Here is a 72,089-nt window from a genome sequence, read left to right as displayed (position 1 = left end):
ATTTCAAAGGTCCCTTCTTTCTCTAAATCTGTGATCTTACTAATTATTCTTCCCTGTTAGCTAATTTGAAATTTAGCAGTGACAGGTGGTTTTTGAGATAGATACATGTTTGGAATGTGCTTCTGCATATGTTCATGCTTAGATATTTTGCCTATTAAAAGAAAATTCCCAAAGATTAAAGAAGTCTAAGAGCAATATATAAGTAGTGTTATGTTAAATAAAAGTATATTTTTGTCTAGTTATGATTAAGATAGAGCAAAAAATAGCAACAGTTCCTAGAGAATCTGTGACCGTATAATTCAGACATTCAGCTATGATAAGTTATTTTATGTTGAGGGTCTTGGGCCCTTTTCAGTTCAACAAGTACCTGATAAATGCAAGGCACTGATAAGAAATAAGCGTACCTTAGTTATTTAAAATGGTTAGTGATAAGCAGGTAGAGAATATTAAAAAAATTTCCTGGCTTTTGAATAATTTGCATTTGGCTATTTAATACTTAATATAGTAGGAATAATATTTATATTCTGAGCTTTTCCAGTTTACATTTTGAACTATTACCATAATCATTCTTTAAAAAAAAAAAGACAAGAAAAGAAAGGAGGAAAAGGCATAGTAACATTATAGAAAGATATTTACTTTGTTTAAAGTCTTTGAAGATTCCTATTTTCTTGGTAACTATAAATTTTACATATCATCAAAGGCAATTTTGTAATGAATTTGATAACTAGCTTATTTAATATCTAACTTAGGGTAGTGTGAAAACAAAGCTATGCTGTACAAGAGGACAGTATGGTGGGAAATTATAACATTTGTATTTTCAACAGCTTTTACCTCTTCTTTCTATATGTGTCTACAGAGGGAAATTTCCCCAAGAATTCTTCAAATTCTCCCACTTTTCATAGTGAAGAATTGGTGGCCTAATGTCTAGGACTCATTCTCAGCATTTGCTAAGCCATTATGTATTACCTTAGCCATCTATCCCAGAACCAATGCTGGAGAGAAGTCCAAGGACCAGGTCTCTGTGAAGAACATGGTGTGACGCAGTCTCCATGTTTTTCCTCCACTGGCTTGCTTGGTGAAAGAGCCTGCCATGGGGAATGTCCACCCCATCTTGGTGAATGTCCACCTGTGATGGCCATGTAGACACAACTGTACAGTGCATGGAAACACTGGGATCACTTTGCACTCCAAGCAACTGTTTCCACAGCCAAAATAGCCGATATTGATAAAGTCAGTTGCTTTTTTTTTTTCCAATTGTATCATTTTGCTGCATGTCAGATTCGTTGAGGCAAAAGAGTCATTTTCCATTATACATAACCAACTAAGATAGTTATTCCTAAAGTAGAGGGAACAATATCATTCTTTTGAACTTTTATTCTAAGATAAACCATTTTAAAATTTAGCTTAGCAGAACAACTTCCAAGCTATGTCTTAGGAGACTATATTATAGCAGAGCCTCAAAGTATCTTAGCCAATGAGTCCTGAAATACATGAAACCATCTTTTTAAAAAAAAATTTTTGAACTTTCTTCCACTTAGATACACTGCTGCTTTTTGGAGATGTAAAACCTGCACAGCCAAGCATGCATTCATTAGTGTGCTTTGTAATTCTGTTGTTCAGATATTTAATATTTAGAGTTGCAAATGAGTCAAGCAACCATTTAAACTAATCAGTTCTTTTAATGCTATGAAAATAACCAATTCATTTCATCTTAGTTTAAGTCTCTGGTTTTGTTTTTTTTTTTCCTTTTTTACCGCTGTCATTTTTTGTGCTTGTTTTTTTTTTTTTCCCTAGTGAGGGTTGTCGGCGAGAAAATACAATGAAGAATGTTGGATGTCGCAAGTATGCATTTAATTCCCTGCAGCTGAAGGCTTTCCCAAGGCATTACAGGCCTCCAGAAGGAACTTATGGAAAAGTTGAAACATAAACATAATGTGTCCTCTAATTAGCTGTTATACAATACATGTGGGTACACTCTAGTTGAATTCATGAAGACCAGAAATTTTTTTTTTAACATTTTACCCTAGATTCTATTGAGCATGTTATCTTACTGCAATTGGAATCTGTAGGAAAGAACGTTTTGGCGCATTAGTTTATGTAGTGATGACTGTCCCTTTAAATAGCCTTTGGTCCTGTGTGAGCTACACAAATACCATGAAATCGTTCCCTGTGTTCAACAACTAGGTATATCCAGGATGCTAAAGGACTTTTTATAAATGGCCACTTAGGTAGCTGTTTCACATAGCAACCTTTTCTATTGAGTTGATTTAAGGTTGAGTTTTTCATAATACTGCACTTAAAAAAATTGGAAACTCAATAAAGTAATTGGACCTGAGGCAACCCTGTACACATTGATGGAATCAGGCAAAATCAATTTGTAACTTCAGGAAAATAAATTAGCCCTAACACCAATCCATGGAGCAAAAGGAAGCGGCCAGGATGATTTGGCCTTTGTGTGATGCATGAAGTCAATACGTCATTATGAGAGCTTTGCTAGGTCTCAAAAACACTGAAGATTTAGGTATTTCTTATGTGATTGTACTTTATTAGAAGGTGACTGCCAACCAACCATACCACATAACTGAAATTCCATACTTTATTTCAATAGCTGTGTGTTTTGGCGAGTCATTCTTGTAATTAGCCTTGCAGGTCAAAAACCACCCCCAACAACAAAATATATCAAATGTTTCTTCTCTCTTCTCCTCTCATCCTTGTACTCATTGCTTTTAAGCATCTTGTCAACAAGTTAGGATTCCACCTTCTAAAGCATACACAAAGCTCCCCTTGGACTCAACTGAAGTGCTATGCATCCACTACCAAAAAGAGGCATTTTTACATGACTGCCAGATCGGCATTTTGAAGTGCATACTTACAATTTCATGAAGCAAATATTGTCAATATTTGAATGAAGGAAATCCTAAATATCTCTAGAGCTAACCTTCAGGGGTTTGCTTATTCTTTCACCTGTTTACTTAATTTATTGCTTTTTTTTTTTAAGAATAAACTATGACCATATTTCAGTGTCTTTGAAATGCCTTGTTATCCAGTTCATGGGAATTCCTAATATATTTTCCCCTTTTGCCTGTTCTGTTATGTGAGGTACTATTGAGCTAATTGGGTCTATGTCCTTCTGATTTTCAAACTGATTTTTGTTCCCTCAAAGACTTGGGAATTGCGATTTATCCTCTAATCATAGTAAAACATTTCACGACTTCTTAAAATCATAAGACTTTACTTTTCCTACTCCATATTTCAAGGCACATTGAAAATTGGAAGCTGAAGACCTGATTATTTATTTTCCATAAGGAAATAATGAATATGATATGCATTTCACAGAGTTTTGGTTTTTGTTTGTTTGGGAATGCTTGTGTGAGTGTGTTTCATCAGTTCTGTTAATCATGGTTGTCTTAGAGATGTTCTTTGGGTAAATTATTCTTAAAAATACATTGAAACTTTTGGTCCATTCTTACATTACCTAAACTTGGTGTGTATAAATTATTCCATATTACTTAAAAGGATATTAAAATGTACATGTACGTTTTACTTGAGCCTTTTAATATAGCTAAAGAATAAAATCATGAAAAGTTCATTGATTTGAAATTACCCATGTCTAAAATCTTAGGAAATATATTTACTTCTGCCTTTCTTTTCTCCAAAAATTTCTCTTTAAAATATATGACTGTGTTTTATTTGTACTGTATGCTTATTTACACGAATAAAGGCAATAGAATTATTCAAATATATGTATATATGTCACATATATACATATGCAGAATTGATCACTTGGCAGAGTTGTTTGGCTCCTGCTAGCAATGGGTAGTTTCAAGGTAGCTACCAGTATTGAAGAGGGAGCCTTTGCGTACCAGCTGTACTTTAGAAATACTTCTTAGGACTGTTGGTTTCAGCAGTGGTAAAGACATTTGTGTGTCTTTTCTGTGATAGGATGCCCACGGCAAGGCTTACAGTTGTAGTAAAATCTTTGTTGCCACCCACTCTATTCCCATTTACATGTTTAGCTACATTCAAATACAAATGAGATTTCAGTAAGGCTGATTTACCTTTTGACCCTATAGCACTCCATGACGTTTTTTTTTTTAGTATTCATTCAGATTTTGTAGTTTCAGCCTTTTCTCTCTTCTCATTCTTATATTCTCTTGCCAGGTTTTTGTTATATACTTCAATCATATATTTGTAATTAAAAAATCTTGTATGTATTATTTCAAAACTTTTTTGTGTCTGAAGATGTTTAACATTTGAGTCTCTTATAGTGCTGCTTCACATAAATAAATTACAATGTGTGATTTTGTCCCTAGCTCCCTTTCTGTAATAGTTTTCTTGAATTCTTCAGGCATGCTCAGAGTTCACCAATTGAAATGGTGGGACCTCAGCCTGGAAATCTTGGTCATTGGAAATATTCAGGTTTCATTGTTCTGTGTGAAGAACACTCTTGCTCAGCTGGGTTTTTTTGGGGTTTTTTTTTGCACATATCACGGCATCACGTGCATGTTTACAGGTTTGGATAGTGATCATATTGAACAATAAAAATCAAGTTTGTCATTAAAAAATTTTTTTAACTCTGTAGAGGAAACTTCCCATGAAGTACTTTTGAGTTGCACAAGGAAGGCTGTTTTATAAGCGTCTTGTAAAATGGGAGTCCTGTCTACTATCTTTTCAAGTACACTTTTTTTTAATGTCATGAAACATACTGAGGGATAAAATTGTTGCCAGGTATGTTATGTGTGTGTTCTGTGAAAGCACCCACAGCACAGTTGCCTTTTGTTTCATTTATAAATGTAAAAATATTGTATAATATGACAGTTTGTCCCTACACAATTGTATTTGCCAAGCTTTGTGCATTGAAATATTTTTATTTATTTCTTTTGGGCAGTATTAATATATTATAAATCTATGGTTACGGTTTTATATATTCTTAGATCATTCAAGCCATGTATGCTGTAAATGTGCTAGTCTTTAGAATGAAAAAATATTAATAAAGAACTGACAGTACTAAACTGTGACTTTTTTCTTTAAATTCATAAGCACTGGCCTGGGAGTCAGGAGACCAGGATGTTCTAATCCTGGCTCTGCTACTAATGCGTATAACCTTGGGTAACTCATTGAACCTCTGTAGGCCTCAACTAGTTTTTATTAAGCACTCGTTTGTGTGTAGAGCACTATGCTGAACCCCAGGGGAGATATAAAGATTAAATAAATAAGACATAATTCCTATGCTTAAGGAGTTAAGTCTAGTAACAGAATTGAACAAGATGATCTCTAAGGCCCCTGGTCCAGCCTGAGCTTCTACAACTAAGATTTGAATACATTAAAAGGAATGAATGATTGGAGGAGTCAGCATTTGATAAGCCCATATGGTTGAATCCCAGCATCTTTGCAATTGTTCTTTTTTCCCATACATTGATGCTTCTTCCTTTGCCAATAAGTAGGAATTACAGAAACTTTCCCTTTTATGTTCCCTCTATGTCCTGTAAAACAAGCAATTTCAGTTTTTTGAGGATAGGTCAACTGAATGGAATAAGAGAAGGGAGGGCAGATTGAGGGAAGGGATATTCAGAAATATCCCAAAATATTCCAAAATACTTGGATCCACTTAGTGTTTGGTGAAAAGGACATTTTACTCAGTGGTGTGCTAACAGCTTAAGAGACCTGTTTCTTGCTAAGGAGAAAAGCACCATTAAATCATCAGCGTCATGATTCCATTTGCCTTTAAAGCAGTGAGGTTTTCAGAGAAATGGGACAAGAGGAGTAGTTTACCTCTTACTCCATCTTTTTCTCCTCTTGAGATTGTTGTTATTCTTATCCTATAAGCATGTAAGACCAATGAATCTCTGGAGCATTTTTTTATATGATTATAAATTGTTTTAATTTCTTCATCAGAAAACTGCCTATTCATAGCCTTTGACCATTTATCAATTGGGGAATGACTCCTGTTATTATAGATTTGACAGAGTTCTTTATATATTTGAGATATGAGACCTTTATCTGAGAAACTGTAAAAATTTTTATTAGATTAGAGAAATCCAAATTAAAACATTCTTGAGATATCATTTTACACCTATCAGATTGACTAAAATGATTGAAGGGGAAAGCAACAAATGTTGGAGGGGATGTGGGAAAATTGGATGCTAATTCACCACTGGTGGAACTGTGAACTGATCCAACTGTTTTGAAGAGCAATCTGGAATTATGCCCAAAGAGTTATTAAACTGCTTATATCCTTTGATTCAGTAATACCACTACTAGGTTTTTTTCCAAAAATGATTAGGGAAAAAGGAAAAGAACTGTTGTATTCTAAAATATTTATATCTCTTTGAGGTGGCAAAGACCTGGGAATTGCAGAGATGCCCATCAACTGGGGAATGGCTGAACAAGTTGTGGTATATGATTATAATGAAATGCCATTGTGCTATAAGAAATCATGAACTTGATGATCTTAGATAAACATGGATAGACTTGCATGAAATAATAAAGAGTGAAATGAGCAGAACCAAGAGAATGTTGTATACAGTAACAGCAATATTGTTCTAAGAACAACTTTGAGCAAATAAGTCATTTTTACTATTATAAATAATCAAACGAACTACAAAGGACCTATGAAGGAAGACATCTGCATCCAGAGAAAGAATTGATAAATAGAAGTATGTATAGAATTATTTTACACACACACATGCGTGCGTGTGTGTGTGTATATGTGTGTCTAATGGTAGCCATCTCTAGGGTGTGGGAGGAAAGGGAAGAAAAAAGGGGGGGAAGTTACATGATAACTTTATTATATATTTAAAAGGAATAACAAGTTGTACATAATAGATGTGAAGTTTTATGTGTAGTCATTTTTTCTATTCTGCTGTGTTATGGAAATGCTTATTTTATTTCTTAAGTTCAGAATAAAATTAATAAAAATTTAAAAATATTATGATGTAGTTAAAGTATTATCATTAATCCAAAACAAAAAGAAAATATCCATTCCATGTATCAATATACATTTATAAAGAAGGGCATGCTGAGGGAAATATAGTTAGTCTTTCACAACATGACTATTATGGAAGTGTTTTGCATGACTACACATGTATAGCTGTATTGAGTTGCTTGCCTTCTCAATGAGGGTGGGTGGGGTGGGAGGAAGGGAGAGAATTTGGAACTCAAATTTTTAAAAAACGAATGTTAAAAATTGTTTTTACACGCAACTGGGAAATAAGATATACAGGCAATGAAATATAGAGATCAATCCAGGCAAATTGAAGGGGAATGGAATAAGAGAAGGGAGGGCAGATTGAGGGAAGGGATATTCAGAAAGCATGCCATCTTGGGGTGGGGGGGAGGGGAGAGACGGGGAGAACATTTGGAACTCAAAATCTTGTGGAAGTGAATGTTGAAAACTAAAAATAAATTAATTTAAAAAAAGACATGCTGCTAACACTACCACCAACAAAAAAGACTAGTGAATCTTTCTAGTAGGTACCTTCTCTCCCACACTTTCCCTCCTTTCTTAGGCTCCCTGCCTTTCCCTCCCTTCTATTTTTTCTTTTACTCTGAGAGACAGTTTATGATAGTGGAAAGAACATTAAACATGGAGTTGAGAGACCTGGTTTTTAAATCCTAACTCGTGTACATTACCAGTTGTGTGACTATGGACAAGTAAGTCATTTAATGCCTCAAAACCTTAGTTTCCTCATCTCTAAAGTTTGAAACACTGGTTGGATTACTTAATAAGATTATTGTGAGTGAAGTGCTTTGTACATCTGAAAGTGCCATTTGAGCATTATCTATCATGTGAATCCAGTTCTGAGCTATGTAGACGTAAGCTTAGGCCTCATGGTCCTCATATTTGCCAAATTAAAAGTTTTCTTCCCTGTGTTGAAAAGGGAGAGATGTGACAGTATTTAATCTTTTCATTGATTAGAAAGAAAAAAAAACCACCCATTCAAATGAATTTATGCATGGTTCAGTCGTTTTTCAGTCCTGTCCAGCTCTTCATGACTTCATATGGTGTTTTCTTGACAAAGATACTGGAGTGGTTTGCCATTTCCTTCTTCAGCTCATTTTATAGATGAGTAATTGCTTTTAAGCAATTAAGCATGTCTCCGCCTACAGGACATGAAAATGAGCAGGGAAATGAAAATTACAGTAAAAACCATAGCTATGGATTCCAGATGTACAGTGCTAATTATGTTGGCCTTGTAGGCAGTTAAAGGTACCACAAAGATGTTTTGGCAAAATAGGGATTGATAGGGACAGGATATTCTCGTTACTTGGGGCTCCTCCCTGTTAGGGGAGGAGACATTGAATTTAACATCGATGTAAAAGTACCATAAGCCACTTGTCTTTCTAAGTAAAATAGATATATCATGCTTCTCGTTAGTAGAAACCTTTTAGACTCCAGATGTCCCAGTGATAAGGTTTCTATGTTTGATACTGGATTCTAAGGACAAAAGAAACCTTTCCACACTATGCTTCCTTATTCCTATGTTTATAGGAAGAGGAGAGAGAAAACATCACCTTTCTCCGGCAAGTGATGGTGAGTGTGTGTAACTCCTTTTGGGCTAGAAGAAATAAGAAAAAATCCTATGTAAAAATTAAGGGCTCAGTCCTCACCTCAAAAGACTTCAACAATTATGCTATCATCAAAAGCTAGGTTAGCCTGGAGTCCATGAGAGGACTGTAGGCTCACTAGGTTACTGACTCCCCATTCCTGAAACACCCATGCAAACTCATCTGGGGTAAGTCACATCTGAGATGGAAAAATCATTGAGATCCAGGATGAAAAATGCAACCTGCTTCCATAAAGAGAACTAACAAGCCCTGTGTGCAGATTGAAGCATAATCTTTTTCTTTATTTATTTTTCTTAGTTTATTTTTCCTCCAACATGGCTAATATAGAAATGTTTTACATAATTTCATAGATAGAATGGGTATCATTTCTTGCTTTCTCAATGGGTGGGGTGGGGTGGGGTGGGGGAAGGATAGAATTTGGAACTGAAAATAAAAATAAAGAAATTTTTAAAAGATAAACCACTGGGGAAGGGTTGCAAAGAACCCTAAAGATACCTCTCATTCTCATTGCAAAAAAGAAAGATAAAAGAAAAGCTATAGGAAAGCCACAGAGGTTAAAAAATGGATGCTATCACCTCAAGAACAGGTGGAGTAGAATAAGTAGGTTCTTATGTGAATGGTAGTGAGGAGTATTAAAGCAGGAGAATAATCTTGTTTTATAAAGTACTCTCTACCTAAAAGGTATAGAATGCTGTTATCTCAAATGCATTTAATTATACTCCAACTTGTACTGTTGTAGTGATTAGCATGTTCCACCCTCCCCCCCACCATACTCTTGCAAACATGATTGTAAACTCCCTGGAGACAAGAGAACCTTTATATCCTCATGCCTTAAACACAATTATTTAAATAGATTTTTTAAAAATTATGTTTTTATTGATAATCTTGTTTCTTAAATTAACCTACCTATCCCAAGTATCCCTCCTACTACCCCTCCCAGAGAGCCATCCCATATAACAAACAGTATTTTTTTAGAAAGGAAAAAAAAAAACATCGCTACTGATCAATACACAGAAAAAAATCCAAAAACATGTATGATGTGTAACACCTGTGGACCTCCCACCTCCACGAAGGGTTGGGTTGGGGCTTTTTCTCCTATCTCTTCATCTGAGTCCTGCTTGATCTTTTTAATTTTGTTACATTTACTTCTTACTTTCCGTTTACATTGTTGTAGTTATGTATATTATTTTCTTGGTTCGTGGCTCTGGATCAGTTCATATAAATCTTTCTGTGTTTCACTCTGTGTTCATCTCACATCATTTCTTACAGCACAGTAATATTCCATTACATTCATGTAACCCCACTTTGTCTAGCCGTTCCCCAATTGATGGGCATCTACTTTGTTTCCACTTCTTAGCTATAACAAAACTTGCTGCTTAATATTTTGGAGTATAAGGGGTCTTTATTCTTATCAGTGACTTCCTTGCAGTATAAGCCTAGTAAGGAAGTCTAGTTCAAAGTATAGACATTTTAGTCACTATTTGCGTAATTCCAAAATGCTAAACTGTATTTTATTACTTCATTCAGTGTCTCATGTTTTAAGAGGCATGGGTAGTAGGCATTTATTATTATCATTGTGAATTTAAGCAACCTCATTAGGAAATTAATGAGCAGTAAGAATTTTGCAAAGGTACACTTTTACATCTTTTTAATCAATATATGTACTTCGTACTATTTAATGTATTTTTTCACTATTTCATATACACATTTTCAGTATACATACTTAGTAATAAAAGTGTTACATAATGTATATTAGCAGGAATGTATAGTATGTGCCATGTCCCTATTATTAAACATTTATATTGTTTCTAATTTCTAAGTGTTATAAAGAGGACTAATATTCATCTGTTCCTATATTACTCCATTCTTCCTGTTCCTTTCTTTTCACTCCTCCTTTAGGGTATTTCCCAGAAAGGAAAGAGGCAGTTCAGGGAATCAACTAGAGATCTGGTCTTGGAGTCAGGAAGACCCAGGGTAAAATCTAGCCTCAGACATATTGGTTGTGTGACCCTGAGTAAGTCACTTAATGTCCCATTGCTCCAGATAAGAGGTGTCCTATAATTAGCATGAACAAGATTAAAATTTAATTGGGAAATATTTAGCAAAATAAAAATATAAATAAAACATAGATTATGTTACATTTTAAAATAAAGTCAGAATGTAGCAGGGACTCTATGTATGGATTAGTGGCCTCTTTTATTTGAGTTAGAATCCAGGCAACTTTCTAAAACAATAAGTTACTGACCTGCATTAATAGAAGGGTTTTCCTCACTGGAATTCACTACACCAATGAAATTGAAATTCTAGACCAAAAGATGATATTCCCCTCCAAATGGGAAAAATAAACTGGACCAGCAGCTTCATAGCTCTCATTCCATGTTACTGGATTGCTCTCCAGAAAGCTAAAGGCCAATTAACATTGCCACCAGTAGAATATACTTGTTTTCCTGCTTTGGGGTTTCATAATTGTTTTTGCCAGTTTAACAAACAAAAGCTTTCCAAATTTTCTTACTTTAATTTGTTTGTAATTAATTGCTAAGTAGGACTGCATTTTTGCTATGTTGACATTTTTACTATCTTTTATTTCTTCATATAAGTAAACTCTGTGCCAATCTGGTTTATGTTCTCATTGCTGCTAACTACAGAGAAAAATTAAGCAGCAGTCTAAGGGAAAACTTTTTTTAATGTTTGAAACCACCATACTGCTTCTTTTTTCCATCATAGATCAGGGAAAGGAAATAGAAAGATTTTTAATTTTACAAACTATTGCATATGGATGTTTGCTGAGTTTCTCCTCCCATTTTTAGCTGCAAAGAACAAGAAGAAAGACTCGGAGGGAAAAGCAGAACAGATTGCAGGATCTGTGAAAGTTGTCAAGCATAAAATATGCTAGAAAGTGTTCACAGCTCTCCTTGTTAGCAAGGTAGAAATAACAGGACTTATCAACTGATTGGATATCGGGGATGGGGGTAGTAAGAGAGTGAGGAGTCTAAGATGACACCTAGGTTGTAGGCCTGGGTGATTAGAAGAATGGTGGTAACCTTGATAGTAACTGGGAAGTTAGGAAGATGGGACTTCTTGGAGGGGAAAGATAATGAGTCCAGTTTTGGACATGTTGAATTTAGGATGTGTGTGAGACATCTAGTTCGAGATGTCCAATGGGCAATTGGAGACACAAGAGGTTAGTTGAAATAGATTTGAGAATCTTCTGCATAGAGGTGATAGTTGCAACTATGGGAGCCAATGAGCTCACCACATAAAATAGTGTAGAGAGCCCAGGGGAGTCTTGGGAGACGCCCAGCGTTAGTTGAGATGACCTGGATGAAGATCCAGCAAAGGAGACCAGGAAGTTCCTGAAGTAGTCAGAGAGACACCACATATAGGAGGCTTTTAAATAGTTATCCTGAAAGTTCTTTCACACAACTGAAATATTGATATAATATTGACTCCTGGTTAATGGAAATTTTGTTGAATGTTGAATTAGATTCTGATTTTGATTAAAAAAAAAAGAAATTTGACTTAATGGTCTTATAATATGTATGAACCCCACTACAATGCTGTAAACCCAAAGTGTCCAACATGTGGACTATGAACCAGAAGTAGTACAACCTGATCCTGTCACTTTTTAAGCAGGAAAAAAAAAAAAGTTAATTAGATAGCATTCATGAGGCCACTAGGGTCTATCCACATGAAATTTCTGCTTTTGTGGCCAAACTCCTCTGGCAATGTTTAGATTCATCTGGCTCTGAAAATAGATTTTCTTTCATGAAACTACAGAAATCAAAGCCGTGGCACAATAAGAAGTCATTATTGAGAACTGTATTCTCAATTAGTTTGAGAATTAGTTCATTAGTTTGATATCAAATACCAATATTCTTCCTGACTTGATCAAAATTGATCATTGTTGAACACTAGGCATACACATTAATAATCTTGATCAAACTGTTTTTGGACTTTCTTGTCCATATTTTTAAAATTAATAATTTTGAATTACTAATAGACCATATAGATCATCATTATCATCTTTTAAAATGTTACCTATTTTGTGATGGCAAAGAATTCGAAATTGAGAGGATGCCCATCAGTTGGGGAATGGCTGAACAAGTTATGGCATATGAATGTAATTGAATACTATTGTTCCATAAGAAATGATGAGCAGGCGGATTTCAGAACAACCTGAAAGACTTGCATGAACTGATGCTGAGTGAAGTGAGCAGAACCAGGAGAACATTGTACACAGTAACAGCAACATTGTGGGATGACCAACTTTGATAGACTTAGCTCTTCTCAGCAATGCAATGATCTAAGACAACTCCAAAAGGCTCATGATGGAAAATGCTATCCATACCCAGAGAAAGAACTATGGAGTCTGAATGCAGATCGAAGCATACTTTTCACTTTTTTTGTTTGTTTTTCTTTCTCATGGTTTTTCCCTTTTGTTCTGATTCTTCTTTCACAACATGATGTGGAAATATGTTTAATATGATTCTACTTGTAAAGCCTGTATCAGATTGCTTGTCATCTTCAGGAGGGGGGAGTAGAGGGAGGGGGAATATTTAGAACTCAAAATCTTTTAAAAGTGAGTGTTGAAAACTAAAAATAAATTAATCTTAAAAAAAGTTGCCTAAAAGCACCAATTTCGCCATGTGGCTCCTTACTGAAAAAAATGGACATCCTTGCAGTTTAAGTGAAAGTGAACAGATTTATACAATTCATCAAACTTGTAATAATAGTGAATAAAATGGATAATAGGGTAGAAGCACTGTTGTCAAATTAATTCATTATAAAAATATTGGTGCTGCACTGTTCCTGTGATTTCACAGTAACAATAACAAAGATATACACTGAAACAGATTTTGATATTCTGAAGTATGAGAAACATTATTTATTGTATTACTACAGATTCAAAATAGAACATAAACTGAAAGAAACATTATTGAAATTAAAATAAAACCCTACTTCCCCAACATCCCTCCCCAAAATGAATGCAGTATTTTAGAGGTATATAGCCAGAATTACAACAAATAGATCTTGTGATGTTCATCATTATCTTTCATTAAAGATAGAACTTATTTCAAACTGTCTATCAGAAGTGCCTTGAATTTTTCTGCATTGCATTCCATCATGATTGAAACTTTGTTTTTCTTCGGAAGCTTATCATTAATATCCAAAACCATCATTCCTCGGGCGTGGAAGCCTCCCAGTTCCACAGTTACAGCACAATCTATTGCTTTAGTGATAAAGTCCTCATCAATGGCAGCTGCTATGGCAAAGCAATCAGAAGGCACATAGCCTGGTGTCCAGAACAGTGTTGTGGACTTCTGTACACGTTTCTTCAAATAGGTCACAGTATAAGCATTGATTTCTTTCAAAAATCTAGCTTTTTTACTATTTTGTGAAGTCCATTGCTCATAAAATTCCTAGAGAACCAGAAGAGAAGATGCTATAAATATATATTATGCATGTATTTAAATATATATGTGTGTTTATATGATTTATCTAGCTTTTTCTTACACAATTTTTCTTCTTGTTTAAGAAATGTAATATTTATTCCAAACATTTGTAGATATTTGTTTGAGAACTGTAAAGTAGTATTCATAAACTTGACTTTAAAAAAACTTTCTGATAGTAACTTTTTATATTTCCTTTTTCTGCTTAGACTAGTGCTATGATGGCTAAATTCAATCTGCAATCAAAAAATCTATGATATCAAAATCCCCCAGACTAGCACTTCTGTATGATTCTGCTGGCAAAGAAAAAAATGTCATTTAGGAATAACAACAATCTTGTCACTTTTTGTTGTTGTAATACAGTCATTTCAGTTGTGTCTGACTCTTCATGAGCCCACTTGGGGTTTTCTTGGCAAAAATACTGGAGTGGTTTGTCATTTTCTTCTTCAGCTCATTTTACAGATGAGGAAACTGAGGCAAATGGGGCTAAGTGACTTGCCCAGGATCATACAGCTTGTGTCTGGGACCACATTTGAACTTAGGTCTTCCTGACTCCAAGACTAGTGCTCTAGCCACTGTTCCACCTAGCTGCCCCAAGTCTTAGACATAAAGCTTTCATTTGTATCATGGGTCTCAAAGTATTCTATTTAGGAATAAGAGGATTAAAATGATAGTAGCAAAATGTAAGTTTTTTTACGTGTGACAACCATAGTGTTCTCCTGTTAGATAATAGAGGGGGGAAATGGCCTAAAACAAACTCAAGCCAGGAAAAAAATAAGTTCAGACATTCAAAAAAAACCTAACAGGACAAATAAAGATAGAAAGGAAAGGATCCTGGGAAGAGAAAGAAGAGTATAAATAAAAAGGGAAATAGGATTTTTCCAGGTCTTTTTCCTTAGCTAACCCTATACTTAACTATATCTCTCCTTTTACCTCCAGTGAATTACCATGGGGATCAATCTGTTAATAATTTTTTTTTAAAAGTAGCATCTTGGGGCAGCTAGGTGGCGCAATGGATAGAGCTCTGGCCTTGGAGTGAGAAGGACCTGAGTTCAAATCTATCCTCAGACACTTGACACTTACTAGCTGTGTGACCCTTGGCAAGTCACTTAACCCCGATTGCCTCATCAAAAAAAAAAAGGAGCAGCTTATTTGGCTTAAGGAGGGAATACTATGCACACTCAATTGGGATGGAAATCTATCTCACCCTACAGGAAAATATTGGGGAAGGGGATGGGGGGGATGATAAAGAGGAGGGCAGATTGGGGGAGGGGGTAATCAGAAGCAAACACTTCTGAGGAGGGACAGGGTCAAAAGAGAGAATGGAATCAATTGGGGGGCAGGATAGGATGAAGGGAAGTATAGTTAGTTTTCCACAACATAACTACTATGGAAGTGTTTTGCATGACTACATATATATAACCTGTATTGAGTTGCTTGCCTTCTTAATGAGGGTGGATGGGGAGGGAGGAAGGGAGAAAATTTGAAACACAAAGTTTTAAAAACAAATGTTAAAAATTGTTTTCACATACAACTGGGAAATAAGATATACAGGCAATGGGGTATAGAAAGCTATCCTGCCCTACAGGAAAATATAAGGAGAAGGGGAGAAGAGAAGGGAGGGATAGAAGAGAGAGCAGATTAAGGGAAGGGATATTCAGAATGCACGCCATCTTGGGGTGGGGAGAGGGACGAGATGGGGAGAAAATTGGAACTCAAAATCTTGTGGAAGTGAATGTTGAAAACTAAAAATAAATTAACAGCAACAAAAAAAAAGTAGCATCTTACCCAAGGCAATGTATACATGCATACAAATTCCCAAGTCGCAATGTAAGTAGGGCAGATGTACTCATTTAAGACAATGTAAGCTGCTTCTGGATCTGCTGCAAAATTGAATTCTGAACATACATCCGTATTCCCTCTAGCTAAAAAAAATTAAAATCTACAGTATAAATTATAATTTTTATAATTTCCTTTTCATCTACATAATTGTTCTCTCAACATTTAAAATGCAATCAGTTAACTCAATGTATTTCACAATCCATAGAATAAAAGATCAATAGATATTTAAAAATACAGTTAGGTAAATATGCTGCTAAGTTCATTTCCCCTTCATTGTCCAACCCCCACCCCTACCCTCTCTGCTTTTTCTGGGATGTAAAAACTAACATGTTAACACCTTGCACTATTTTAGAAACCTTAAGCTATTTTAAAAAATAGAAATCTTATGTCCATTACTTTGGTGGATAGCAATATGATGAGGACTCTAAAAATATTCATTGGCAATTAAAAATCTTAATTCACAGTCCACTTTCTAGGAAGTTCTCCTCATTTAATCCCACCCATTCTTCACCTGCCAACAGGATACCTGATTCAATCCCTTCATTCTCAATAATCTGTATGGTTTGTTTATTTGAAAATATTTTTGAGTTTAATGCATTTGTGTGTTTTGTCTTCCTTGTTCAACGCTGTATTTCAGTAACTATTTCTATTCCTTAATAATAAAAATAGCTAGCATTAACATAAGGCCTCTAGGTGGCACAGTGGATGGAATGCTGGGACTGGAGTCAGGAAAACCTGACTCAAATGTGACCTCAGATACTTACTAGCTGTGTGACCCTGGGCAAGTCACTTAACCCTGTTTGCCTCAGTTTCATCATCTGTAAAATAAGCTGGAAAAGGAAATGGCAAGCCATTTACTCAAGCATCTTTGCCAAGAAAACCCAAGAGGGGATCATGAAGAATCAGACACGTCTGAACAAGAAAAATCATTTATGTAGCACTTAGCACAGTGCCTGGCAATGATAGTTGATTGACTAATAAAGTACTTTAAATTTTGCAAAGCACTTTACAAATGTTATTTTAATTCTTACAACTACTTTGGGAGGTTGGTGCTATCATTATCTCTATTTTATAGATGAGTATACTGAGCCTGAGAGAAGTTAAGTGACTTACTCAGGGTCACACACTAATAAGTGTCAGAGGCTAGATTTGAATTCAGATCTTCCTGATTCTAAGTCCCTCTCCTGATGCTTACCTGCCTCTGTAATAAATGCACTTGAGTACCTATTACTTTACTATGTACTCTTTGTGTATTCCATTAATAATTGTTGACAACTGGAAGACAATAATACTTGAATGTACTTACAATTCATATTTCCTCCCATTATGAACAGATTTTTAATTTTCTTTGGAAAGCTTGGGTCTATTTTCACAGCCAGAGCTAGATTGGTCAAAGGGGCAGTGGCTACCAGAGTTACCTACAAAAAAAACTGATGGTGATTAAAAAAAAAAGCAAGAAAATGAACAAACAAGACAGAGTGCCCAATTATACTTTGAGGTATGATTGTTTTTGGCTAAAATTTCTACTTAAGAGACTTTTAAGATCTCTTCAAGGATTCAAGTAGTGATGACCTACTGGAATGAGGTAGGGGAAAAAAAACATCACATATATGATCCAAGATAGTGAGGGATAGAGGAAGAGCATGTACTGTGACATGACCACCTGGCCAGGTAGTTGACTAATCATTCTGATCATTGCAGGCACTGCATGTTCTTCTTGGATTTTGTCCAGTCCTGGAGCATCTGGGTCAGGAATATCGCCCAAGCCATCTTTTCCAAAATAACTATCACTTTTCATATTATTAAGGAATGGGGAAGAAGCACCTTGATAAACTGGAATCTGAAATTAATGGAAAATAAAAACAACAATAATGATAACAATAACAGGATAGTGGTCACAATTCCTAAACTGTTAATAACAAATAATAGTCATCAAGCAGTATCCTGGTTCCCTTATAACTTATAACTCAAATGTGATGCATGGTACTTTGTATCTCATGTGTTTATCAAATTCTAATTTGTGTTCTTGCCTTGGAATCTCCCCTTGGTAGATGATAATTCCTTCAAGGCAGCAGCTCCTGTGTCTAATTCATTTTTCTATCCCATAACACCTGGTACAGTATCTTGCATGAAGTAGGCATTTCTCCTTTGGAATTGAGAAGAATTGCTTAAATTGGGTATTAGTTATTGGAGTAGATAAGTCTCAAAACCAATTGGTTTGCATGTCACTTGGTTCAACACTGCTCCCTTCTCCACTCCCAAATCTTCTAATTAATAAGGACAAAAAATGGACAAATTTCATCTCTACTCCCAAATCAGCTAATTGAAAAGCACAAAAAATGGACAAATGGGAGTTAGAATAAACTATAAATCTCAATTCAACAAAGAGATAATTAGCACCCAGATAATCTAAAGATTTTTTTTGGAGGGGGTATGAGGCAATTGGGGTTAAGTGACTTACCCAAAGTCACACAGCTAGTAAATGTTATGTGTCTGAGGCCAGATTTGAACTCAGCTCCTCCTGACTCTAGCTGCCCCTGGGTTTTGATTTTTCACAGAGATTAACATGAACCTGAATTCTTAAGCATTTTTTAGATATCATCTAAATGAACAGAACTTTGATAAAGCATCGTTCGGGATGAAAACAGTCAACGCCGGAATTAGGATGTCTGTGGGAAGGCAGACACCCTCATACAGTAGGTATGGGAATTGGTCCAATCCTTCTGGAAAACAAATTGGAATTATGTGAGAAAACCCACTAAATTTAATTTCCTTTGCCAATGGTCACACCATTACTGGGTATAATCTGGGAATATATGTCCACAAAGAGATCAGAGGCAGAAAGAAAAGCACCATCTATTTCAAAAGAGACATAATAGCTGCATATGGTTACCAAAACAACAACAACCTGGAAACAAAGTTGGTACCCATTTGACTGGAGGAGTGGCTGAACAAATTGTGGCATATGAATGAAATGGAATATTACATTCTAGCAAATAATTTCAGAAATGACAAGAATTCAGAGAAACATAAGATTTTCATGACCTAATGCAGAGTGAAACAGAACAATATATACCATGACAGAAAAGAAGTTAAGAATGGGAGCATCTCTGCAGAAAATGGAGATCCCGAAACATGCCAGCTTCAGAAAACCAAAAGTGGTGAAAAGGCCCAGTGAATTATGTAAAATTTCATTATCTTAGGACTTCTGATGATTATATAATTTAAATTCTCCCTTTTTTAGAGCCAGATTTTATAAAAACACAGAATTTTGTTCTCCTCTGCCATTGGTGACCTTGGATACTGCCATTTCAGAAGAGTAGTAGAAATGGAAACACCCCTCCCAACTGTGCAAAAACAATTGAGTTAGGACTAGTTCTAGCAGACTAGGAATTTTGCAGAAGAGTTTATCTATGTAAAGAGAGATTCCACAAAAACTTTCAGAGCTTTGCCTAAACCCAGAATCATTTTATTTGTCCTTATGGGTTGTATAACAAACAGGTGTTAAACCATTGGGTGGCACCTATGGAGTCCCCTACAATGAATGAGCTGATTCCTAGACAGAACTCAATTTCAAATAAAAAGTGCTGCTTTGGCCTAGGTGAGTGATCAAATTCATGATTTGGGGAGCTCCCCATCCACCTGACCTGCTTTGCTATTGGGGTCTTGCCCTGCTGTGAGAAACTTAACCTTCCTCTCACTTATCTTTTCTATCAGTTTAATAAAATTCTTTTTCCTGCTAAATCATGGCTCTCATTACCATAGTGTTCCCCATGATCTGTGAACCTAGACCCTCTTCTCTCTTCTGGTCACAATGGTAAGTGGATATCTTCTCCAAAAAGGTAAGTAGCAAGTGGAGAGATGGGCCAGGAGCTGAGTCGGCTACAAGGGGCAAGGAAAGAGTCTTTAAAAAAACAAACAAAAAAGAACTGGGGAAATCTCAGCATGTTGAAGAAAAAGCTAAAATTGAGAGGGAATGATTGCTGGAGCAAAGTCCTGGAAAGGGTGCAAATAGAGGAGTTTGTGAGGGAAAGATAGGTGATGATGTTCAGAAACTATAAGGAATGGAGGAAGTGAGTTGAGAGAGCTTAAGTCAAATAACCTCAAATCTTTTTCGTGAAGTAGGGTTAGTTCAACTGTGGTGGGGCAAGGAGGGAGGTTGGGAGAGACTGGAACGAATCCATCTCACACAATTTGGATGGTAAATATGAAACTACACACAATCAGAAATCATGCCTACAAGACTACTGTGTGTAATCTATTAGAGAAAACCCATAGATAAAAAAAAATAGAGAGTTAATTCTTTTTGTGGTACCAAGTAAATGGAAACTCAGTGGGTACCCATCAATCAGGGAATGACTGAGCAAATCATGGCATGCGAATGTGATGGAATACTATTATGCTGTAAGAAATGAAGCAAGCGGTTCTAGAGAAACCAGGAGACTTGTGTAAAGAAGTGAGCAGGAGAACAACTTCAAAATTCTTAGGAACTCTGATCCACACAATGACCAATGACCAATCATGATTCAAGAGGGCTCATGATGAAACATGCTCCCCAACTCCTGACAGAGAAGTGTGATGGAGTTCAGGTGCAAATTGAGACAGGTTTTCTTTGGACATGGCCAGTTTGGAAATTTGTTTTGATTGACTTTGCACATTTGTTGTAAGTGTTTTGTTTTTCTTTTTCAGTGTGCATAGGGGAGATGAAAGGGAGCAAAGGTGGATTTTCAGTAAGTGAAAATTTTTTTTTTAATTATTAGGGATAAAGTTCAATCATTTGTAATACTTGCAAGGCAAATTCATTACCTGTAAGCTGTTACACTTCTGTAACACCCGAAGGACATTTTTACACACGTTTTCTACTGAAGTATTCCCAAAACAGCAAGTGATCCCCAGAACTTCCACATTGGGTGCTTCCAGAGCCATCATTAAGGCAACAGCATCATCCACTCCAGCATCCACATCAATCACCAGTAACTTCTTTTCCATTGCTGATATTTCTACCAAAATAAAATAGAGGCATAGGATAAATGTCAATGCAATGAAATCATTACATGTTTATGAAGAAAACGTCAGTGTTTGATGTTTTAATGACATATCTTATTTAAGTTTTAATGGAGAATGAATCTCATTTCAGACACTGTGATCCAGGCTAAATCATTTCTCCTTTCAGGGTCTCAGTTTCCTCATGTGTAAAATAAGGATAATAATACTTGCACTACTCATGTTACAGAGCTATTGTTAGGAAAGAGCTTTTCAAACCTTAAAAATATAATGTAAAAGGACAGCTAGTTGGTGCAGTAGGTAGAGCTCTGGCCTTGGAGTCAGGAAGACCTGAGTTCAAATCTGGCCTCAGATACTTGACACTTACTAGCTGTGTGACCTTGGCAAGTCACCTAACCCCAGTTGCCTCAGCAAAAAGCAATAATAACAACAATAATAATAATGTAAATGTGAGATGTAATAATTATTGCTATCTCATTCTACTTCTCTTTTTTTTTCCCATGGAGTTCAGATGGCAATGATCTAAAGACAAGCAACTATCTTCTTATCATTCTTTTATATTTCATATTGTGAAGGATGTTGTTCATATGGATAAGATGATAGTGTTTTATAATTGAAAATTATTAAGTTCACCTCTTTAGAATCACTGCAGGCATCTTCAGGACAATTTAGAAATTAGCATTATTATATTATTATTATTGGTATAAGGAGTACCTGCAATAATGCAAATTGAAACTCATCCACGCCTGCTTGTCCTGTGTAACTCTTGTCCATATCCTCCCAAAAGTTTGATACAGGAGGCCCCGACATGCTGGAGGCTTTCCTCATTTTTTTCTGACATTTTAAGGATGCTAGTGGAGTACTCAGACTATCCACCTGTTCTCCCCTACTTTCACCACAATACCAGCTTATTTTCTCTTTTTGTCATACTATTTTTCGATGACATCCTTTTCTCTCATTCTTCAAAGTCACAAAGTCACAAAGTTGCAGCCTGCTTACACCCACCATTCAGGGGAAGTGGTGTTTTAGGTCTCAATGCCATACAGCAACCCAGATGTAAAGTTTATATTGAAATGATGGGCCTTTGCCATTATCCATTATGAGAAGCTTGGAGGCCAGTGAAAGTGCTTCTCAGTTTGCTGAAAACAATCCAGCTTATTTTCTTCCTCCTTTTCAACTCTGGGCCCATCTCATTGTCAGTCTTTATTGTCTGTCCCAGTTATATGTACTATTAGACACGTTCTATGAAGGGTCCTCTTGAAATCTGAACACTAGATCTCCATCATTCATTTGGTCTTTCCTCTGTGCATGGGCAAGCCAAAGTCCTTTAAGTGATCACAGATCTCTTCTAGGAGGCTCTGCCAAGTCTTGGGATTTGATGTAATGTCATGTCATCAGTAAACAGAAGCACCTGCATGGCCTCAATCTGACTTGGATGGACCCTGTGCTGGTTCTCTTACATCATAGTAGTGAATACTTTTTTTTTTTGAGCATACAACTTCCTAGTTTATGCCTCAACTGATGTTTATTATCAAAGGGTCATTGAACAAGGTTATTCCTATTATTCTGTCTCCAAAGGAATCTTGAATGATTTTGATAAATGAATGGGAGACATTTTGTTGTAAAAGAGCCCATAAGGCTTTCCATAATCAACAAGTATTAAGCATAATAAGATATTATATTCTAGGGGGAAGCTAGGTGGCAAAGTGGATAGAGCACTAGCTCTGGAGTCAGGAGGATCTGAGTTCAAATCCGGCCTCAGACACATAACACTCATTAGCTGTGTGACTCTGGGTAAGTCACTTAACCCCAATTGCCTCACCAAAAAAAAAAAAATTATATTCTATACATCTTTTTTTTTTTTGCTGATATGGTGGTATATTTAGAGAATCCTAGAGAATCATAAAAAGTTACTTGAATTAAATAAATTTAGCAAAGTTACATGATGTAAAATAAACCCCTACAATCACTGACATCTCTATATATTACTAACAAAGCTTAACAGCAAGAGAGAGAAATTCCATTTAAAATTACTGTAGACATTACGAAATATTTGTAAGTTTACCTGCCAAAACACCAGGAACTATATGAACACAATTACACTTTTCACACAAATAAAGTCATATCTAAATAATCAGAAAAATATGGGAAAATATCATTTGCTCATGGGTAGGCAAAGCTAATATAATAAAGAATGACAATTCTACCTAAATTTACTTATTCAGTACCATACCAATCAAACTACCAAAAAACTACTTTATGGAGCTAGAAAAATTAAAAATTCATCAAGAATTTTTAAGTCATAAAGTCCAGAGTATCAAGGGAACTAATGAAAAGAAATGCCAAGGGAAGGTGGCCTAACTGTACCAGATCTTAAATTGTATTATAAAGCAGCAATCATCAGAACTACTTGGTATTGGCTAAGAAATAGAGTGGTGGATTAGTGGAATAGGTTAGGTATGCAAAACACAGTAGTCAATGACTATAGTAAACTACTGTCTGATAAATCCAAAGACCCCAGCTTCTGGGATAAGGACTCATTATTTAACAAAAACTGCTGGGAAGACTGGAAAAACAGATAGCAGAAACTGGGCACAGATCAACATCTTAGACCCTATACCAAGATAGGGTCAAAATGGGTACAGGATTTAGATATAAAGACTGATACTATAAGCAAACTAGGGGAGCAAGGAATATCTTACCTTTCAGATTTATGGAAAAGGGAAGAATTTATGACCAAACAAGAGGTAGAGAACATTATGAAATGCAAAATGGATTAATTTTGATTAAAACTTTCTATACAAAGTCAATGCAGCCATGATTAGGAGGGAAACAAAAAACTGGGAAAGATTTTTTGTGTCTGATAAAGGCCTCGTTTCTAAAATACAAATTATTATACAAGTCACTCCCCAATTGATAAATGGGGAAAGGATATGAACAGGCAGTTTTCAGAGGAAGAAACTAAAGATATCTATAGTCATATGAAAAAAATGTTCTAAATCACTATTGATTACAGAAATGCAAATCAAAACAACTGAGGTACATCACACCTATCCCACAGGTACAAAAATATATTTATAGCAGCTCTTTCTGTGCTAGCAAAGAACTGGAAATTGAGGGGATGCCCATCAATTGGGGAAATGGATGAACAAGTTGTGGTATGTGAATGTAATGGAATACTGTTGTGCTATAAGAAATGAGCAGGCAGACTTCAGAAAATCCTAGACTTACATGAACTGATGCTGAGTGAAAGCAGGAGAACATTGTACATAGTAACAACCAAATTGTGCTATGACTGACTTTAATAGATTCTTGCATTGCTGTAAAGAGCCAAGTCTAAGACCACTACAAAAGTCTCATGATGGAAAATGCTATACACACTCAGAGAAAGAACTATGGCATCCGAATGCAGATGGAAGCATACTATTTTCTCCTTTTCCTTTTTTTTTTCTTGCTTCATTCTGATGGTTCCTCCCATTAGTTCTAATTGTTCTTTAGATCATGACTAATGGGAAAATATGCTTACTATGAATGGGCAAGTAAAGCCTAGATCAGATTGCATGCCATCTTGGGTGGCAGAGAGAGGAAAGAAGGGGAGAAAATTTAAAACTCAAAAAATCTTATGGAAGTGAATGCTGAAAACTAAAAATAAGTTTAAAAAAAAAATCACAAGTCCAATTATCTCTTCTAAAGAATCAAAAGATAAGAGACCTCAGAAACCATCTAACCCAATTCTGGTTTTTTCTTTTTATATATATATAGATAGATAGATAGATAGAAAGAAAATGGAGAATTCAGAGAGTGGTTTGCCTATGAGGACAAAAGGAATAAATAATAGAACTTGGATTTGAAACCCAATGTTGGGATGCCAAACCTGGAGCTCTTCATGCTGCCTCCACTTTGCAGGACTCCTCCCCTCCCCCCCCAAAAGCCCCACACCAATTACTGTCTGAGACTCCCTTCCCTGAGCCCTGTCCCATCTAAAAACAAAGTCTGATATCACAGTAACTTCACCCTCCCCAACCATTTACAGAAGACAAAGGCAACGCACCTTTGATACATCCAAGGTTTACTTCTCTTTAAGAGGAATTAAGGCAGATCTGTACAACTTGGCAGTAGATAGAGACCAGAATTAAAATAGGTTAAACTTCTTCAGGCTTCACAGGGAAGGTTTTTGGCAGCTCACGTGGAGGGCTGCCACACAGTGAGGAAGGGACAGAAGCCCTCACATTGTTGCTACTCATGGCATAACGGGCATCAGCTGTGTTGGTATGTGGCTGCACTCACTTTGCCCCTGTTCAACACCAGTAACAACTGAAAACAATGAAAAGACATGACTTTGGCACCTCTCAGACCAGAGACAGACTAGTTGCCGAGGGTCATGTGACAAGACAGTACACAGTAGCAACCCACCCATCAAGTTACCCAACTGGCACAAAAGTGACTAGTGGAAGGCCGGTTAAGCTGGCATGGACAAAGCACTTGTTATGCCTTTACTTTCTTTACATCCTTTACATTTTATGGGCCGCCTGAAATCCTTTTGCACCTATGTTGTACAGGCCTGAATTAAAGTTACCTTGCTTGACGGCCTGGGCTCAAGGAAGCAAGAAGTAGGGATTAGCAAAAGAGTGAAGATAACACCAGAGCCTTTGTTGTTGCCCTCTGCAGTTCAAGGAGTGACCTTGTCAAAGTCCATTCTGCACTGTCTCTCCAGCAGGGCTGTTTTTCATGGTGATACTTCTTGGGGGTCATAGATCATAGGAATTTTAAACCATAAACACCTTGACTGCCCCTATCAGGGCCTGCCATTGGGAAACCTTCCCCCATCTTCTGGTATGTGTATTTCTTTGTTGGCTTCAGAAGTGATGCCAGTCCAATCCTTGATTCTCCTGGTCTTAGATGTCCAATTTCCATCGAGTTCTGGTCTGTCACAAATGGCACTCTTTCAGTGCGATAATTTCATTTTTTCATTTTTTTAAACCTATTCAGGTTTATACTCAGCTTTGCTGGGCAAAGCCCTATTGTCTTTTAACATAGGTAAAAGGTGCTAGGTGTTGGCATTATCCTCATTAAATACTGTAGAGCTACAATTTTTTTGTGTGTATTTTCTCCTTTCAAGGAAGCTTGAAACTTGGCTAAGAGTTTTCATCCTGGGATCTCTTCTTAGGTTTCTTCTGACTCTTACATTTCAAAGTCAAATTTTCTGTTCAGATCTGGGTCTTTTTCTCAAGAAAGTCTAAAAATCCTCTAATTCATTAAATGACTGTTTCTATCTGAATTCAATAGAACAAGATGAGAAGAAGAATTTTTCAATAATAATAACAGTAATAATTTATATGGGTATCATCTATACAAAAATAGATGGCATCCTTGATGAGGGTATCAAAAATACAGGTTTTCCCAAGAGATATTCAACAATGAACCACATCTTTATCATCTCATAATTGACTAAAAAATGTATAGAATAGGCTCAGATTCTTAAAATCTGGCCCACTTGTATTAGTGACACAGATGCTTAGATTCCTTAAGAGTCTGGCCAATATGATGGATCTTTAACTTATCTTGTATTTGCCTGAAAGAAGGCTTGGGTCGAATTAATTTGGGCAGGACCTGCCTGTCATAATTTTGGGGTCTAGCATCCCTAAACCTCAATACCACCACACACCCCAAGTTCCTAATTTTTTTAATATTGAGATACCATATCTGAATATTTGAAATGCATGGAATACATAGGATTTTAATTACATTGAAATACAGATATCGATGTGTAAATATTTAAAATAACTCAGATTACAAGTTAAGAATTTTTTTTTTCCTTTTTGGTGAGGCAATCGGGGTTAAGTGACTTGCTCAGGGTCACACAGTAAGTGTCAAGTATCTGGTCTGAGACTGTATTTGAATTCTGGTCCTCCTGACTCCCAAGGCCTGAGTACTATCCACTGGACCTGCTAGCTGCCCCTAAGAATTCTTTTTTAATTAGGACCAGAACCACCCCCAACCCCAGCCTGTATGTTTACCCGTCCAAAAATAACCAGGACTGGGGTATTGCCCCAGGGTTCGAAGAGCTGAACTACCTACACAGGCGGGCAGAAACACGTGGGAAGGACCAGGGCACTTGCCACAAACTCCATGTGCAACGCAAAGGCAAGAGGGTAGAAGTATACCTTGGCCACAGGGTGCGCGGGGAAGGGGTGGGGGAAGCCAGGCTAAGGCATTGCCTGTATATAAATAGTGGTGCAGAAAGGGGCAGAATTCTAATTCTATTGAGAGTTGGCCCTGGAGAAGAAGAGTAGGGGAATGAAGAAGAAAAGAAGACTGCAAGCTGATTTGCCCTGAAGCTGTGGATTTCAGAGCAGTACACGAGTCTAGGAGCAGAAGCTGAGCAGCAGACACAGCGAACAGGAGCTGGAGCCCAGCTCCAGGACCTGTTCTACTTTTGAAAACACCATCTGATGTGAAAGCATGTGGTGGTATTCTCAAGGAGCTTGGTTTGGGAATGTGTCCCTAAAACCTGGAGCATGCAAACAGAATCCTACATCAGGAAGGAATGGTTCCCTCCCAGGCCCCACCTGACACAGCAGACAAATTGCACAGGTGGATAAAATAACTGCCTTTTGTAGTTGAATAAATATATTAGGATACAAGCCCCCCTCTGTAGGTTCACTGAAAGCCTCCTCAATTCCAGTGGCAGCAGGCAGAATGATTTTTAAAAAATTTCTTCTGCTTGATCTCTGTATTTTGAAAAAGTTTTTGTTCCACTCATCTTAGAGATTTTTAGTATTTGTGTGGTTTGGCCACAGCTATTAAAAATATTATTCTTAAGTTTTTATGGACCATCATTATGTCTGGGCAATTGTGCACAACAATTCAGTCTGTTCAAGTTCCAGTATTATTTAATGGCTGAGTACTCAAGGATATTTTAAGGTCTGTCCTTTAGTATGAATATTCATTTGTCTGTTCTTGAAAAATCATGAGCCTCTGAGATCTAATTCTAACCACCCGCTCATGTCTTGCTGTGTTTTTTGGTAGGTGCTAAATGTTTGCAGCCTGCTGTGGCATGCTACAGTTTCTATTATTTCCTTAAATAATCTGCGTTGATCACCAAGATCTGGATCCTCAAGGATCACCCTTCTATAATTTGTGGTGGTGATGATCTGGTCATCATGATTATGGTCATCATAAACCCATCTATGTCCACAAACAAATTCATGTGATACATACGGTTGTCTGTGGAGGACAATATTATCTTATCGGCTCAGCCATGTTATTATAGACTCCATTCAGATGGATTCTACTTTCTCTTGTATTCAACAAATTGAATGTTGTATATCTTGTTATCCATCTTTTCTACTGCTCAGTGAAGTAATGTCTGCAAAGAACTTCCTTCTGTCCCAGTGCCCATCATCTTCAGCCCACCTTAAGCCTCAACTGTCTATGAAACTTCAATAACATGTATTAAGCACCTGCAATATTCCAGGCACTGTGCTAAGTACTGGGAATACAAATAAGAAAAATAAAGACAATCCCTGCCCTCAAAGAGCTTACAAGCTAATAGGGGAAGACGGCACACAAGAGGAAAAAGAAAATGAGGAGAGGGTGCCAGGGGCATCTTGTTCCATGGAGTTGAGACCAACTAGAGATATAGATACAAAGTGGAGTAATCTGCAAAATCTAGGTTCTGCCCTCTTATGAATTTATCTAACACTTACTGCCTATACCAGGGTAGGGAACTTGCAGCCTCGAGGCCACACATGGCCCTCTAGGTCTTCAAGTGAGGCCCTTTGACTGAATCCAAATTTCACAGAACAAATCCCCTTAATAAAGGATTTGTTCTGTAAAACTTGGACTCGGTCAAAAGGCAGCACTCAAGGACCTAGAAGGCCATGTGTGGCCTCAAGGCCACAGGTTCCCCACCTCTGACCTATACTTCTAATTGCACATTCAAGTCACCAAATGCTGTGACACATATTGTATTTTATTTTATTCAATTCTCATTTCCTCAGCCTAGTCTTTCCAAGTAGATTATGAACTCTGTGGCAGAAAATCATTTGTACTTAGGAGGGAAGGTAATAGAAAATGCTGGATTTAGAGTCAAAAGCCCTGGAGTCAGATCCAAGCTCTGATACTGACTGTATGCCCTTAAAGAAGTCACCTAATCTCTCTGAACATCAGTTACTCAACTGTAAAACAAAGGGCTTGGACTAGAAGACTTACTGACCACCCTCCTAGTTTTAAATCTGTGGGCCTGGAATTATTTATATTCCCTTCCTCCCCCAAATCCAATGATATAACAAGTACTCTGTAAATATCTATTAAATGACCCTTGTTAATAATATATTCACTTCAATACCTGAAAGATCTGTGCTTTCATCCTTCCACCAAAACATTTCCTAACCCCTCCTCATATTAGTAGGTAGTTTAATGACTTCATAAAATTCTGGGATTTTCAGATTTTATGGACTCTGAATCCAATCCTCTTTCCATTACTTTCAGGCCACTGTTCCATTTCTGTGGCCAAAGAAAATCATCCTGTGTTGGCCAGTCCTCAGGCAAAGAGATTTCTTTAGGCTGATTAGCTAGGCTGGAATTTGGATGACTGACTGTCCTTGGTCTATATTGTAAGTCCGCTGGGTAAGACCTGCAAAAGCTCACCCTCTGCTTTTTCAGTTTCATGTATTTCAGTCATTTCAGTTGTGTCCAAGTCTTTGTGACCCCATTTTGGGGTCTTCTTGGCAAAGATACTAGAGCAGCTTGTCATTTCCTCGTCTACCTCATTTTTTTACAGATGAGGAACTGAGGCACTAGGGTTGAGTGACTTGCCCAGGGTTACACAGCTAGTGTTTAAGTCCAGATTTGAACTCATGAAGATGAGCCTTCCTGATTGATTTAAGCCCAGTGCTCTATCCTCTGTGCCACCTAGCTGCCCTCTGCTGTTACATCTTTCCAAAATGTCACTCCCCTTCCCCTACCCATCTCTTTAACAAATAATACAAAAAAGAATACAAATAATACCAAAAAAAAGGGAGGGGGAGCAGTCCAGTGAAACTAATCAACATACCAATCTAGTCCCACATATGCAGTATTTCACACTCATGGTCCCTCACCTCTGCAAAAAAGGGTGGAAAATGCATTCTCATATCTTTTCTTCGGGGCCAGATTTTTTTTTTAACTTAGCAAGTTCTCATTTAATTACATAAACTATACTTGCAAAAATCTAGGTAATATTCCATGAAAATGTTCTTATTGACTGCAGTTTACGAGTTCTTGCCCAGATCTCTGGATTGCCTAGCATCAGCAACTGCTTCAGGTACTCGGACAGTCATATAGTTCATAGACTTTGTTGAACAGATCTGGCAGCCCAAGTGTGATGTGTCCATTAGTCTGTAGGCCAGATCAAGCATGTCATTCTCCTCATCAATAACTGCTTCTAACTTTTCCAATATGTGGTCTTCAAAGACAAAGACAAAGACAAGACGAGGTGGAACAAACCAATGTTCCTTCACAGGCACCAAACCCATCAATGTCTAGATTGTTATTTTTTTTTAATTTTTTAAAAAAATTTTTTAATTTTTAGGCAATTGGGGTTAAGTGACTTGCCCAGGGTCACACAGCTAGTAAGTGTCAAGCGTTTGGTCTGTGTCTAGATTATTATTAACAACAACATCTAGTAGACTGTCACCAGCTTTTCCTTGGGCTGTTCGTTCCTCACCATCACGGTTTATAAAATGAATGGTTGCCTTATCTTCTGAGCTGTGCCGGCTCGGGGCCGACAAGCTGTCGCGCCGGCTGGCCCGCGGGCGGGCGGCGCTCCCCTGCTTCTGCTCCCCGGGCCAGCCCGGCCGCCCGGCGCCCGCTCGGGATCCGGCGAAGAGGAGGCAGCGCCGGGACGCGGCCAGCAGGAGCTTGCCGGAGCCTGGAGCCGCCATGCCGCCTGAGTAACGAACCAAACCGCGGCCGTGTGTGCTCCACCTCGGACCCGCCTCCCGCCGCCTCCGTCCTGAGACGCGGAGGACCCAAGGGTCTGGAGCCAGATTTCATCATTATAATTACATAGTATTTAGTTTCTATTTTTGACGTAAGTGATTTACACTTAAGTCATCGTGTACATTGTTTCCGTTATTCTGCTTACTCACCATCAGTTCACATTAGTCTTCCCATGCTTCCCTGTATTCATTGTTTTTTTCCTGGCAAAGATCTCACTGCAGTCATGTACAACTTGTTTAGCCATTTCCCAGTTTATCTACTTTGTTTCTAGTTTTTTCCACTACAAAAAAGTGCTAATGCAAATATTTTAGTGTAGCTGGTACCTTTCTTTCTCTTCTTGACTTAACCCCAGCATTTAACAGATAAGGTAGTTAGATGGCTCTGTAGGTAGAACCTGGAGTCAGAAAGAGCTGAGTTAAAATTTGATTTTAGACCCTTACTAGCTGTGTGACCCTGGCCAAGTCACAACCTCAGTTTCCTCATCTGTAAAATGGGCATAATAGCACCCACTTTACAGGGCTGTTGCACGGATTAGATGAGATAATAATTGGGAAGCACCTAGTACTTTGCACAGAATAATCCCTAAATAAAATTTTATAATAATGATAATCATTATTACTTTATTTGATTCTCACAACCTTGGGAAGGAGGTAACAACTTCAATAGCTAATGAGATTATTAATTATTCCTGTAATAGTTAATCATATCATCACTGCATTGAATATTCCTTATATTTATACGTCCTATTTCAAGTGCTTACTACCTGTTCGACCTTAGGCAAGTCATTTCTGAGCCTCAGTAAGAGGAGGAAACTGTGCTCACACTATTAGTAAGTGGCTGAGCCCAAATCCCACAGCAGGTTTCCTGGTTCCGGATCAAACACTCTGCTGCATTACTAACATTGGTGTCAGAACCGAAGTCACGACTCCCCCCACCCTCCCAGTCCCCGCCAATGCCTAATCAAATCCCGCTCCTTTTAGTTTCACAGATCCACTTAAACCACCGCAGGATATATACGTCCATGCGCGCCTGTGCGCTCCTGTCGCACTTGCCCTGTCCGGGATGGAGTGCCGCGTCTTCCTTCCCGTACGCCAAAGCACCTCTGCCCACAATGGTCCTTCTTCCGTCCACCCCTAGCCCTATCCTCCACCAGCCCTTGAGAACTACGCTGCCCCACGCGCCCCAACCCCAGCCCCAGAGCGTTTCTCCCTCTCCCTCTTCTCCCTCCCAGTGCTCTCCCTAGTCCCTCCAAGCGAACTTTAAGGGTCATCCGCGGTTCTTGGGAAACTACCGTTCGAAACTCCCGGGTCTCCCTCAGCAAACGCCTGGACCGGCGATCTAGTGCGCTTGGCGGTCAGCTCCGAGTTGGCTGGCTCACAGTCCCAAGGCGCCTGATGTCATCCTATCTTCCACTCCCACTCCAGACGGCCTCTTGGGCGTTGTCACCATCTGCCTCAACTCCACCCTCATTTCAAAGAGTTAGGAAAGATTGTCCAAGATGACCGAGGTTACCATAGTGATATCTCAACCCACCCACCCCCTCAAGACAATTTTTGTTTCTTCAGCAGTGGCCAGGACTGAAAAAAGGGATTTCACCGAAATCCAAGCACAGAGACAGTTTCCCTAATGAAAATTCTCTTGAAATGATTCTTCTGCACAGCCCACAGACATCACTCCTGCAGATAACTAAGACACACTTTTCAAATTGGGCAAGAGAGTAGGCAAATGAAGAATTTGCCTCATCCTGGAATGAAAAACCAAAACAAAGCGTCCTAATTTAAATAAATGGGCTACTCCCTGGCACCTGGGTGGGGAAGTGCTGAGTGCTAGATTTGGAACCAAGAAGACCCGACCGAGTTCAAATCCTGTATTTTTTACTTACTAAATAGCATAACCCTGGTGGAGACTCAATCTCTCTCAGCTTTGCTTTCCTCATCTGCAAAACGGGGATAACAATAGTACTTATCTCCTAGGGTTGAGACCAAATGAGAAGACCTATAGCACTTCCCAAAGTCTTAGTGCAGTTTTAAGCTTACAACACTTATAAGGCTTTATGAATTAATAAAGTTTTAAAATGTTTATTAAATTTATAAAGAACCTGGAAAGTTTATGAGTTTTATAAATCTTTTGTAAACAAACATCATGAGTTTAAAACTACATGAAAACTTTTGGGTCACATTGAATAAGCTTGAAGAGCAGCATGATGATGTAGCTTGGAGGTGGGAAAGGATTCCAGTGTCATCTCTGACACATACACTAAAGGCTGAGATTTGCATCCACAGAGGGACTTTCCTCATTTGAGAGTTCCCTATGGCAATAAAATCACAGATCTAGTCCCTACTAGATTAATTAATATTAATTAATATCCTTGATATTGATGCTTTACATTTAATTTGTACTCACCTGTTTCCTAGATAAACATATGCAAGAATTTAGAGGCAAAAGAAAAAATGCCTTCAAGAAGAAAAGCAAAGAATCACACTCTTTGGTCCCTACCTCTAATGTCAACAATAAAAGTTCCATATTCATAGAATCTTCAAACTAGAAGAGATCCTAGAGGGTCAGAGAGGTTCATGACTTGCTTTTTTTTAAAAGAATATTTTATTTAATTTTTTTCACTTATATGTGAAAACAATTTTTAACATTCATTTTTTATAATTTTTGAGGTCCAAATTCTGTCCTCCTTCATTGAGAAGGCAAGTACTTTGATATAGATTACACACGTTCAGTTAGGAAAACCAACCATGTTGCAAAAGAGAATACAGACAAAAAGAAAAAGTAAAAAAAAAATGCTTTGATCTGCATTCAGACTCCATCAGTTCTTTCTCTGGATGTAGATAGTGTTTTTTCATCAGTAAGTCCTCGGATCATCCATTTTCATCAGTAAGTCCTTGGAATTTTCTTGGATCATTGTATTGCTGAGAATAGCTTAAGTCATTTATAGTTGATCATCTTACAATGTTGCTGTTACTGTGTACAACGGTCTCTTGGTTCTGCTCACTTCACTTTGCACCAGTTCAAAGAGGTCCATATTTAATATGAATATGCAAATAATAAAACTTTATGATGGATGTTAGTGACAAGTATCCTATGAAATCCAAAAGACATTCAGCAGCTGCATTCATCTACTGTTACTACTATTTCACATAGTCATCTTCCATTTGTAGAAACTGCTATTTTCTTGGTCAAGGACATTAAGTCTTGCTAAGCTCTCTGCTTTCACTGTTGTGGATATTTCTTTGACTAATGCAGAGAGGAAGCTTCTGTGCCTCAGTAGATCTTTCATAGTTTAAAAAAATCATCCCCAGATGGCCAGCATTTTGATGAGGAACTAGGCTGGTCCTTTGAAGGACAGATATATAGTCCTTCTTTCACTGAGTCCATCCTGGAAACCTTTCCAGCTTGGTAAAAATTTGCCAAGGTTTGAGTAACATTGGCCTAGCCTTCAATAACTAAAGGTCATCTCCATGCTACAATGAGATGCTGGAGGCAGACTTCTATGGCCTTAGATGTCCCCCAAACCTGTCATCCTCTACCTCCTTGCCTCTGTTTCTTGGCTTTCCTGGCTTCCTTCAATACTCAAGCATCTACTATGATATGATCTACATGTACTATGTACAAGGTGCTATGTTAGGTGCTGGGAATACAGAGACAAAATGAAATAGTCCCCATCCTCAAGAAACTTACATTTTGTTACAAAGATACAATGTTCTGGGTTTTAGGCCTTGACACCTCCTTTGCCTCTTATCTGTCTTTGTACTCTAGCTCCCTGACATTCCCCCCACACCCATACTCACATTCTCCTAGCCTTATTTTTGTCTCTGCTGTCTGTTCTCCTGATTCAACCATTCTGGAAAAAATGACTCAGCTGGGTAATTAATTATAGACTTACAGGACCTATATAAGCCTGAGACTTCCATATTGCACAATTAAGAGCTGGAGAAACTGATTCAAGAGAGCAGAGAAGGAGAAAGAATCTTTAGAAAGCAGGCAAGAATCTATTCATCCCAATTCCTTTCCTCCCACGTGTAGGAAAGATGACTTGGAAGAAAGGCTATGCCCTACCCCCCCTTTCCTCTCTTCTCCCTACCCCAACCTCCATCTCATTCTATTTTAATGCTTCTATTTTCTTAGGCTTGTCTTCCTAACTATAAACTGTGTGGCTAGTAGTCGTCATACTTAGGAAGTTCAGTTAATAATAATATTTTTTTCAAGAGGTACTGAAGAATCCCTCTGGAGCAGGTACCTCATGGAACTCTTCAGGGCCAAATTCCTGCAGCTTTCTCCTCACCTCCTCCACTTCACATGGCCATTGTTTGGGTGCATAGGGAGTCACCAACTCTAATCCTTTTAGTAAAATAGTGGTAAGAGAGCTTCTCTGTACCCCACTGCCTCAGTGGGCAGAGTTGGGGAGCTCACGGTGACTGTGCCCTCTGTGGGTACCAACTCCTCTACCTTCATGATCCTGAAGTGTTTGACAAAGAAGAGGGAAGACTATGATGTGAATTGGAGTGATAGCGAAAAGGAAGGAGTCAGGCTAGGTCGCAGAAGTCAATGAACAAATGAATCAATGAAATGATATGAATGAATGAAAAAAGCATTTATTAATCAATTACTATGTGCCAGGCACTGTGCTAAACATAAGGATACAAAAAAAGGCAAAAATACAGTGCCTGCCCTGAAAGACTTCACGTTCTATTGGGGAGACAACCTGAATAACTGTGTGTGTAACCTGGTGTTCAGTTCTGGGTATTTGCATAAAACTTTCCCCACTGGTGAAAAAAATGATTACTCGACTTTCCATATCTTCAGTGAAAGGTAAAGTTAGAGAAAGAACTTGGCAAAGAAGAGTTCTTAGTCTGCCTCTTGGCTTCAAGAGAGGTTCCTGGCTGTCCCTGGAAAAAGTCCCTGGAAGGAGAGAAAGACTATGGAAAAAAAGCCAGTAGGTAGAAGAGTTAGTGCCTCCAACACATCACAATTTCCAGCTTGTTCGAACTAGAGAATTTGGGGGATTTCTTCTTGAGCTAGGTCAGGAACCCACTTTCTCTCAGGTTGAGCAGAGACATCTCATTCTCAGTGGGAGATTCATTTACTCTATGAATTGTCTGATATATTCTAATCTGTATAACCTCTCTGATTTCTGTTTGCTATCAGCTTGGATAAATGGGTTTCTTCACTATTGAGTAATTTTCACAAAATTATTACTTATTTTTAACATTAATTTAAAAAAATCAAATTCCAAATTATCTCCTTCTAGTCCCTCTCCTACCCATTGAGAAGGCAAGCGATATGATATCAATTATACATGTGAAATCATGCAAAACATATTTCCATATTAGCCATGCTGCAAAAAGAAAAGGCAAGAAAAATAAAGTGAAAAATTATACTTCAGTTTGTACTCAGAGTGCATCAATTCTCTCTCTGGAGGTGGATAACATTTTTTATCCTAAGTCCTTCAGAATTGTTTTGGATTGTTGTATTGATTAGAGTAGCAAAGTTTTTCCACAGTTGATCATTGTTAAAATATTGCTGTTACTGTGTATAATGATCTCCTGGTTCTACTTGCTTTACTTTGCATCAATTCATATAGATCTTCCCAGGTTTTTTATGAAAGCATAATTTCTTATAGCACACTAATATTCCATTACATTCATATACCACATCTTGTTCAGTCATTCCCCAATTGATGGACATCCCCTCAATCTCCAATTCTTCGCCACCACAGTGAGCTGCTATAAACATTTTTGTACATATAGGTCCTTTTCCTTTGGTCTCTTTGGGATACAGATCTAATAGTGGTATTGCTATTTACATTTAGTTTTACAGCCCTTTGGGCATAGTTCCAAAGTGTTCTCCAGAATGGTTGGACCACCAATAGTATATTAGTATCCCTATTTTTCTACATCCCTTTCAGCATTGTCATTTTCCTTTTCTATCACATTAGCCAATATGATAGGAGTGACAAAGTACTTCAAACTATCAGTAATTGTGATGACCTTTGTTTAAGAAGCTTTGGTGTGAAGGAAGTGAAGCTTTTAGATATAGCTTGAGGCACTCTTGCCTTGTTAAGGGATAGTGACCAGGAGAGTGGCTTGAATCTAAAAGTTATTGTTCTCATAGTAATGATATTTAGGGAGAGGGCGGATAGAAATAATTCAAATTTGGTAACTCCTCTCTGAGGATGGTAGAGTAGACCAGCCTCAATCTTATGCTCTCCTCCTATCAGGAATCAAGTCTCCCTTGGTGGAGTGTAGGCTAGATTCCAGAGATACCTATTTATGCCTCCATGTGAACGACATTTTGATAAACCCACATGGATATATAAATAACTCACGTGGGCAACCCATACACATGCCCTACATATATAAGACATATATAGCTTAAACCAGAGGTTCTTAACCTTGGTACAATGGACCCTGAGGAGTCCATGAAGTAATTTGGGAGATTTGTGATTTTCAAAGGAAAAAATTATATCTTTATTTTCATTAACCTTTAACTGAAATTTGGTGTTTTCTTCAATTATTTAAAAGAATCCTGAGAAGGGGTACATAGGTTTTACCAGACTACCAAAGAGGTCCATGATATAGAAATGGTTAAGAACCTTTGGTGTAAATGGAAGTTAATTTCAGAAGGAAGGCTTTAGCAATGTGTATGGAAGGTTGATGGAGGAGGGGACAGAAAAGACTTCTTGCAGAAGGTAATATTTGAGCTGAGTCTCAAAGGAAAGTAAAGAAGTCAGGAGGGAGAGGTGAGGAAGTTCATGAAAAGGCAAAGAACTGGGAGAGAAATTGTCATGTAGGAGAAACAGTAGACCAGTATAGTTTGATTACATAATTCTTAGAAGGGAGTTGTAGGAAGACTGGAAATGTAGGAATGGGCCAGGTTGTAAAATGTTTTCCATGTCAAAAAGAATATTTTATATTTAGTCCTAGAGGTAATGGGGAGCTGCTGGAATTTATAGCGGCAGGGGGTGCTGATGTGGTCAAATTGGTGCTGTAGGAAAATCATGTTGGTAACTGAGTGGAGGATGGATTGGAATGGGAGGAGATCTGAGGCAGGGAGACCAACCAGAAGACTGTTACAATAGTCTAGGCATGAAGCGATGAGGGCCTGCACTAGGGTGGTGGCTGTGTGAGTGGAGAGAAGGGAACATACACTAGAGATAGTGGGAAGGTAGAAATGACAAGATTTATAACTTGTAATGTAATGACTGTGAGTGAGGAGCTGAGGATGATACCAAGGTTTTGAGCTTGGGTAACTGGGAAGATAGTGGTACCCCTGATAATAATAGAAAATTACCAAAAAGAGGAAGGTTTTGGGGAGGAGATAATGAATTCTGTTTTAGGCATATTGAATTTGAAATGGGACATACAATTTGAGATGTCATCCTTGCTCTCTAAGAGCTTATATTCCAAAAGGGGAATATAACACAACATAATATAATATGATATAACATAACATAATATAATATAATATAGTACAGTGTAATATGACAATATAAGTTCCAAGATTATATATAATGGAATATAGTGGCCAAGGAAGAATTCTAGCATGGGAAATCATAGGAAGGACATGAACCCAGGTCTTCCTGACTCCAAAGTGGGCTTTCTACCCACTCACTACACCATTCTGCTTTTCTTTGTAAATTTCTTGATAATAAATAAAATCTTCTTTTCATTCTCCCCCCAAATAATAATTACGAAGATAAAAAGTAGCATCAGACAAAAAAAAACCTCAACAACAACCAACCTTGTGTTTGCCCCCTTCACAGCTGACCTTGGTTCCTTCCCTTCAAAGATTCTAAATTCTTTTCCTTTTATGGTCAGCCTACTCGACAGGTTAGCGATGAAGACCAGAAGAGGCAGAGCTCCTTTGGTGTGGTCAGGGCCCTGGAAGGGGAGGTATGCTTCCTAAAATCCATGGTGTGGACTCTCTCCCAATGCAGGGTAGCCAGATTTCTGCCTGAGAGGTTCATGGCCTGCAACAGAAAGGCAGAATTACATCATTTGTCCTCCCTTGCTCCAGGTTCATCAAGGTGGGATGATGGGAGACCATGGGACTGTCCTCCCTCTTGGGCCCTATTTTCTAAAGGGAAGATCTATTTTCCTCTTGGCCTCTGGGAGGAGGGGACCATTCCTAAACAACACTTCAAAATAGAAAATGTGGTTTCTGTTATTTCCCACCCTCCCTTTCTCAGTCCCTTTCCCAGCTATGAGAATGTGAATGGTAAACTCCTACTCACTAATCATTCCAGGCTCTCAGAGTAACCTCCCGATATAGATAAATAGCCAAATGATACAGTTTATAAAAGAAGAAATGAAAACTATCAACAAGTGTATAAAAATACTCTAAATCACTAATAATAAGAGATGCAAATTAAAACAACTCCGTGCTTTATCTTTCACCTATCAAATTGGCACAGATGATAAAAGATGGAAATTGGCAATATTGGAGGGAATGTAGGAAAAGTCACACAAATGCTTTGTTAGTAGAATTATGAATTCCTAGAAAACATTTTGGAATTTATGCAAGAAAAATCACTAAACCAGTCATACCCTTTAACCCTACCTTACCATTACTGGACATATACCCTAAGGTCAGATATACAAAATATTCATAGCAGAATTTTTTATGGAAGAAAAACACTAGAAACAAAGTAATCACCTTTTAATTGTTAAATTCTGAATAAATTATTATTGCACCATAAAAATGAGAAATATAAGAAATTCAGAGAAGCATGAGAAGAGTTATATGAACTGATACAGAGAAGTAAGCAGATTCAGGAAAATAAGATATAACACGACTACAGTAGTGTTAATGATAATACTCTTAAAGGCAAGTAAACTCAATAATAATCAGTTTGTCACAGAGAATAGATGATGAAACCCAATTCTCTCCTCTTGGCAAAACAGTAGGAAATGATGGGTTCAGGCATTGATAATCACTGTCATTTTATTTAACATTTTTTTAGAATCTAGTTTTTATTTTTACATATTTGAAGGGGTTAATGTGGGGGGACAACTGAGAAATGACTGCAATACAAAAACAAAAGACCATAATATAACATTTAAATGTAAAATATATAAGTAAGAAAGTAGATCAATATGGGAGCCAAGATGGCAGAGTAAAAGGTGAGTCTCTCTTACCCTCCCCTATGAACTCCTGAAAGCCCAGAAAATATCACCCCAGGAAAAACCCTGGAACAACTGAACCAGAAGAAAGATGGGATGCAGCAGTCCAGTAGCCCAGGTAGCTTGAGGAATTAACTGGAAAGGCCCATCTTATCTTGGGGGAAGAGGAGCAGTACAGAATGAGAGGCATCCCAGCAAGCTAGTGGAAAGCCCCACCTCAGCATACCAGAAAGAGATCCTGAAGCCTAGGTGGTGGAGCAGGCAAACACTAACACCTGGACCCCAAGAGCCTCATTGAGGGTGGGGGAACTGATGAAAACCAGCTCAGAAAACCACCAGGTGCCATAGCATTCTCCTGCAACCGGCTCTCCCAGTGCCTCAGCAAAACTAAGGGAAGCAGCGCTCCAAAGGGCCCCAGATGGATAAACACCCTACAACATCCATCTGAAAGGAGCTGAAGAAAGCAAAAGGAAGGAAAGGCCTGGGTGAGCGGAAATCTCCAGGAGCCACACTACCCAATTCTACCCCTAGAGTTCCAGTGTTGCTGATTCCAGCCCAACCAGGTAAGCTGCCAGAATCCTACAGCCTCCAACTGCCAACATTGGAGGCCCCAGCAAACAAAGCCATCAACCAGGCCCCAGGCTCCCAACACAAGATGCTTGGGTCAGTGCCCTCTGCTCCCCAGCAGGAGAGCCCAATCTCTTTAAAGGCCAGGAAATAAGCAAACACCATGAGCAAAAAGAAATGTATGATAGATTCTTATTATGGGAAGAGTGAAGATCAAAGCAGAAATTCTGAAGAGGACAATCAACAAACCCACATCTGGAACCTCAAAAGGGAATATGAACTGGTCTGAAGCCCAAAAAGTCTTCTTAGAAGAGCTCAAGATGGATTTTAAAAGTCAAATGAGAGAGGGAGAAGAAAAAATGGGAAAAGAAATGAGAGGTATGCAAGAAAGAGTCAATAGCTTGGAAAATGCAGGACAAAAATTAACTGTAGAAAACAAGTCCTTAAAAAATACAATTGGCCAACTGGAAAAAAAAAGTACACTGAAGAAAACAAGTCCCTAAAAAATAAAATTGGCCAAATGGGGAAGGAGGTACAAAATCTAATAGAAGAAAACAATTTGTTAAAAATTAGAATTGAGCAAATGGAAACTAATGACTCTATGAGAGAGCAAGAATCAGCCAAACAAAAACAAAAGAATGAAAAAACAGATGAAAACATAAAATACCTCATTAGTAAAACAACTGACCTGGAAAATAGATCCAGGAGAGACAATTTAAAAATTATTGGTCAGGAAAACTGCCCTGAGGTCCTAGAACCAGAGGGTAAAATAGCCATAGAAAGAATCCACCGATCACCTCCTGAAAGAGATCCCAAATTGAAAACACCAAGGAATATAGTAGCCAAATTCCAAAATTACCAGGTCAAAGAGAAAATACTGAAAGTGGCCAGAAAGAAACAATTTAAATATCTTGGAACCAGAGTCAGGATTACACAGGACCTTGCAGCTTCTACATTAAAAGACCTTAGGGCTTGGAATATGATATTCCTTAAGGCAAAGGAACTTGAATTATAACCAAGGATCAACTACCCAGTGAAAATGAGCATGATCTTTCAGGGGAGGAGATGGATATTCAATGAAATAGAGGACTTCCAAACCTTCCTGATAAAAAGACCAGAGCTCAACAGAAAATTTGATCTTCAAATACAAGAGAGATATAAAAAGGTAAATGGGACAGAAAGATACAATATGTTGCTAATAATGGCAAACTGTTTACATCCCTACAAGGGAAGATGAGAACTGTATTGTTATTATATCATGTTAAAGGGGTATACATAAAGGGGGTGGGTATAAATTGACTTTGATGTAATGATAAAAAAAATCAATCAAGTGGGTTAAATGGATCCAAGTAAATGAATTAATCTAATCTAACTAAGAAAATGTACTGAGAGAAAAGGAAAGGAGGAGGCAGACAAGAGTAAATTATATCACAAGAAAAGGCACAAAAACCTATTACAGCAGAGGGAAAGAAGGGAGGGAGATGAGCATTGTTTGAACCTTACTCTCATCAGATTTGGCTCAAGAAGGGAATAACACAATCAGTTAGGCATAGAAATCTAACATGCCCTATAGGCAGTAGGAGGGAAAAGGGGAAAGAAAAGGGAGGGGGCTAATAGAAGGGAGGTGGGACTGAGGGAGGCAGCGGGTCAAAAGCAAAACATTAGTAAAGAGGGAAAAGGAGAAAGGAGAAAGAAAAGCATAAATGGGGGGGGGAGGCAGGGAAAGGATGGAGAGAAAGACACAGATAGTAATCATAATTGTGAATGTGATACATGAATGTAATGGAATACTATTGTGCTATAAGAAATGATGAACAGGCAGACTTCAGATAAACCTGGAAAGACTTGTATGGTCTGATGCTGAGTGAAGTGAGCAAAACCAGGAGAATGTTGTACACAGTAACAGCCACATTGAGTGATAACTGACTTCGATAGACTTAACCCCTCTCAGCAATACAAGCTTTGAATGCTATTTTTTTCTTCTGTTGTGTTTTGTTTCCTCTTTCTGGTGGTTCCTCATATTAGTTCTAATTCTTACTTACAACATCACTAATGTGAAAATATGTTTAATAGGAATGTATATGTATAGCTTATCAGATTGTGCTCCATCTTGGGGAGGGAGGTAGGGAGAGAGGGGGAGAAAAATTTAAAACTCTAAAGCTTATGGAAGTGATTGTTGATAAATTAAAATAAATTAATAAAAAAAAGAAAGTAGATCAATAAATACTCAGGGGGTTTGGACTAGATGGTTGTAGAAGTCTTTTTTACATCTTAAATTACATGATCCAAAGTACCAAATGAATGGTTTAGTTAATTCAGAAGAGGTAGGAAGTGGGGGGGTGAGATTACTGTTTGTTAAAGCTGTCAAGAAATGAAGGAGGGACTTAAACTGGAACATTTCCAATGGTTTTTCTTATAATGGCCAGATTAAAGACATTGGTTGATCCAAATACCATGGATTTAGAATATAACCTAGCCCTGAAACAGTGGGTGTAGACTGATAAATTTGCTAATTATTATTTTTTTCCACAAGAAATATAGACTGAAATAGATAAACAAAAGGAGATTCTCTTCTGTCCATTATGTGAAATTTTATAATCTGACTATCAACACCTTGGAAGCTGTCTTTTTTGTATCCTTTGGTGATAATTTAGTAGATTGTAAGCCATAGAACAAAGGAAAGACAGAACCACTAGTGATTTAGATGTTTGAACTGAGCTACCCAGAGGATTATTGGAGTGAACAAGCTGGTAAAATGAAGAAACAGTATGTTCTCCTATTTTTCCCCATAACCAACCCCAGTCCCATCATCTGGTCAGGAAAGCACACTAATCTGAATCTAGTGTGTAGTCAAGTGTAACTTTAAATTATTATTCAGAAGAAGCTACCATGCAAAGTCAGATTATTATCCTATTTCTATACTTTTTAGTAGAGCCATAACTAGGGTAGCATGGTCAGAGTTTTTACCTAGGGTACAAAAATTTAGAGAGTACTAATGGCACATTACACCAGCAGGTAGAAACAACTATGAGCAGCAACTAGTCAACACAAGTAATTAGTTTAAACAGGAGACTATATCAGATGCCCTCCCCAACCCCTAGAGTCCGGCAGTAGCCTTCCCAATATAGGCATCTCAATAATTTTAAAATGATCTCCTCTTGATGCTGCCCATCAACTGAATTTGTTTTAAAAAACTGATTTGAAGGCATATTTCCTACTGCTTGCCTCAAGTATCCAAATTGCCAGCAGTTCCTCTGCTTAAGGGGAAAAATGAGTGACTGTAATGAACTTTAGGGTTAAAATGAGTGTTGGATCAATTTTTCTGAGTGAGTTTGATCCTCTGGTTGGAGGGATAAAGGGATTAATAGTTATAGCAGAGGCTAGTTTCCCTTTTACCTTCAAAGCTACTCTACTATATAAAGGAAAACAACTTATGAGAAAAAATAAAGATGAACCTGGATATAGTTAAGGGATCTCAAACAAGATGATGGAATTCAGTCATTTAAAAATCTCCACCAAAAATAAACCCCAGAGCTTTCCTGTTAAGATGGCCACTTGAATGACTACCACTGTCCTGTATGTCTACTCCAGCAAAACCCTGAAGTATGCACCAGACCAAATAAGGACAAAGAAATTCAACAAAAAAAAAACTAAGAAAATTACTTCTTTTACCCAAGAACTGCACAGAAAGTGAGATATTCATCTCCTCCCCCAGTAAAGTCAGCATCAGAACAGGGTAGCCTTCCAAAAGGACTGGAGATGGCCAGTTAAATTTGTAGCCTTCAGCATTCTGTGTTCAAAGGTAAAAGTATGGAAGACTCCCCTGTGAAAGCCCTGTGTTGTTTAAAAAAAACACCACCACTACCACCAAGATGGGGAAATTGGAGGCCCGAAGGAGTAGCAGCATCAGAAACCAGCCTAGAGATGTCTGAAGTGCTACCAGTGCAGGCCACAGTACCCAGACTAGGAGGGACCAAGCCTAGGGGCTTTGAAGTCCCTAATATTCTGTCCTTACACTTCAGAGAAGGCCCTGGATATCTAGCACATTGAACCTCAAAGACCTAAGGAACCTAACTTTAAGAGGTAGAAGTTAGCCTTAGAACCCAGGGGACCCAGAGACCAAGTAAGACCAACTATCCTACTCTGGACAAAGAGCAAAGCCTGGCCCTGGAATAAAGCCCTAATTTATAAAAGAAAGGAAGGAAGGAAGGAAGGAAGAAAGGAAGGAAGAAAGAAAGAAAGAAAGGAAGAAAGGGAGGAAGAGAGGAAGAAAGGAAGGAAGAAACCCTTGAGGAAAGGAAGACTAGAATAGACTAAACATAAATCAATAACTCCATGAGATAGCAAGAAATATTAGAACAAAATCAAAAGATTGAAAAAATAGAAGAAAATGTAAGAGGTACATAAAAAAAAACTGACGTGTGAAAATAGGTCAAAGAGAAAGAATTTTAAAATTATTGCACTCCCAGAAAATGATTTTTTAAAAAAAGGCCTGGATACTGTATTTCAAGAAATCATGAATAAATGATGTCCAAATCTATTAGAACTATGTCAAAGTGAAGCTGAAATCCACTGATCACCTCGTGAAAAGAAGCTCAAATTAAAAAGCTCCAGAAATGCTTTGCCCAAAATTTAGAGCTCCCTCTTCAAAGAAAAAATATGACAAACATCCAGAAAGGAGCAGTTCAAGAAGAACTAGCAGCTTTTACTAAAAAAAAAATTTCAGGATATCTTGTAATACAATATTCCAAAAGGAGGAAAAAAAAAAGAAAGGCTCACAACCAAGAATAACTTCTCCTGCAAAGCTGAGTATATTTCAACAGGGAGAAAACTGGACCTTTAATGAAATAGAGCACTTTCAAGTTGTTATCCATTCTTTGTTTTTCAAAGAGGACCAATGATGTCACAGGGGCGATAGCTTGACTTCTACGTGAAATGGATTTAAGTGAGGCAGAATTTCACAAAGTCATTAGTTTCATTCTCTCTTCCAGTGTCATCAACGTCCAGTAGCAAGACAAAAGACAGGACAACTGGAGATAGCTTGGGATGGAGTGGATGACCTTGGAATTTTTGATGTCTGACCAAGCTCTAAGCTCTAAATTATTCTCATCTGTCCATTCCTCCAGATGTTGTCTTCCCACGTTTAAGGGGTAGACCACCTCCTAATTCACTGATGGACTTGAGGCCTGTCAGTTACCCTTAACCTGGTTTAACCTGTCTGCCAAGACAGTTTTACCGAGGTATGGCCACTGTGCATGCTACAGCTTCTTGGAGCCACAGGTGAGAGTTGGGTGAATCAGGTGGACACCAAAGGTGGATGAAAAGCCCTGAAAAGGGCTCAGCAAGCCCTTACACCAGAGGTGTTAATCCTCCCTGAACAACCCGGACTTTCAAGTATATTTGATGAATAGGCCAGAGCTGAGTAGGACCTCTGACATTCAAACAAGAGTCCAGAGAATTCTGGAAAGGTAAATTTATTTCAGCAATTAGAAGGAGCTGCATGAGAAGGCAGTGCTGATATGTTATTAGGAGAAGAAGAAACAAGTGTCCCTTCAGAATCTTAATGTCTTCAAAAGATATTGAGGAAGTTAAAAAAGAAAAACAGAGGTCCTGTGGATGGGCTGGTTCTATTCTGAGTTCTGAAGAGGGGAATGAGAAGTGTGTAAGAAGGAGGGCAGCTAGGTGGTGCAGTGGATAGAGCACCAAGCCTGGAGTCAAGAAGACCTGAGTTAAAATCCAGACTCAGACATGTAACTAGCTGTGTGAACCTGGGTAAGTCATTTAACCTCCTTTTGTCTCAGTATCCTCATCTGTAAAATGTGCTGGAGAAGGAAATGGCAAACCACTCCAGTATCTTTGCTAAGAAAGCCCTAAATGGGGTCAAAAAGAGTTGGGTATGACTGAAGGATAATAATAAAGAAGGAGGAAGAAGGTGAAATTTGCTATTTATCATGTAACACAATGGAGCTTTTACAAAGGAATATTTCATTCAGAAAGTATAATCACAATATACAAATTTACTCCTCCACTCCACACACATGTGGGAGGCATAATTCCCCTCCCACCTTATACCTCATCCCTCAGTCCCTGGGGAGGGGAAGGTGTTTTGTTTTTTTTTCTCCTTTCAGTTAATTAGGAGGGGGTTGGAAATAGCAATGTTGGTGGAAAAAAGGCCATTATAGCACTTTTTAAAATGTACAGAAAAGAAGTAAGTTCAGAGGGAAGCACATATATGCAGCACAGTTTTGAAAGTAACCTGTATATATCAAAGGGCAAAAGTATCATACCCAGCAAAGCTAAGCATAAGCCTGAATGGAAAAAAAAAATGAATATTTAGTGAACTGTCAGACTTTCAGGGCTTTGTTAAAAAAAAAAACAAACAAACCTGAACTCAATAGAAGATTTGACATACAAGAACCAAGAGAAATACTCTGTACTAACTACAAGGAACTCAATAAACACAGACTATTTACTTTTCATGTATGTAAAATGTAAAATGTATGTCTAAGATTATTATTAGTAATTGGGTGGTTTGTAAGAAATATTGGGGTAAAGCTGAGTATGATATGACTTTAAAAAGTAAAACTATTTAGGAACAGCTAAAAAGAGTAATTATCTTATACAAATTAGATGTGAGAGGAAGAATCAACACAGGAACTAGACGGGAGGAGAGCTATTCTGGAAATCTATTTTCATTGGGAATGGGTTCAAGAGGGAATAACACACATATATCTAGAAGACTATAAAAGTCTTTCTTTCAGAAAGAAATAAAGTGCTATGGGGAAGAGGTTAAGGGAGGGATCTCTAGAGGGGAGGGTGAGGGAATAAGTTAAAGGGGGGGAGTATGAAAGGTGTTTAGATTAATGGGAATGGGAAGAGAAGGGAGGGATCTTTGGAGGGGTGGTAGGTTAAGTAATATGAGGGCAAGGTAGCGTGTAGAAGTAGAGGAGTCAGGAGGGATAGGAAATAAGAGATATGCACAATCATAAAAAGAAAGATCAGAAGTAGAATTTGTTAGGGAAAGTATATGTCTATATATGTATGTATAAAGGTATATATATATATATGTATGTGTATATGTGTATCTAGATATCTATACATAGATTTATCTGAGCTTAATTGAAGCCTTCTGGGGAGAGGAGGGAGAAAGGGAGAAAAAAAAAGTAAAAAGTGCACAGCAGAGAACAAAAGAAAATCAACAAGAAAGCAAGGAAGAGATGGATAGCTCTCAACTCATATCTATTACCTAGGCTTTCTTGAAATGGAAACTTATTGCTATATATTTTGAATCCTCTCTTTGTTCAACTGTGCACGTGACATGCTTTTTTTTCTTTTCTTATTTTGTATTTGTTCCAATATTTAAAATTTCAATATGTTTCTTTTTCTTTTCGCATTGTGTATTTAAGTTTCAGTAATAAAAAAATTAAAAAAGAAAATAGCCTGTAGAATTAATAAATTTTTGTAAAAGCAGTATGAAATGGAGATGCATATTTTCATATAGAATTCTCTTTTTTGTGTTCTACTATGTGTAAAAAAATACTCTTTTTTAGTGTTTAAGTTCATAATAAAAAACTTTTTTTTAGCAATTCATTTATTTTTAGTTTTCAACATTCACTTCCATAAGATTTTGAATTTTAAATTTTCTTCCCTCTCCCTCTCCTCCCCTCTCCCCAAGATGGTATGTAATCTGATACAGGCTCTACTTATACATTCATATTAAGCATATTTCCACATTAGTCATGATGTATAAAGAATTAGAACTAATGGGAGGAACCACGAGAAAGAAGAAATAAAACAAAACAATAAAAGAAAAGGAGAGCAAACAATATGCTTCCATCTGCATTTGGACTCCATGGTTGTTTTTTTTGGATGTGGATAGTATTTTCCATCGTGAGTCTTTTGGAGTTGTCTTAGATCCTTGCATTGCTGAGAAGAGTCAAGTCTATCAAAGTCAGTCATTGCACAATGTAGCTGCTGCTGTGTACAATGTTCTCCTGGTTCTGCTCACTTCACTCAGCATCAGTCCATACAAGTCTTTCCAGGTTTTTCTGAAGTCTGCCTGCTCATCATTTCTTATAGCACAATAGTATTTCTTTACATTCAAATACCACAACTTGTTTAAAAAACATTTTAAGAAAAGAAAAGAAAATCTAGGAAACATTTGTGTGATCTAGAGGGTATATCAGCAAATGCTGAGGAAGCAATGAGGACAGTAAGTGCTAGGACTGATTGGGTGCCAGATTACAGTAGAGGTGACAGTAGGGTGAAAGTAGCAGAATTGTGTGCAAGTTTCTCAACTGAAGGAGCTTAGTAAGCTAAGTCAAGAGATTCACTGCCCTGAGTTAGAGTTTTAAAATAAATGATATTTAAGAAGAGGGTAAGAAGGAAATCTAGGCCTAGAGTCAGGAAGACTCATCTTCATGAGTTCAAATCTGGTCTTAGACACTTACAAGCGGTGTAAACCTAGGCAAATCACTTAATTATGTTTGCCTCACTTTCCTTACCTGTAAAATGAGCTGGAGAAGGAAATGGTAAAACCACCCCAGTATCTTTGCCAAGAAAACCCCCAAATGGGGTCACGAAGGGTTGGACACAACTGAAAACAACTGAACAACAACAAAAGATTTTGATCATTTGCTCTAATGGATGTAACTTATCATAAAGGCTTCCTAAGCTACAAGCACAATTGTCCCTATGGAAATGTGGGGGATGGATTGTTTCATCCTGGCATGACTGTACCGGACTTCACCTTTGAGGTACCATACCCTCACTCTCCATCAGACTCTCTCCTGTGCTGCTGCTCTTTTGTCCCTAAGTCAACTTAATTTATCTCAGAATAAGTTTTGACTGACTCTAACTTAACAGAAGAGCACAAGCTATGGTGTGTTCTACTATGCGAGCAAAGTTCTGATTTTGGTTCCAGCAGCAGGAATAGCCTACCTTACTACAGAGTGACTCATCACTTGTTTGATGATTTCATGATGAAGTCTTTGGTCATCCAATAAACCATTTTTACTCTTAGATTTTAGAGTCAAATACCTTTCCTCAGTTCTGTCCACCACTGAAAAAAGTAAGAGTGGCCTTGATCCTGAGATGTCATAATGGCAGCCTTCGTCTTAGACTCACAGTTCTGGGCACTGAAAGAGAGGGAGTGGTTGGTCTAAGATCACGTAGCTAGTATGTGTCAGAAGAAGTACTTGAACCTTCATTGTTGTTTGTTTGTTTCGTTTTATTTTTTACTTTGAAATTGGCTCATTGCCAATAACATTGCCTCTTTGATTACATTTTAATTGATAGGAAATGACTAGTTATGAAGTGGAAGTAATTTCCAAGTCAGATGTCTACATATAATTAGACCATCAAAATATCTGAGCAAAGATCAGAACCAACATTAAATTAGAAGAAAGATGATGGAGGCAAATTCAACCAAATCTGTTTAGACAAGTTGCTGAAGCTTAAAAATGGATTAGAGAATAGACATTAAAACAGACTATCACCATTTCCTAAGGAAGTTTAATCAATATAAGTCATTCACCATATCAAGGAGTCCAAAAGAATCTAGAAGCCAAACACTACTTGATATCCTTACCAAAGAGATATGACTTCTAAGGGCAACACCCATTTAGAATGTAAGTTTGTATAAAAAGCAAAGGAGGATGGTAAAAGACTATGAATAGTGTTATCCCCAGAAAATGGTGAGAAGTGATGTACATATGTGGAAACAAGATTAGTTAAAACTTGTCATAGCAAGAGCCTTTAAGGTTGAAACCATAACAATGACTAATGAATAAAAAAATTTTTAAAAATATCTGTAAATATTTCTTTAACAATTTCCTCAATTTATAAGAGTAGATCTACTACTGTTGTGGTTGCTCAGTTGTTTCAGCTGTATCTGACTCTTTGTGACCCCGTTTGGAGTTTTTGTGGCAAAGATACTGGAATGGTTTGCCATTTCCTTCTCCAGCTCATTTTACCGATAAGGGACTGAAGCAAACAGGGTTAAATGACTTGCCCAGGGTCACACAGCTAATAAGTGTCTGAGGCTGGATTTGAACTGAGGAAGGTGAGTCTTCCTGATTCCAAGCCCAGTGCTCTATCCATTGCACCACCTAGTTGCCCAGATCCACTACATTTGGACACTAATTCACAGACCCCAATATGTAGTATGACGAAGCAGAAAGGCCATTCAATAAATCAAAGATGAGCTAATCAAGCATACCCAGAAATCTATTTTGTAGGAAGCACAATTTTGAAGGTTTTAAGGTATTGATTCTTCTTCAAATAACTGATATTGGGGAGAATACCAACCACTTAGAAAAAAATCAGACTCTTGTTAGCAAAAACAGTGACCAAGAAAATATCAATAATTACTAACCCATATGCCTCCAAAATTGTAAAGAAAATAATACATGCATCTAGGGTATCTTCGATTAAAGTATAAGAAAAGAAGAGGCAGGCTTTTCCCAAACAATATTCTATGGCAATCACATCTTAACAGCTGCAGAATTGACTGAAAAGGGCATAGAATACAAGATGTCACTGGAGAAAAACATGGCAGCTGAATGCTCTTGCTCCAGCAAGATGTTTCTCATACATGTGTTAAAATCAGACAGGATTCCTTGAAAAAATGTAACAACATAAACAACTTTTTCAATAATAAAATTAACAACAAAAAATGCATAAGACAAAGAAAGATAACTCAGCAGAGGCGTTTGCTACTACCCTGGAGAATGCCTAGCACAGTATCAGATTGGGATGAATGATGAGTTCTTCAAGATCCTCCTCTTTGTGGGTGACATGTTTCTCGTTGCATCAAGCCCCAAAACATTACAATCTTCTACAGGGAGTCTACAATCATTCAGAAGAATCCAGCCTAAGTACTCATGGAGGGAAAACAAAGAAGATGAAAAATACTTATTATCCACACTAAGATATACAGTTAAGTGGACAACCCACTGAGCTAGTCTCTCTGTGTGTGTGTGTATGTTAAGATAGACAATGAACAGGACCCAGAATTAAACAGAAGAAGGAGAGTGGATTAAACTGCCTCTGAACAATTGTGCAACAATTTTAATAATCCCAACCATCTCCTTGAAATGGGCTAATTTTTTCTGTTTAATCTACTTTTTCAAAAACTTGTAATTAGTTTTTTTTCGATTAGCAAGCCTTTGTTTTGTGTTCCCTTCCTTACCACAGAAAAGGAAAGAAGAAAAGCAAAACTGTTGTAACAAATATGCATAGTTAAGCAAAACAAATTCTGTAATAGTAGTGTCCAAAAATGTATCTGATTCTGCATATTTAGTCTATCACCTCTCTGTAGGAGGTGGTAGTATTTTTTGTCATCAGGCTTCTGGAATCATGGTTGATCATTTCATTCTTCAGAGTTCTTGAACCTTTCAAAAAATGTTCATTTTTTTCCACAACTTTATTGACATAGTAATAAATTGTTCTTCTTGTTCTATTCACCTTACTCTGTTATCAGTTCAAACAATTTTCCCCGGTTTCTTTAAAATCTCTTTCTTTTCTTGCAGCACAATAGTATTTCATATACCATATTTTGCCCAGCCATTCCCCAGTTGATGGGCACCTCCTTAGTTTCCAATTCTTTGTCACTACAAAAATTCTAGAAATATTTTTGTAAATAGAGAAACTTTTCCTCTTTCTGTCATCTCTTTGGAGTACAGGTTTAGTGGTGGTATCATCTGATGCAGTATGCCTGTATGTCATGGAATATCACGGTCTCTGAAGCTTTGAAGTCACCCCAAGAACACTGGAGAAATGCACAGTAAGGGTAAGCTGTAATACTTTGCAAAGCGCTCTATCACTCAAGAGGGAGGTGGGTTGGTCATATGTCATGAGTAAATGATAATGAATGGGCAGCTCACATGCTCCATTTGCATCCATGCAATGTCAAGTGATCTAGGGGAAGGATCACAGCATTTTGGATGGACGTCCCCATGAATAATTTATGGAAAGACACGGATAAGAGTCATATGGGATGAGAAGATGTGGATGACTCCACTCCCCTGGGGGAATAGCCACATAAACAAATGTCTCAATACATGAAAATATGAAGGAGTATCAGAGAATGTGCCCCTACACATTGTGCCTTTGGTGGCTAACCAACTTATCCATCCCTAGTGCTGGCACAAAACCTTTTTTTTCTTTGCTAGTGATTTGATTCTTCTGGTTGTTATTCTGATTTTTTTTTTATCATTCTCCCTTCTCCCCTCCCCAATGAAAACAGCATTATCATATCAAGGCTCTGCAGGGTTTTTACACAGTAGATTAAGTACCAGATTTGGAGTCAGAAAGACCTGAATTCCAATCCTTCTGATGTTTACTAGCTGTTTGACCTTGGATAAGTCGCTGAACTCCTCTCAGCCTCAGTTTTCTCCTATGTAAAATGGGGATGATAATAGCACCAACTCCACAGGTTTGTCATGAAGCTCAAATGAGGTCATATATATAAAGCACTTCGCAAATCTTAAAGCATTACATAAATGTTAGGTAGGTAGGTAGGCAGGAAGTAGTAGCAGTAGTATCATTATCTTTCCTCTATGTCTATCTTTGAGTTTCTAAAACTAGGAACTTGGCTTACACCCAACATTCCTTCATCCTCATATAGACATATGGGAGGGGGACAGGGTGGCCATATGTCACTGTCCTCCATAAGGGTAGGAACTGTGCCTTCTTTAATCTTCGTTAATTCTCCAAGATGTACCACTGTGTCCTGCTTTATGGTGCAAATCACATAGAACACCGTGTGATCTTTAGCAACGTTTGTTGAATTGCACGAATATCTATTCAGCCCTATCTTTCCTTTTCTTCCCTCATGCAGTTGTACTCGATGACTTGTGGTCTACAACAGAATGGGACAGGAGCTTTTAAGGGAACCTCAAAAAAGAGAATATATTAAGAAGTCAAAGAACTATATTATTGTTAATTTTTAGATTCATTGCCTCAATAAGACCCATTCTTCTCTTCTCTCCAAAGCTAAGTGAGGTAAAGTTCTTTTCTTTCTCTAGAATTGAGTATCAGCTCCTTTTCTCCCTTCTGTTATTCTCTCCCATTCAGCTCACTGTACTTGGCCCATGGCAATGCTTTTCAGATTGAGTATAGAGAGAGAAGGGTAAAGGGTAAAGAGTCTGAAAAGAAAGATTTTAAACCAACAATCAAATGTACCAGGGTCAGATAAGTTTTAAACTTTGTTATAAAATTTTTAAACATGCCATCACTTTGGATAGTACTCATTTTTTCCCCTAGACTTTCTTTACTGATTGGGCAAGTCCAATATACTATTTAAGGCAATTTTTACGGAGACAATATGTTTTTTATAATATTTTCATGTTTATAGATTAATAAAGCAGAGAGAAACACAGTGCCTTTGTATATGTCCATTTTTCAAGTAATCAGTCAACTTCTGTTGAGTACACACTAGGTAGAAAGTACTATATCCCAGAGAAAAAGAAGACACAGACCATTGTCACGAATAATAATAAAACCATATCAGTCAGAACTTGAACTTTTATTAAACAGAAGACTATTTCCATGGGAACAAACTGAATTCTAATTTAAACTAGAAAATCAAGACAAAAAGTAGCATTTGATGGTCTGCCTTTGTCAATTATTTACAAAGCCATCTGTAAGAGGTAAAGGAAATTAAATCACTGAATTCTCTCGCAATGTCACAATGGATTCAGACATAGCCATTGCTTTTGAAAACTGCAAAGATCTCAGACTGGAGTCCATGCAATGCAATCATATGAAAATAGTTTGAATTCACACAAATAAAGATACTTAAACATTATCCCTCATGAAACACCAACATGCTGAAACCTTATCAGAACTCAGTTTCAGTGAATATTTTGAAATTTCCTTTAAGATTTTAAAATTAGAATTTGGTTCTAATATTTGGATGTGTATTTGAATCTGAATTATTTCAAAATATCTGATATTGTAATTTTTAGCTGAATACCTTTTTAAAACAAAAATTATTATATGTGAGATTATAATGGAAACTTTATTTCAAGTCAAATGAGATAGCATATGTAAAGTACTTTGCAAATATTAAATGCTATATCAATGCTAGCTATTGTTATTATTATGATTATTATTATTACTATTTCAAAGCAGCCATCAGAAGACCTTTGAATTTTTCCATATCCAACTGTTTTGCAATTGAAACTTTGTTTTCCTTCTGAAGCCTGTCTTCTATATCCAAAACCATCATTCCTCGGGTATGGGAGCCAGTTAGTTCCACAGATACGGCACAGAACATGGATTCTGTGACCAAGTCCTCATCAATTGCAGCTGCCATTGCAAAGCAATCGCAAGACACAAATCCTGGTTTCCGGTAGAGGGCTCTTAACTCGGGAATGGGACGCTTTTGATACCCTGTGGTTACTGTATAGATTTCTTTCAAAAATCTTGCTTTTTCACTGTCCTGTGAAGTACACTTTTCATAAAATTCCTACAGACATAGAAAAATACAAATGCTCTTCATTATCTTTGTTCTTCATTCTTTTTTATGATCTGCCATGAGAAAAGGCTTATTGTCATGCTTACGTACTAACATACTCATTCCTCCTTTTCCTATCTTCTAGATGTGGGTATTATGGCGATCAGCCTTGGGAAGCCCTGAATTCAAGGGCTACCTAAATATACTTCCTGTATGACCCGGGGAAAGTCACTTAAACTCTCAGTGTTCTAGGCAACTATAATTGCTGAGAAGATGAGACCTGCATTAAGAAGGAATTTCACCACCCAGGAATTTCCTACCCCAAGAAAATCATAGGTCCATTCCCTTTCTCTATCCCACATTGTACTTTAACTGATGCAACATTAAAGCAGGACATTAAAGCAACAGAGCAGAAAAGAATGAATATGAGAAGTACATGGAGTCCTCCGTAAATTCAAAGTTTTCTCATTTGGAGGGTCAGGGTTTCAGGCACATCTGGATCAGTGGAGTCTGCAGGGCTATAGCACTTTGATGATCAAAGGCTCCTAGGTCTCTGGTTCTCTCCCTCAGTCTATTTATTCTAAAGATGCTAATAAATAGCCCTGTACAATGGAGCCAATTAATTGCTTGAGAGGTGGTTTGGCATAGGGAGAGAATGCCAGTCTTGGAGTAAGGAACACCTGGGTTTAGTTCCACCGCCTCTGACACATCCTGGCTATACGACTGTGGGCTCTCCAGGCCCCAGGCCACTCACTGAGAAGAAAAGTAGCAGAGCAGGAGCTGATTCACTGTGGGGAGTATTCCTTCCTGGGCCCTCCTCATGACCCCCAAAATCACAAGTTTGCTAAAAAAAAAACTACTTCACTGTAGGGTATCTTTAAATACTGCCCCCTTCAAATCTGTATTTATTACTTGAGGGAAGTTTGAGAAGAAATTTAGGCACTGAATGTAGGTACTTCGTTAAGTCTAGAATAATAAATAAAGCCTTGATTTGTAGCATTTGTTGATTTCAGAAAGACAGCTTTCTGAAGGAGTTTGACCATGAAGAGGAGGAGAGATGAAGGACAGCTAGCAGGGATGGTACCTAAAGCATTCTTATTGCAAAGATGAGGGATTGCAATAGATAAAAGTAAAGAATGTAAATACTGGCATTTCTCTTTGGATTTGCCATTCTTTTTTTTTTCCTCGGTGAGGCAATTGGAGTTAAGTAACTTGCTCAGAGTCATACAGCTAGTGAGAGTTATGTGTCTGAAGCTGAATTTGAACTCAGGTCCTCCTGACTTCAGGGCTGGTGCTCTATCCACTGCACCACCTAGCTGCCCCGATTTGCCATTCTTTTCATTGGGCAACGAGATGCTGAAGTAGACAGAGTGTGGGGCCTGGAGTCAGGAAGACCCAAGTTCTAATCTGGCCTTGGACACTTAATAGCTGTGTGACTCTGGGCAAGTCACTTAACCTTGTTCGCCTCAGTTTCCTCATCTGTAAAATGAGCTGGAGAAGGAAATGGTAAACCACTCCAGTATCTTTGCCAAGAAACTCCCCCTCCAAGAAAGAGAGGTTACAAAGAGTTGGACACAACTAAAACAACAACAAAACAACAATTCTTTTCATTCTATGTTACTTAACACCTCCATTTCAGTTTTCATACATACTATGTCTAATACTGCTACATACCATGTCTAATATGCTACTATCGCTAAAATAATGCAAACATGACTGCATATGTCCACCTGAAGACATGGTAATAGTGGTTGCTGATTGTGTGTGTGTGCGTGTGCATGCGCGAGGCTCGAGCACGTGTTTAAATCAAATTCTAGGAATCTTCATTAGCCCAATAGCCACGATGGTGGGATGTGAAGGTAAATGTTTAACTACTGGCTGGGGGAAGGGAAAGAAGTAGGGCAACTATGTACTTCAGGACATATTTTTAAGTTTAATCTGAATTATTAATATCTTCTCCATCCCATTCTTAAGTCTAGACAATCAACAGAACAATAAATGAAGCCCCGATGATTTCCAAGGTATAAATACTCACACTGAAAATTAACAATTGGCCCTCACCATTCATTGTGAGCTGGCTCTGGCAAGCCCCTGACTGAATGTCACTGAGTGTTAAAAAAGAGAGTTAGAGACTGAATCCTTTCTTCTACCATGAAGGGTATGTCATTGCATATTTCAGAAATGCAAGGGGACAATGAATATCTAACAACTTACCCAAGGTAGCGAATTAGAACTTGCAAATTCCCAAGTCGTAATAGCAGTTGGACAAGTATATTCATTTAAGACAATGTAAGCTGCCTCTGGGTCTGCTGCAAAATTGAATTCTGCACAGATATCAATGTTTCCTCTGGCTAGTGAAATACATAGAAAGAAACACAAAAAATCATTCACTAGATCTTATATTTTCTCATTGTCCAAATAAATACATAAAAATGGAAACAAATTCTAGAAAGAAAGAACTCAACTAATTAGTTGTTCAGTGAAAGTTCATGAATAAGTTGGTTCTTTAGGACCCAAGTATTTTCCCATAGAAACAATGTTATAGACATTAATCAGAATCCCAGGTCAGCCTATGAAACCTACCTAACCCATAATGTCCTTAAAATATCTAGGCACATGGCTAATGTGGGAATTTGTTTTGCATGATTATATATATTTGTAACTGGTTTTGTTTTTCTTTCTTTCTCAATGGAATAGAGAGGGAGAAAGGAATGGAGAGTATTGGAAACTAAATATAATATAAAATTGAAATAAAATTATATATATAGTCATATAAGCATATAACTTTTATAACAATGTCTCTGTTGGAAAATGGGACTAGAGTTCTGACTTCAGACTGTCTTTAAACATATCTCCACTCCAATATCACCTCCCCAGTTTCCACAGCCTAACTCCGGCAGAGGGAAGAGGGGACTCCCTCTCACCTCTCTCCACTGAACAAAGGAAATAGAGATTCCCTCACCACTAAGTCACTGATGGGGTGTCTGTGATTTAGGATAGGGCCTCTAGTAATGATAGAGGTGCAAAGGGGCTGGCACATATGAAGATGTGTGGGCTTCAGAGGTTTGAGAGGTAAGAAGATGGGGAAGGAATGACCATTATAGATTGACAACGTCTTTGCCTCTTACCTACCCATTTATTTCTTTCCAGTTTTGTTGAATCAAAATAACTAAGCTTTGAAAGTCTTCATGATCTTTCTTAATAGTGAGATCTTAATTGAAAATTGTATTCATAACAGTAGTAAATGACCATAATAATCTAGTGTTTAATAAATGCAAAGATACAAGCTTTTGGGGCAAGAACTCACTATTTGACAAAAATTGCTGGGAAAACTAGAAAACAAATTGGCAGAAACCAGGTATAGACTAACATCTCACATAGTATACCAAGATAAGGTCAAAATGGGTACATGATTTAGAAATAAAGGGTAATACAATAAGCAAATTAGGGGAGCATGGAATATTTTACCTGTCAGATCTATGGATAAGGGAAGAATTTATGACCAACAAGATATAGAGAGCATTACAGGATATAAAATGGATAATTTTGAATACATTAAATTAAATCATTTTTGTACAAACAAAACCAATGCAGCCAAGATTAGAAGGAAAGCAGGAAACTGAGGGAAAATGTTTACAGCAAATTTCTATGATACAGGCCTTATTTCTCAAATATATAGGGGGAAGGTAGGTGGCGAAGGGGATTGAGCACCGGCCCTGGAGTCAGGAGGACCTGAGTTCAAATCCAGCCTCAGACTAAACACTTGTCAGTTACTAGCTGTGTGACCCTGGGCAAGTTGCTTAACCCCAATTGCCTAAAAATTTAAAAAAGAATCAAATATATAGATAACGGAATCAAATTTATAAGAATGTGAGTCATTCTCCAGCTGACAAATGGTCAAAGGATATGAACAGGCAGTTTTCAGAAGAAGAAATCAAAGCTATCTATGGTCATGTGAAAAAATGCTCTAAATCACTATTAAAGAAATACTCTAGGGTCAGCTAGGTGGCGCAGTGGATAGAGCACCGGCCCTGAAGTCAGGAGGACCTGAGTTCAAATCCGGCCTCAGACCAAACACTTGACACTTACTAGCTGTGTGACCCTGGGCAAGTCACTTAACCCCAACTGCCTCAAAACAAAACAAAAGAAAACAAAAAAAAGAAATGCTCTGAGGTACTACCTCACACCTATCAGGATGGCTAATATGGCAGAAAAGTAAAATAACAAATGTTGGAAGGGATATAGGAAAATTGGTAACTAATGAACTATTGTTAGAATCATGAACTGATTCAAACATTCTGGAAAACAATTTGGAACTATGCTCAACAGGCTATAAAACTATGCATATCCTTTGACTCAGCAATACCACTGCTAGCTCTGTACCCCAAAGAGATCAAAGAAAAAGGAAAATATTTATAGCAAAAATATTTAGAGCAGTTCTTTTTGTAATGGCAAAGAATTGGAAATCAAGGGAATGCCCATAATTGGGGAATGGCTGAACAAGTTGTGGTATATGAATGTAATGGAATATTATTTGTGCTATAAATATGACAAGCAGAATGCTTTCAGAAAAACCTGGGAAGACTTACATGAACTGATGCAAAGTGAAGTGAGAAGAAGCAGGAGAACATTGTACACAGTAACAGCAATACTGTATAATGATAAACTTTGAATCACTTAGCTATTCTCAGCAATATAATGATCCAAGACAATTCTCAAGGATTGATAATGAAAAATTCTATCCATCTCCTGAGGAAAAACTGATGGATGCAGGTCAAAGCATTTTTCCTTTTAAATTTTATTTTCTTGTTTTTGGTGTTTTCTTTCACAACGTGGCTAATATGTAAATATGTTTTGCATGACTGTATATGTATAATCTATATCAAAGTGCTTGTCTTCTGAAGGAATAAGGAGAGAAAGAGGGAGAGAATTTGGAACTCAAAATTAAAAAGAAACAAATATTAAAAATTTTATATGAAACTGGAAAAAATAAAATATAAAAATTTAAAAACTAATGGTAAAATGTTTTTATATGAAATTAGAAAAAATAAAATATTAAAAAAAGAGAAAATTGTATTCATAGCAATTGGTTTGACTTAAAGCAGTAAATTGCTTTGTAGAAAGAGGAAAGGAAACCAAGGGATAAAGCACTTTAAATTGTCTGGCAATTGTTTATATGTAGGGGTAAGTTAACTTTCCTCTAAAAGTCAAGAATGACAAACTCATTCTGAAATGGAAATTAGAATGCTGATCTTCTTAAGGGCAGGGTCTTTTTTTGTTTGTTTGTTTGCCTTTTTTGTATCCCCAGCTTAGTTCTATGCCTGGAACAATGCTTAAAGATGATGATGATACTGGTGGTGGTGGTGATGAAGAAGGTGATGATGATGATGAAATTAGAGGAAATATACTATCCTTCCAAAAGGTATTTTTATCATTGTTTTATTATCACTAATTGTAATTAATAAGGAATTATCAATTAATTGTTGATAAGCATTATCATTACTTTTAATTGTAATGACTATGTAGATATATGTATATATCTTTCAAAATTATTTAGGGGAAAGGATAAGGGACTGATCTTTAGAGGGGTGGGTTGGGGAACAGATGAAAGCAGTGTATAGAAGGATATTTAGATTTATGGGAATGGGAGGATAAGGGAGGGATTGTTGGAGGGGGAGTAGTTTAAGTAACAGGAGGGTAAAGTAGCGAGTAGAAGTAAAGTAGAGGAGTCAGGAGGGATAGGAAATAAGAGATATGCACAAATATAAAAATAAAGATTAGGAGTAGAATCTGTTAGGGTAAGCATATGTGTTTATATGTATGTATGTGTATATATATATAACCACATTTAATTGTAGCCTGGGGTGGGCGGTGAAAGGGAGAAAAAGGGGGAAAAAAGAACAAAGTAAAAAGTGTGCAGCAGAGAACAAAAGAAAACCTACAAGGAAGCAAAGAAAAGATGGATAGCTCTCAACACAATGCATAGTATTTAACATATAGGCTTTCTTGAAATGAAGATTTATTGCCATATATTTTGAATCCTCTCTTACATTCTGTTGTGCACGTGACATATTTTTCTTTTATATTTAACTTTTAATATAAGTTTACAATGTTTCTTTTTCTTTTCTTATCATGTATTTAAGTTTTAATTTAATTTTTTTTAAAAAACTACTTACAGTACATATTGCCTCCCATTATAAACATATTTTTAATTTTCTTAGGAAATATTGGGTCCATTTTCACTGCCAGAGCTAAATTAGTCAAAGGCCCAGTAGCAATCAGAGTTACCTGCAAAATACAAAGTCATACTTCTCTACATTTTATTATAACTAGTCAGAGACTTATAAAATCTTAGAGTTAGCAGTTATTGCAGAATTTATATTGTACATCCCCCTACCCAAACCACCAATCCCAACTACATTACTACTCTCAAGTTGGACATCTAGGCTCCGCTGGAAGACTTCAGAGAAGGGGAATTTACTAACCCCTTTGAAGCCACCTGCCAATAATGGTATGTGATAGTTCTAATCATTGTGAAATTTCTCCTAAGATAAAATAGAAATATGTTTCCACATAAGTTTCACCCATTTACTATAGTTATACCTTCTTTAAAACTTGAAGACAGCCATCTTGCCCGCCCTTACCCCCTTTTCTCCAGGCTAAATAAACATTCCCAGGTCTTCAACCGAACCTCATTAGCCTTCATTTTCTTAAGGCACTTGAGTACCTCTTCACCCCTCTCTAGATATACTCCACTCCTCCAGTGGCTCTTCTGAATTGTGCTGCAAAATTCTCCAGAGAGAGTATTCTACAAGACTAAATACAGTGGGTCTTTTATCTATCTCTAGACTTCTATTTAATGTTGCCCAAAGTCGTTTTTGTTCTTGGGAGCCACATCATGCTGCTGCCTCATTGAGCTTGCAACATACCATCTCCTCCACCTCCACCCGGTTTTGTTTTGTTCTTAAAACACAAACTGGTTTTTGGCTGTGTCTCCCCTAACTTACATTTGCATAGTTGTTTTTTTTTTTCAAGCTCAAACAGAACTTTACCCTTAGACCTTTAGATTTCATCTTTTTTTTTTCCTTCTGCCCATTATCCTGACAGTTCTGTCATCCACTATATCAGCTAATCTTTTCAGCTTCCCAGTAGTTACAAATTCAATAAGCATAACATCTATGCCTTTGGTCTACGTTATTGATGAAATTAATTGTTGACAGAGCCAGGGCAAAGACAAAGCGTTGGTATATTCCACTAGAGACTTCTTTCCTCTAGCTCCATTGGTCCATCCATCAACACTCACTGGGGTAAGGTAATAAGCTTGCATCACAACACTTTTACTCAGTTACAAAAAGCAATTATTTCATTCACCTGAATATCAAGCATAATGAATGGCCCCGGACAAAGCTTCTAGTAATAGCAAAGGTCTAAAGGGGCTGGGAATGGTTAAAGGTATGTGGGCTCCAGGAGTCTGAGAGATAAGTTATTATAGATCTAAAGCGTTGTTACTTCTTAAAGAAGTACATGTCAAATATACAAGAATATCAAAGATAAAAGAATAATGTAGGATAGCAACTTGTTTCAAGGCAATTTCTATCTGAACATTGTCAAATATAAGATGAGAACAATAACAATAGTAACAGTAATAATACCTTACATTTGTATAGCATTTCCATAGATTACAAAGTATTTTCTCATACCAAAACAAAACAAACAAAACACTCCTTGGGTCTAATCAGCCAATCAGTTTAAAACCACCTATGTGTATTTATCATCCAGCCTCCATCTATCACTCTCTGGGCCATAAAGATTTAACTTTGGGGCAGCTAGGTGGTGCAGTGGGTAGAACACCCACCCTAGAGTCAGGAGGACTTGGGTTCAAATCCGACCGCAGACACTTGACACATAATAGTTGTATGCAAGTCATGTAACCCTGTTTGTCTCAGTTTCCTCATCTATAAAATGAGCTGGAGAAGGAAATGCCAAACTACTCTAGTACCTTTGCCAAGAAAACCCCAGGTGGGGTCATGAAGAGTCAGACACAACTAAAACTACTGAACAACAAACATTATATTGTGTCAACAGGAGTCTAGTGCCATATGATAAAAGAAGATAACAGGTAAACACTTCCTTCCTTCCTTCACCCATGCATAAGTCTAGGTGCTAGAACAATGGCAGACCAACCATGGCACCACAGCCTTGACAATGTCACCTTGTTAGGTCTCTCACTGATGATCCTTATCATTGCAGCTACAGCGTGTTCCTGTTGCACTTGGTCGAATGCAGGAGCATTAGCATCAGGTACGTCCCCTAAACCGTCTGTTCCATAAAAATAATCTTTTTTCGTTGTATTAAGTAAAGGGGAAGAAGCGCCCTGGTACACTGGGATCTGAAATGAAATGTTCAGTGAGAAGAGTCAGACTGACCCAATTATTAAAAAAAAAATGAAAGGCTCATGTTTCCCATGTGAAAGCATGCAGCTATAAACATCAAATCATGTCAGCTGTGGTGGCACATGCGTGTAATCTCAGCTACAGGAGACCCAGGGGCAGGGCGATCTCTTGAGCTCCAGAGCTCTGCGCTAAGCTGATCTTGCCTGCATTAAGTCAGGCCTTGGTATGTGATGAATCCTCAAGAGCAGGGGGCTACCATGTTGCCTTAGGAGGGGTGAGCTGACCTCGGTAATTAAAGCTGCAAATCAAAGAAAGGTCTTGTGTGGATGAGCAATGGGATCCAATCTCGAGTGGCCCCTACACTTCCAGCCTGAGTGTGATTGAGAAACCCACTAAATTTTTAATTAATAATAATTATGAGTAATTACAAATTAAAAAGGTATTTGACTCCAAAATCTAAGAGTAAAAATGGTTTATTGGATGACCAAAGACTTCATCATGAAATCACCAATCTACAAGTGACGAGTCGCTCTGTAGTAAGGTAGGCTATTCCTGTTACTGGAACCAAAATCAGAACTTTGCTCACATAGTAGAACACACCATAGCTTGTGCTCTTCTGTTAAGTCAGAGTCAGTCAAAACTTATTCTGAGATAAATTAAGTTGACTTAGGGACAAAAGAGCAACAGCACAGGAGAGAGTCTGATGGAGAGTGAGGGTATGGTACCTCAAAGGTGAAGTCCACCAGGTACAGTCATGCCAGGATGAAGCAATCTATCCCCCACATTTCCATAGGGACAATTTTAGTTAAAAAAGACTAAATAGTGAGTTTTCTTCTAATAATGTTACTAAAATGACTTCTTTATGTCACAAATTCTTTTCCAAATGACATATTCTAGTTCTGGTGCTGTCCCATTTGCAATATAGATGGGGGCTGGAGGAACAAAAGTTTATAGTATCTCAGATTCTTCTACTGAGAGCTCAAAAATTCAAAGCCATGAACAAATACGTGAATAGATTAGGATAATCTTATGATTTTCACAAGAGCAGTTAGGTAGCTCAGTGAATAGAGTGCTGGGCTGTTAGGAAGACCTAAGTTCAAATATGGCCTTAGACACTGTGTGACCCTGGACAAGTCACTAACTCGTTTGCCTCAGTTTTCTCATTTGTAAAATGAGCTGGAGAAGGAAATAGCAAGCCACTCCAGTATCTTTGCCAAGAAACCTCAAATGGGGTCACTAATGACTGAACAACAAAAATGTAATATGTAAAAGGACTATACTTAACAAGTAGTCATTCAGCTTACTCCTAAAGCCCTGCTAGGAGGGGGAACCCACCACACCTCAAGTTTGTTTGCACAACTGATGCAAACTGCAGCTTTGACTAATTGCTAATCAGCTGAGTTAACTTGAAGATACTCTAAGTGTGACTTCGGTAATTCCATGTAAAATAACTGACCTACCAACGTTCACTAGTTTGTTTTTACAAGTCAAAATTTTGAAATGAAATAATTTTAATGCATTCGGTAGACAAATTATATCACTTAATGTAGTTGGAACATTAAACATATGACTTTATACATTTTAGCTTTTCGATTAGAATAATGGCTTGTAATATAAAAACCACTTCTCAATTTCTCCTTCTGTTTATTAGTGATTCTTGGATGAGAAGCAACATAGTGTAGTGCAGGGAGGGTGCTAGATTTGGAGGTAGGAAGAACTGGGTTTAAATCTCACCTCTGACCTAGCTGTCTAACCATGAATAAGTCATTTAATGTCCCTGAGCCTCAGACCACTCTTTGTGATCATTCCACCTTGGTAGAAGGAGTTCCCACATGAGGAAATCACAAGGGAACTTCATTTAAAACATCTACATCTTTAATAATTTATTTCAAGTGGAATTTTAAAAAATTTTCAAATCGCTGTGGAGTTTTATCATTCAGTCTAATCCAGTCATACTTTATAGTCCCTTTAAATTCTCATCAGTATACAGGACAATACGATTTTAAACAATGGATTTATATAAGCAATGGAGATGGACACTCCCGTATTTTTTCTTCTTTTATTTTTTTAAATCAAGCAGCAAACTTAGGTCCTGCAAGTTAGTTTTGTTTGTCTGTAAATCATTTTTGTTGTTCAGTCATTAGTGACCCCATTTGAGGTTTCTTGGCAAACATACTGGAGTGGCTTGCTATTTCAAATCCATCCTCAGATACTAGCTGTGTGACCCTGGTCAAATCATTTAACCATGTCTGCCTCAGTTTCCTCATCTATAAAATGAGCTGGAGAAGGAAATGGCAAAACACTCCGGTATCTTCACCAGCCTCAAATGAGGTCACAAAGAGTTGGCCATGACTTATCAATCAAACAACAAATCCCTAGTGCGTTGCCTTGAACATAATAGGCACTTAATATATGTCTATTGAACTGAATTGTTAATGTGCAATACAGAGACTCACAAGACAGAAAAGTTACCTGTAAATGGTTACACTTTTTTAATACCCGAAGGACATTTTTACACACATTTTCCACTGTAGTATTTCCGAAACAGCAAGTGATACCCAGGACTTCAACATTCGGCGCTGCCAGTGCCACCATTAAGGCAGCAGCATCATCCACTCCAGCATCAACATCAACCAACAATAATTTCTTTTCCATTGCTAGAATTTCTACTGAAAATAAGACCCAGAGGTAGACGCCTTTAGATTAAAAGAGTAAATGTAAATGCAATTAAAAGCTGTATACCTTACAAAGAAAAATTCTCCAATTGTGTAGATAAAACTTAAAGTGCCATAGGTCCTAATGAAGTTTTAAGGAAAAGTGGTTTTTTTGTAACATCCTATAACTCTCTCCTAGACTGCTTTTTCAGGAAAACATTACAGAGACCTTTACAGAGACCTGAAGCTGAAACTGAGGCATAGGAATCTTCAGAAGCCATTCAGTTTTGTTGTTAACAAAGCAAGGGAAAAGTCAGACGTCCTGACAGGACAGGAAGGCACCACCCTGGAACTGGGAGCCTTTTTTGTTTTATACCCCTGATCTCCTAGGCTTCATTTGGGCTAAAAGTCATGAGTGTGTGTATGTGGAGAGGGAGATGATGATGATGTGTGTGTGTATATGTATATATATACATATATACATATACACACACACGTTAGGGGAGGAAAAGGGGATTGCCACTCCATACCGGTATGTGTGTTTGGGGAGAATGAGGATGCCTATGTATGTGTGGGTATGTGTGTGTATGTGTGTTAGGGGAGGGAGAAAGGGTGCCACTATGTGTATATTGATATGTTTAGAGGAGGAGAAAGGGTGTGTTTGGAGGAGAAGATGGGGTGAGGGGTGCATTGTGTTTGGAGACAGAGAGATGAGGACAAAGTCTCTGTGCCAGCGTTAGGTGAGGGAGAGAGGCTGTCACTACGTCTGTGGAGGGGAGAAGAGGGGTTGTCATATGTGTTTGGAGAAGGAGACTGGGTGAGGGGTGTATGTGTATTTAAACAGAAAGATGAGGATGCTTCTGTGCATGTGTCAGAGGAGGGACAGAGGATATCACTATGTGTGTGAGGAGGTTTATGTGTGTTTGGAGAGGGAGGTAGGACTGCCATCGGGTGTGTTAATGGAGGGAGTCGGGGGTGCCACCGCGTGGATGTGCCGCACAGGTAGACAGGAACAAGGCATGCCAGGGACACACAGCCTCCACCCTTCTGGCCCGCCCCGCGCCTCGTGCGCCCTCCGGCTGGGCATTACACATCCACACCAGCTCTGCAGGGAGCTCCTTTGCCCCGGCTCTCGCCCCTACCCCCACCCCGCCCCCGCGAAGTCGGCGCCCGAACCTGTCTCCAAGCCGCGCGTGCCAGCAGCCACCGAGAGCCCACGGCTTCCCCAGACCAGGGCGCGCGCGCCGCGAAGACCCACGAGCCCGGCCTCGGTCACCCCCCGCGGGGCGACAGTCTCACGTGGCTCGTCCTAAAACACGCCTTCCTGTTCTCTGCACTCAAAATGGAGATCCTGGAGAGAACGATCTGCCCACCTACTCCGCGCAAATCTGGTGCTCGGCCACGTAGAAAAAGGCCGTTAGTAACAGACCTAATTTATTCATATTAATCAATAATTAACTCGTTACCAGGACCCAGCGTGCAGGAACTCGTGCACCCCATTCTCTAGTTACGTAACCTGAGCGGCTCACTGGAGCCCTGGAGTGAGGAAAACTGTCTCAGATTTTGAAAAATTACAGGTGGCATATTAACTGTACAATTTGCAAGACTGGTCTGCACCCTTCTTAACTGGACAGGCAACAGAGTCAAGATTTTTCCAATTCTTCCTCAAAGCATCTTTTTTTTTTTTGTTTGTTTTTGTCTTCAAAAGGGAGATTTTTTTTTTTTAGATTACAATCAGCTTACTTTAGATATGCATTTACAGGCAAATCGCAGCATCTTAAATCACATAATGTCCTCTAAAAAACACTTCCCAGGTGTTCATTCTAGGTCAGGGATTCTGAACTTGGGATCTGTCTGAGCCTAAAAGAAATTGCAGTACAATATAATTGGTTTCCTAGCTTATTTAATGTATTTAAAAACATTATTCTGAGAAGGGGTCTATAGGCTTCACCAGATTGCCAAAATGGATCCATTACCCAAACAAGTTTAAGGACCGCTGTTCCTAGATGGAGGATCTCTTCATCGTGGGGTTCCATTGATGCCAACAGCAATGTCAGGGGTCTTCTAGGAATTGCCTTAAAAATCAGCAAAATTAAAAAGAAAATAAATGCAAGAAAAAAAAATACCTCACGGGAGGTGCCGAAAGGAGGAGGAAAGCCCACCGCCTAGGTGCTTAGGATTAGTGTCCCACCTGTAAGACAACAGGGGTTAATATAGGTCAGAGGCACTCTGGCCATGCAAATATTAAAGATATAACAGGGCCACCTGAGGCTCCAGGTAATATCTCAGTAAATGAGAGTTGTTCAAGAGCAAATTCCTGGAGCGGAGGTAACTAGAATAATCTTCTAGAAGACCCAGTGAATAAAATCTGAGCAACAGCAGTGAAATGATGACACCAACTGGGAGTGCGATGGGAACGAGTGGTAAAAAATCCCGCAAAGTGAAAGTAGAAAGGCAGATAGGACATTTCTAAAGTTCACTCCCGCTCAAGAGGCTCCATTTGTATCCAGCACCTTGGATACAAACTACACACTCCCTTTACATACTGTTGGTTCAGCTGTTCAGCATTTAAAGACCATCACAATCTGGTTCCACTCAATCAATCAATATGTTCGTGTGTATTGTTTACCTTTGTGGCGGTCACTCTTCTAGGCACTGGAGATACAAAGACAGAAGGAAGAAAAAATAACACAAGAAACCAGTCCCTGAGCCCAAGGAAATTATATTCTATCAGGGAGGCAATATATACATAAATCAAATATGGACAAAGTATAGACAAGATGAATACAAGGTAAATTTATTGGAGTGGCTATTAGAAGCTGGGGGGGGGGGACTCAGGAAAAGTTTTATGTAGAAAGTGTGTTAAAGTAGTTTTAAAGCAAATAAGGATTTCTAAGAGGCAAAGGTGAGGGGGGAATCTGTGCAGGCACAAAGGCTGGGAGATAAAAGATTGAGATGGAGCTTTTCTTTTCCAATTTATTGCATATTTCTCTTCTTTGGATAGTCTGTATTCCAGCCAAAATGGCAGGCCTGCTGTGCCTCAGACTTGTAACTCATATTATTTTGCTGTTATCTTTATTCAGTTTAGTTAGTAGGTAGTGTGGGAAATCTGTTAGCAATGGACAGTTTCAGCTTATTTGCACATACACTAATGCCTATGAATGGTTTGCTTTTTTAATGAACATTTTGATATAATTATTTCTACTTTGTTTTGTTTTGCTCTTAGGATTTTTTGCTTGGGTACTAGGCATATGCATGAATTATCAGGTCATTCATGTACTACATCCAGAGACACCCAATAGCAGAAGCAGCCTGTGATGTCTCTTGGATGTACTATTGATGTGCATTTGTTAGAAATATGCTATGGGAAGATCGCTTAGAAATATGGGGCTGGGGAAGTCTTAGTGGTATGTCTGTTTTCAAGTACTGCCTTCCCTGATCATCTTATTTTGTTTATGATGTAACGTTTTATATCTAAGTCATATATTCATTTGGAGTATATTGTGGTATATGGTGTGAAAGGTTAGTAAAAATCTAATTTCTCCCAGACTGTTTTATATGTCTCTGGGTGGGGGGAAGGGAGAGGGGGAGGAGAGAAAGAAAAAGAAAAAAGACATTTACATAATAACTTTATTATATATTTAAAAAGAATAGCAAGTTGTACATAACAGGTTTGTAGTTTCTGTGCAATCATCTTTTTTACTAATAAATTCTTACCCTCAGCAATTGTCCTTGAGTTTATTGAACATTGTATTCAATGTATTCAATTACTTCTTGATATTATGCATCTAATATGTTTTATTGATCAACTTTTCTATTTTTTCATCACTACCAAATTGTTTTGTAGTATTACTGCATTTGTAGTATAGTTTGAATTTGGCTACTTCTACATCCCATTTCTTTACATTTTTTTTTCATTATTTCCCTTAAAATTCTTGACCTTTTCTTCCTCTAGATGAACTTAGTTGTTATTTTCTCTAACAGGTAATTCTTCGGTAGTTTGATTGGCATGGCATCAATTCTGTAAATTAGATAGTAAGTGAATGCAGATAGACCTGAGTTCAAATCCTCCCTAACACATGATGAAAAATGCTATCCACCTCCACAGAAAGAACTAAAGTCTGAATGCAGATTGAAACATATTATTTTTCACTTTATTTTTTTCATGTTTTTTTTTGTCTGTGCTTTCTTTCACAATATGACTAATATGGAAATATGTTTTGCATGATTACATATGTATAACCTGTATCAAATTGCTTACCATCTGAGGGAGAGGGAAGGAAAAAGGCTATTTGGAACTCAAAATTAAAAAAAAAAAGAATGTTAAAAATTGTTTTTACATGTAATTGGGAAAAATATTATTTTAAAAAATTCTCCCTAAGACATTTATCATGGCCACGGGCAAGTTACTTAACCTCTTCAGACTTCAGTTTCCTCATCTGTAAAATGAGGATATTAATATCAACTTTTTCATAGGGTTATTATGAAGATCAAATGCAGTAACACATGTAAAGTACTTTGCAAATCTTAAAATACCATCTAAATTGTTGGCTATTATTATTTGCAGGGCCCAACCATGAGCAATTAATCTCTCTCTAATTATTTAAATCTTCTCTTAGTTCTGTAAAGAATGTTTTATAGTTGTAGTCACACAGTTCTTCTGTGTGTGTCTTATTAGGTAGTCTCCTTGATATTGTGCTTATTTTGAGTGGAATTTCTTCTACTTCTTTCAGGTTTTATTGGTAATATATGGAAAGGCTGATGATCTTTGGTGTTTTTAAAATATCCTGCTACTTTAATGAATTAGCTAATTTTTAAAAACTAATTTTAAGTTGAATCTTTAGGGTTTTCTAAGTAAACCACCAAAATATCTTCAAAAAGTGAATTTTGTTTCTTTTTTTGCCTATACTTATTCTCATAATTTCTTTTTTCTTATATTATTGCCATAATAGTTATAACTATGTCAAATAATAGTAGTGAGAATTGTCAGTCAAGAATAAACCCCAAAAACCTAAAAAAAAAAAAGTTTTTTAGAAAGAATTTTATTAAGTCAGTTTGGTGGAGGAGAGAGCCAGAAAAAAAGTGTGGCTCCCTTCTGAGTTTCTGTGAGGTTTCAAACCGGGGCATAAAGACAAGCAGTAGTCAGTATGTAGAAAAGGGAGAACTCTATATCAGCAGGAAAATATAAACATTCAATAAATTCAGGTAAAGCTAGCTTTTGGGCAAACCAGAACCAAAACCTGAGTGGACCCAAAACAAGCAGTCTGGTATCCGTGATGGGCCCCTGGGATCAGGGTGACCCATACATTCCACAATATCTAGGTTAAACAATACAGCTAGGTCCAAACAATAATAGTAAGTAATACATAATACAGTATTTTTTTACCCAGATTGGGCACCCATAATCTTATTGAAAAGGCCTGTAGAATTTCTCCATCATGGATGTTAGCTCTTGGTTTTAGATAGATATTGTTGATCATATTAAGGAAAGATCTATTTTTTTTTCTTGTTCTTCTTAATGTTTTTTAATATATAAACCTTTTCCAGTATTCATATAACTCTATGATTTTATTGATTTGTTATTAATATGTTCTGTTGTGTTTATAATTTTCATAATATGAAAACAACTCTATAACCCTTGCATAAAGCTAGCCTGGCCATCATGTATAATGTTTTCATTTTACTATTTGCTAATATTTTACTCACTATTTTTACATCAATATTTTTAAAAAAAATACTGCTCTTTAGGTTTTTTCTCTTACTTTTTTTCTCCCTGGTTTAGATATCTGGAATCATATTTGTCTCATAGAAAGAGTTTGGTAGGATACTATATTTTCTTATTTTTGCAAACAATTTATGTAAAATTGGAGTTAATTATTCTTTAAATATTGGATAGCATTCACTTGTAAATCTGTCTGGTTCTGGGGTTTTCCCTCTTCTGAGTTCATTTATGCCATAAGTTTTATGGTTTATTCAATTTCTTCTTCTGAGATTGGGTTATTTAAATTCCCATTAATTGTTTTGTTAATCTGAGC

The 72,089-nt window shown here is 37.6% G+C and overlaps 4 protein-coding genes across 11 annotated transcripts in view; 1 reads left to right on the top strand and 3 right to left on the bottom strand.

Annotated features, from left to right (window-relative positions):
* INPP4A (inositol polyphosphate-4-phosphatase type I A) overlaps nucleotides 1–5,012 on the top strand; it is a 206,372-nt gene extending 201,360 nt beyond the window's left edge. For all 7 annotated transcript variants that reach the window (XM_027856626.1, XM_027856631.1, XM_027856628.1 and 4 more), the window contains one exon: nucleotides 1,795–5,012. In XM_027856626.1, the coding sequence (XP_027712427.1) occupies nucleotides 1,795–1,927 (133 nt within the window). In that variant the 3' untranslated portion in view covers nucleotides 1,928–5,012. The remainder of the gene's footprint in view (nucleotides 1–1,794) is intronic.
* An 8,549-nt stretch (nucleotides 5,013–13,561) lies between these two features.
* Nucleotides 13,562–32,222, bottom strand: LOC114039061 (probable uridine nucleosidase 1). The gene is made up of 6 exons (XM_027856660.1): nucleotides 32,140–32,222; nucleotides 20,667–20,860; nucleotides 17,524–17,700; nucleotides 17,167–17,278; nucleotides 15,807–15,943; nucleotides 13,562–13,988 (listed from the first exon to the last, which is right to left on the bottom strand). Exons 2-6 carry the CDS (start codon nucleotides 20,847–20,849, stop codon nucleotides 13,638–13,640), a joined length of 960 nt encoding a protein of 319 aa, XP_027712461.1. The 5' UTR covers nucleotides 20,850–20,860; nucleotides 32,140–32,222; the 3' UTR covers nucleotides 13,562–13,637.
* LOC114039063 (adrenodoxin-like) lies at nucleotides 30,119–30,790 on the bottom strand. The gene is given in 3 exon segments (XM_027856661.1): nucleotides 30,119–30,334; nucleotides 30,336–30,402; nucleotides 30,519–30,790. Coding segments are annotated over 3 exon segments (555 nt in total).
* A 22,438-nt stretch (nucleotides 32,223–54,660) lies between the features above and the next one.
* On the bottom strand, nucleotides 54,661–67,277 carry LOC114039066 (inosine-uridine preferring nucleoside hydrolase-like). 2 transcript variants are annotated; one of them, XM_027856675.1, is made up of 6 exons: nucleotides 67,231–67,277; nucleotides 65,873–66,066; nucleotides 63,220–63,396; nucleotides 61,184–61,295; nucleotides 57,222–57,358; nucleotides 54,661–55,019 (listed from the first exon to the last, which is right to left on the bottom strand). In XM_027856675.1, the coding sequence occupies exons 2-6, from the start codon at nucleotides 66,053–66,055 to the stop codon at nucleotides 54,669–54,671; spliced, it is 960 nt and encodes a 319-aa protein (XP_027712476.1). In that variant the 5' UTR covers nucleotides 66,056–66,066; nucleotides 67,231–67,277; the 3' UTR covers nucleotides 54,661–54,668. The 2 variants fall into 2 exon arrangements, with proteins under 2 accessions (XP_027712476.1, XP_027712477.1); XM_027856676.1 differs by having other exon boundaries at nucleotides 65,873–66,069; nucleotides 67,231–67,259.
* Between the last annotated feature and the right edge of the window lie 4,812 nt (nucleotides 67,278–72,089).

The sequence above is a fragment of the Vombatus ursinus genome, unplaced genomic scaffold, assembly GCF_900497805.2.
Source record: "Vombatus ursinus unplaced genomic scaffold, bare-nosed wombat genome assembly UNPS02011591.1, whole genome shotgun sequence".
NCBI lineage: Eukaryota > Metazoa > Chordata > Mammalia > Diprotodontia > Vombatidae > Vombatus > Vombatus ursinus.
The sequence above is the reverse complement of the archived record's forward strand: the minus strand, read 5'-3'. Positions and strand labels throughout refer to the sequence as shown.

Excerpts from the sequence above, each read along its gene's own strand:
- LOC114039061 (XM_027856660.1), bottom strand. The coding sequence starts at position 20,849 with ATGGAAAAGAAGTTACTGGTGATTGATGTGGATGCTGGAGTGGATGAT. Across the intron at positions 17,279-17,523 it reads TTAGTCAACTACCTGGCCAG|GTAACTCTGGTAGCCACTGC; the intron begins GTGGTCATGTCA and ends TTTTTTTTGTAG. Across the intron at positions 15,944-17,166 it reads AATGGGAGGAAATATGAATT|CTAGAGGGAATACGGATGTA; the intron begins GTAAGTACATTC and ends AATTTTTTTTAG.
- LOC114039066 (XM_027856675.1), bottom strand. The coding sequence starts at position 66,055 with ATGGAAAAGAAATTATTGTTGGTTGATGTTGATGCTGGAGTGGATGAT. Across the intron at positions 61,296-63,219 it reads TCAGTGAGAGACCTAACAAG|GTAACTCTGATTGCTACTGG; the intron begins GTGACATTGTCA and ends TGTATTTTGCAG. Across the intron at positions 57,359-61,183 it reads AATGGGAGGCAATATGTACT|CCAGAGGAAACATTGATATC; the intron begins GTAAGTAGTTTT and ends GTATTTCACTAG.